We start from the raw sequence: 72089 nt of genomic DNA on the forward strand, positions 1-72089 counted from the left end.
AGCGAAAAAGTTCGGTGATGCTTATGGTTATCTCGTTTGGCTCTGGCCTTTTCATTCTTCCTTCGCAACTGCTCAGCAATTCCCGAACTTTCACCATCTTGGCTACTCTCAGTTGACATGGCCGAACGTCGCTGTTCAGCTTCCTTTTCACGCCGTTTAGCGAGACGTGCCTGTCGTACTTCTGGCGTTTCAGACGCGGCTTTGCTGCGTCGTTTAGCGAGACGTTCTTCTCGTTGTTCGGGTGTCTCGGACGCTCGTTGAGCTTTCAGCCTTTCATTTCTTCGCTCCTTTTCAGCCAACTCCCACAGTAGCACTTCTGTATCGGTAATATCACTCTCTTCTCCTTCCATGTTGAATGCGCACACCTATTCTCTGGCAAGCGGTTACATAGTCGCCCTCCGCGAGAAACACGCGCTTGCGGCGAACGTCAAACGATGACGCATAGCGTGCGGCAGTGGCCACCTGCGCCGCGCGTGACGTCACGCGCGGCAGCGGCGAAAGGTCAGGTGACGGAGTCGGCGACGGCCACCTGCGCCGTGCGTTACGTCGCTCGTGCTCCGACATACGCCGGCTCGCGCGAAGCGCGGTGTTGACTAGCGTAGTGAAGCTTTTCGCTTCAAAAGTCTAGGAGGAAGCACGACGTAAGGCAACCTCCCCTGACCTAGCTTCTTCTTCGTGTTTTGGGAGAGGGAAAGTACGCTTAATTCTGCAACCCATATGGGAGCACAGCGCAGCGTACTGGGGATGGTGGGGGGCATGAAAAGTGAGGGGATAGAGGGGGAAAGGGAGAGTAGGTTTCAGGCAGCATACGTCAGCATCATCCAGGGGCGATGGCCGGCGCGCGAGGCAGAGGTCCATGGGAGGCCGAAGACTAGTGGCGATCTAGGAGCCCGTTTATGTACACATATTCAAGCAGGCTTGCCAGTGCTGGAAGGTGGTAGCGGGCCGGGAATAGTAGGTGTGTTTCTGAGGTAGCTGGGAGTCCATACCGTCGGTAGGTGGCAGAGACTCGAGCGCGCTCCTGGGCTAATGCAGGACAGGTGCAGAGTAGGTGCTAGAGGGTCTCGGCGTCACCGCACATTCTGCAGGCCGGCGAGGTGATGCGTCCCTTGGCATGAAGTCTGGCTGCCGTCCACACGGAGCCTGTGGGCAGACGAAGGAGTGTGGAACGGTTCCGTCTCGAGAGACCGTTCTCAGGGAGGAGTTTTGGGGCTCGGTTGGTAGCTACCCTGTTATCCGGATGGCTGGAAGTGAGTAGCTGTTTTAGTCGCTGCCAGAGAAGTCCAATGCTGCGACTGCTCTGGTGAGTGGAACGGTTGGGTGGTGGGCGGCCTTAGCAAGGACATCCGCCTCCTCGTTTCCGGCGATACCTACGTGGGAAGGCAGCCAGTGGAAGGAGATGGCTACCCTCACTGCAGAGAGGGCCGAGATTTTTGCTCAGGAGAGTCTCAGTGACTCCGTGCCGATGGTGACCGGAGAGTGCCTGGAGAGCCTGTCGCGAGTCACTTAGCACCGCCACTGGTTTTGTCGGGGGGTCCTCAGCCAGGAGGTCTGCAGCCAGGTGGAGTCCCGCCAGCTCAGCTGCTCTGGAGCTAGCGCGAAATGGAAGTCGGCAGTGCCTGCTCCTGCCCTCAGATGGAATGGTACAGGCCTCCGCTGCGGAGCCATTGGAGAGCACGGAGCCATCCGTGAACACCAGCAGCCTGCCGTCCAGCTCTTCCAGGAGTTTGCCAGTAGCAGCCTGTTGTAGTGCTGCTGCTGGCGTCCGACGCTTTGATGCTCCATTCAGGGATAGGCGTACCTCTGGAGGTTGCTCGTGTGGCGGAGATGTGACCATGGACACTGGTCGCTGCACAATCAGCTCCTCGTAGAGCTGACAGAGGTCCCCCATGCGAGATAGCGGCTGGCACCGCACTCGGCAGAGCAGAGCCCCGCCATCTGGAGCACGGTGCAGACGGTCGTTGTACCCAAGGGCACGCTGGAGCATGTGCAGCGACAATGGCCATTCGCCAGCCTCAGCCAGTGTGGCAGCAATTCGGGAGTGCTTGGGGAGACCGAGGATGCTCCTTACTGGATTCCTGTGCAGTCTCTCGAGGTTTTGCTTCCTGGCTGGAGATAGTAGAACCAGCGGCAGGGCATATAGCAGGATGGATGTGGCCGCAGCGCCCACTTGACGGTGCAGCACCGCCCACGCTGCATCTTGCTCACTGCCCCCTGGACTCTTCGAACTTTGGAGGTGGCAGACAGCCTTGGCAGCAGGCATCTAGGAGAGCCGATGATCAATGGTTAGGCCCAGATAGGTGACCTCTGTTAAGAACGGCCAGCTGCAGTGCAACTTTGCCAGCCATTTACGCCAGCGGTGGCAACCTCATCTTGGAATGCCGCCGCCAACCTCTAGCCACGGCGTGACTAAGTCGACTTTGTGTCGGGAACAATACGCACGTCCTCCACTCTCCGTCGCTTCAGCTAGGATGCGTTTGACGAAGCAGGCTTTGTGCTGAAACCGCCACCGTTACGCTCTAGCCTCGTCGCCGTTGTGACGGAATGAGTTCGGCGGGCCAACTATTGTTACCAAACTCCCCAACGCGGACCTGATCTGCTACGGGTGGGGGAGTTGCCGCGGGAACGTCGTCTTAGGCTCCTTCCCACGCGCCGACCAAGACGCAAGACAATGTGCTACCCGGACGCGCTACCTGGGACGGCTCCGAGTTCTACGAAGCCCCTCTGACGTCGGCGCCGAACCATTGCACCTGTGTGTGTGTGTGTGTGTGTGTGTGTGTGTGTGTGTGTGTGTGTGTGTGTGTGTGTGTGTGTGTGTGTGTGTGTGTGTGTGTGTGTGTGTGTGTGTGTGTGTGTGTGTGTGTGTGTGTGTGTGTGTGTGTGTGTGTGTGTGTGTGTGTGTGTGTGTGTGTGTGTGTGTGTGTGTGTGTTTAACCCGTCCCGGAGAGAGGCGGCCTGTTTACAATACTGGACGAAGGTTTTCCGTCCCCTTGGAATCAAGGGGGACAGAGTGCTTATAAGCCGCTGTTGTGCGGATGCTCGACACACTTTCTTAAGCAGTCATGATAGACTGAAACACTCTCTCAAGCAGTCGTGTTAGACTGACGCACTTTCTCTCGCAGTCTTGCTAGACTGATGAACTGCATGTAAATACTGTAAATAAACCCATATTCCTCGTTCTCGATGAGAAGCAGTCCTTCCCTTCATCAACGTTCTCAGCGTGAATAAGTTGGACGACGGCATGGGCCAGCTACCTTCGAATTCATGCCGGACTCCAATCTTGACAACGGATCACGAGCGATGGGATTGAGCCCCCAATCCTGACACCTCCCGCTTCCTTGGGACGGTGGTGTTTGCAATGCGCATATGTTTCACGTAGTGGCGTGCGGAGGCCAGCGGGTGTACAAGTAGTGCATCTGTCTTTGCCGGGGACACGGAGAGGCGAATGCCACCGAGGAAGATGACCCTGTAGTGAGTCCCGGATGGCAGCGATGCTCCTCCTGGGTCCTCGTATCCACAGCGCCACGTCATCTGCGTAGATAGCGCAGCAGACTGGGTAGCGGCTGTCGGCCGGTGATGCTGCTGCGAGTCCTGCCAAAGCCAGGTTGAAGAGGAAAGGGCTCAGCACTGATCGCTGCGGGACACTGGAGGTGATGTTTCTGGGATCGCTGAGCACCTTGCCTACCCACACACGAAAGCTCCGGCCAACCACTCGCTTTCACTCAGGGAATCATGGGAAATGAGTACATCACGCGTTGAATCCTAGGAACGTCACGCTGTACTTGGTTCGGTTCCTGGTAAGTCCGAGGGCCGCTGGTCCCCAGAGTTGTCGCGCTTTTTCTAGCCTGTGCCGCTTGCTTTGTAATACTCGCTGTATTTGATGCCATTGTGGGAAGGCTGGATTCGGTCGTTCGGGACACCAATTTTTGGGAGGCGACGCGAAGAGGTAGCCGCCGTAGCCACGGTTTATTTAGGCCGGCCCACCATGATGCAGAGGAATCTCGCGAGATTCAAGGCAACATCTGTTATTTTTGTAATCTGTTGCATCGACAGACGAATTAGGGTTTAGAGAAATAATAAAACGCAAAAACCGAATGTCTGCGTGTATTTGTTTTACTTCGCACCGCAGCGAGAAATGTACTTCCGTTTCGTCTGCTTGTTCCCACGTCGTGCAGTCGCGCGCGCTGACGCCGAAACTGTGCCATTTTCTACCGTGTTACAGCGCGCGATCATGCTCTGTGATCCGCTTGTGTCTGCCTCAGTGTTCGTGTAGCACCGACTTATATCGCCAGTCAGGTATTGTCGTGCACAGTGCAAACAATCGTGCGCTGCGCGAAACGAGACCAACACAAAAGCTCGCGCGCGACACCGTCAGCGGAAGTGCGCCATGCAGCAAGAAAGCAGCAAAAAAGCGAGGGGAAAGAACATGAAGGCGGGTCCCGTTACGTATGAGTCACGCAGTTGTCGAGGTCCGCTATGGGAGAACGCAGAGAAGGAATTTCGCTTGCGAAGGCTAGACGCGGCAAGCGGAGCGTCTCTTGGCAGTGGCGCTCGCCTCCCGAGATCACGGGTTCGCGGCACTAAAATATTTCTATCTCGGCTATTAAAGAACCAATCTGAAAAATTATTGCGGCTGAACGGTCCTTAGAGGGCACGTAGCAACTGCCCGCGTATAACCAAAATTTGTTATGGGGCCTGGTGAGGGGCTGGTTGCAATGGAGCAGCGCTATCACAATCTCGCCCTCACTCAGACTCTGAAGATGGACGCCCTTCTGCGGAAGGCAGTGAAAGCGGCTCTTGGGCTGCCTCCACACGCTTACACACAACGGCTTCTTCAGCTTGGTATCCACAACACCGTAGGAGAGCTTTTGGAGGCTCATCGCAATGGCCAGCTCCAACGTCTCAGACGCAGCCGTCAGGGCTGCGCTATACTCTCTCGCCTTGGCTACCCTGTCCCTGAGACGCCCACACACGTCCCACAATATCGCCTCGCTCCTGCTCTACGCGCTAGCATACAAGTAGCTCCGATTCCCCGCAATATGCATCCCGAACGACACGCCGGCCGTAGACGCGCCCGAACTCAGGCCCTGGCACGCATTTTTGGAGACGGCACAATTACACCGGTTTTGTACACTGACGCGGGCCGCTACCCAGAGAGGCGGGCCATGTGTTTAGCTGTAACTGACAACACAGGCGCGCTTAGGGTGTGTGCCACAGTTCTAACAACGTACAGCTGCTCAGCAGAGGAAGGGGCTATAGTCCTGGACATTGTCCACGCCTCGACCCTTTCCGCACAAGACACCCTCATCACCGTAGTGACAGACTCGCAGGCTGCCTGCCGGGCCTTCGCGCAAGGACTCGTGGCTGCACACACATCGAATTCTCTCCTCTGTCCCCCCTCCCACGTTACACAGGGAGCGTATCGTCTGGACTCCTGGACACGCCTCTCTCCATGGTAATGAACGCGTTAATGCGATAGCCCGAGGTCTGACTGGCCGGGCACCATCTGAAGAGCTGTCCAACCCAGACGACGCGCCGCCGGAGCCCCTACAGTACACCGAGACGCTCGAGTACTACCGACAGTCGCCACAACTATCCCCCTCCTCATCCTTCGCTTAATAGGGCAGATGCCGCTGTCTGGCGGCAACTGCAGACCAATTCCTTTCCTTGTCTCCACATGCTACATATCTTTCATCCCACCCCATACCCTTCCTATTGTCCCCACTGTGGGGCCAAACCCACGATGTATCACTCCACATGGGAATGCCCTAACCCTTCAGGTGTTCCTCCTTTACCCAACCCTACCCTTTCCTCTTGGGAGTCTGCGCTGCTCAGCACAAGCCAGCAGGAACAGCAACAGTTGACCCAGCAGGCTTGCGAAGTCGCGCATGGCAATGGAGCCCTGAACTGAGGGCCCCACTCATCGAGTAAATTTTCTACTTGCTTTGCGAAATAAATGTATATTCTCTCTCTCTACCTGGTCTAGCCCAGTGAGTCAAAGAACATTCTAATCAGGAATGTCTCATACTCGCGCAAGCAAGCGAAGATGCGATTTCTGAATATCAATGAAGAAACGAAAGAAAGAATGAAGAAAGAACAAAGAAAAATAAGAACGATAAAGTCTTTAGATAGCGTATTAGGTGCTCGCATGCGTAGGTGAAGAGGTCGACCTGCAGCGCCACACATTTACTGCGCACTGCGGCTCGTTACGTCTTGCAGGAAGTCTGACCCTTCTGATCATGCATTACTACGTGTGCAGCAGGCTTTCGCCTTCATGTGTTACGGGAGTGCAACATGCTGCAGAACCTTCTTGTGAATGGCAACTAGTGGGCTTTCCTCACCACACATGTATCCAAGATTATCTAAGACAAAGTCCACATTTACCAACCTGTGGGCTTCAAACTTCATAAAATACCAGCTAAGACACCGAGCCGAGCGGGACAATATGTATTTTTTAAAGCTTGCCCCGAGCACATACCTTTTCCAAGGATATACCGGGTGTTTTATTCTAACGTTAACTGAATTTTTCGAAATCACCTATAGAATTCAGCACAAATATACAGGAATACTCGAAAAGGTATGCACTACTTACACTGGAAATCAATACACAACTGAAGAATCACCAAAATTTCACTAATTAACTTTTTAACTGATTATCTTAGTGCACATATTGCAATACACAAACTGAAGCCAGTGATTACACAAGGCACTCCCACTTGGAAAGAATTTTTAAACTAACACTAGTTTTCAGCTCAAACTTACTGTAAAAATGCACTTCTACTTAAATTTCTGACAAAACGCTTACTTATGCACTGAAGCTCAAAATTTACTGGAACACTAATGCATTTTGTTGCCAACTTTTGCAACGCATATACTGAAATTGGTGCCATCCTTAGAATTAGTTCCAAGTGGAAGTTACTGGCTACAATTAGTAAATTTCACTGAGACTTAGATTAATTAGTTTAAAAGTTAACGATCAGTCTTTAGTCAAACATTCACTTTTTCTGCAAACAATGTAGTTCAATTGTACACATTACGGGCGATGTTAAAAATTCTGTTAACAATAAAACCCCCCATACAATTTACTTTATACAATTATATTTATACTATTTACCTTTAGAAATGGCACACAAGCAGCAATATACAAAATGCCACACAGTTTTGAGATCACAGTGACCTTTTTTCAATGAACGAGAAGGGGCACCAACGGGCCCGATTTCAGTTATGTCGGCCGCCTTTGGCGCTTAATATGGTAGCGAGTTTGATTCAGACTGGCGTTGTCAATATTGCCTGCTTCGGAAACTTATCGGCATAAATTTGCTTGAAGCAAATACCCGTCTTTCACCATGAAAACTTCTAAGGAACCTTCGGGCATAGACACGGCAAGCTTTTTCGCAATAGCGGCAAGCTTTTTCGCAACAATATATTTTTCATACATCTTGACGCTACTCGCAAAATGAGTCTAAATCTGTTAAGCTTCAAGAAAAATTCAGGAGTTGGCATGTATGCAAGTACTACAGTTAATTGCTAATGAGCTATATTCCAAGAACATTGTGAATATCAAGTATTTATAGAACATAGGCACCCTGCCAAGATTTGTATTACCACACAAAAAACTCTACGTCAAAATTTTTTTGAAAGCCCGTTCTGTCACAAGCAAGTCTAAAACCAAACATCACGCACATTTCTGTTAGATGCTTTGAAGATATTAAGCAGAGCTGCACTTGTTGCATCATTTTTTTTTTTGACATTAAGAACAGTCTGAAAGAAAACCAGGACACAGGTTCCAAACATTCAGCCTTTCCTTATAGTAAGCCCTTATCAAATATAGTATGTGCTTCCACAACACCTCACTGTAGGGTAACAAACCAGACGCTCGTCTGGTTGACCTCCCTGCCTTTCCTCTTTGCGACCTCTCTTCCACAACACAAATGACTTAGCGAGCAACTACCGCTGAAGAATGCATGCTAGACACTGTCAAAGTACGTTTACTGGCCCACCTTTGACCATAACCTGTCAGACATTAACTAAAGTCATTTATGAACATTACTTCCTGGTGGCCAACTTAGAATACTTGTCAAGAAAACATTTACATAAGCGATCACTGAAAGGAATTAAACTCCATGCACCTCTATGCCACACGCTAGCTTTGGCAAGGCCATGTACTGGCCATCAAGCGTGTTCATCACAGTACATTCAGTGAATTTCTGAAATTCAGGCTTTCACCCCTTATCTAACAACATGCCTCCTGAAAGGTAGCCTTTCAAATTACAGCGATATCTTCAACATTTCGCAGACAACCTAATTGTTAATGTCTTAGTTAAAGAACCAAGTTCGAATTTATGCAGTTAGCATAAAGCAATCACTACCTTACAATGCTACATTTCCTTTCCAAAGAAAAGCTGCCAAAAATGTTTATTAACCCTTTGCCTATCGTTGGGAAAATGGCCGTTCTTCGTAGGTTACACAATCTTTTTCCATAAAAAAAAGCTATTGCACTCAAAATTTTGCATAACACATGAAAAGCAAAGCAGATTGAATCTGCTTTTCAAGCATACAACTTTTATTACTGAAACTGAAGTTGTAAAAAAATATACTTGAATTGTCAAAAACAATATTGTAAAATAAAGCTGAACTTATGCATGTACCTAAAAACAATAAACGCTAAGAATTTTTTAGAATATATAAAATGTTTCAGTACTTAATACCCACTCTGCAAGGAAGTCATAACTTTCCTTGAAAACTACTTACATTACAAAACGTTCACTGGAAGCCCTACAACTGGGCATACCATGCAGCTCCTCAATGTGAAACATGAAGATGTGCATGGCAAGTTTTGCAGTAAACTCCCGTTTTCTGCTGCACTTTGCTGTCATAACATTTCTTGCAGATTCAGTACACCTCCCCGTTAGCTGGATAGAGTTGAACGACTTCAGTTAGTGGAGAAACGCGAATTAGCAGTGTATCCTCAAGTTCCAGGTTGACTTCTGTCATCGCTCTCACAATCAAGGTCAGATGAAAATGCAGCATGCTCCGACTCACTGCTATTCAAGCCATCAATAAATTCAGCTGCAGATGCAGCGCAATCGCGAGATCTGCAATGTTTCGGAGTGCACATGCTGCTTCTGGAGGTGACATCACTTTGAACAGCAGCACGCATCTTCAGAGCCCATTAAAAAATCGCCGCCAAGTAGGAAAAAAAACAATCTCCATAAGAAACGAAACTTCAGTTCTACTATACTTCACGTGCGTCCACGAGTGGTGCAAAAGGCCTCGAAACCAGTGTTAGTAAGCTAACAATGCTTAACCGGTGTGGTAGGGAAATAGTTAAGATATATGCTTAGTGAAGCATATACAGGTCACTTTACTACAGTCGTGCTATCGCCAAAAAACTTATGCCTAATTTTCTTGCTAATGTCTCATACACATACAGTGCAGAGGAATGTAAGGTCAGCAGTCTTTTCTTCATTTTCTAGGTCACTTGCCTCAACTGGCCCTACACAAAGTTCATGTTAAAGGGACACTAAAATGATTTCTGCATCAGTAAATTACCTTTCTACAACACCAAAAACACCACTCTTACCACGATAAGACGCTTGGTAAGCCAGAAAAAGAGCATGAACGAAAGAAGGGTAGCGACGCCTCCTTCAAGTTTCCGCACCTGGTCGCTGTGACGTCATGGATTTTGATGGCATCTTCTAGGGCCCATGAATTATATAGCGGTACAGACTACATTGTGTTCCCAAGGAACAAAATATTCAACACAAGTTTTGGGAACCTTTACTCAGCCAACGCGGCCCAAATGCGAAAACATACCTTGAGATCTATGATGTCACACCGACATACCGGTGTCAGGGTTTCGGCACAAAATTAAAATACTCATACTTCGACCTTCATTTCCTCATCTAATTATCAAACTATTATTTTGAAATGATTGCCTGCAGGTTTCTCAAATAATGCTTTATTAGTTTAACCCGATTTATTATTTCACTTTAGTGTCCCTTTAAGTTTCAGTAAACCAGTGGCCGTAATAGTGACGGGATGTTTTTTATTCGCTGGCAGAGGAGCCGATGCTTAGGCAGGGGCTGATAGGGCAGCGGCCTTTTCCCCAGCTGCCTTTTCAGCATAGTCAAGGCCCGAGGCGTCCTTCTTGGGCTCCTTCTTGGGCTCCATAATGGAGACGTGGTCAGGCAGTGGCTTCTTGGGACCAAGTTTGCCATTGGGATCGCATGGCAGCATGATTTTCACCTTGATTCCCAACACACCTGCACAATGAATAAAAAATGTTCGCAAAACCTCAGACCTCTTTTGATATTTATTTATATGATTTTTTTCTATAATGAATCTCAAATTTGATTCCAGTCCTCAGTTGCCGTAATATGCTATGCAAGAAAGCAAAAGCAGTGCCAGCATTCAGCCAGAAAAGAGGAGCGGAGCCTGCACAGCCATATTCATCAGCAAGGACACGAGAACAGGAACATGATATGGCAGAACACTTCTTGCCTTGCGTCTACGCTTGCATTTACCACCGCACAATGCACAATTTTGGCTGTGCTGTTAGAACTACAGGGACACCATCCGTGATGGCATCAATAGCAGCCACAAATACCTCAGCAATGGTTGCAGCAAGCAGTAGTTCCTTTTTGCTTCGGTGCAAGGCACTGATTCACAAACACTGCGCAAGCTGTCAAGGAAGGAGAGAGATTCTGCAACCCACATGCTGGTGTCAAGCCTGCAGGCTACATCGTCAACGGTCGTTCAGTTGCTAATAAGCTCATTGGCAAATAAATAATTGAGAACACATGGTAGCTTCTCAGAAGCCTGTCTACTCAGATGGCTCTCCTGCTGCAAAAGACCCTGTCGTTGCGAGTGTTTATCAGTCACAAAATGAAAATTGCGGCTTTCACAATGGTATTGTGCAGATTAAAAATGGTATTGTGCAGACTAAAATGGCAGTTGCAGATTTCTTTAGTAAATAAAGGAGTCTTGATGTAAGCATCTGTTTATTTTCTTAGCCCATTTGATAATCAAAGCGGCTATTTTATTCTATATAAGGCTAGGTTTTTTAATATTCTTTGCCTAAAAGTAACCCCTTTCTTACACTCAACGTTAATCAACTCAGTTACTGTTTAACTAAGGCAGCACAAGTGCGATATTTCTGGCGATCCACTTTTTAGATGCCAACATAAATTATGTCAACTAATAAACTTTAGCATGTGCAGCATTTGTCATCACACCAATACAAATGGAATGCCTTTGATCATCGACATCAAGATAATATAGCACTGCCTTCATAGCTCACAGCGAGCAGTTGCCAACATACTAGGCTTACTGTCATGCCTTTATTTTATGAAGTGCTTTTTTTCTAGGTTCCAAGTCAGTTGCAGTTGCCAACTGATTTCTCTGACATCAAAAATTAAGACATGCTCAATCACTCAGCATCCCTGCACGACCGCCTACTAGACCCCACAAACGCACAACACCCCAAAGACACGCAATGTGCACCATTCAGTGTTTCGAACTATTTGTACATGGTGGCATTATGGTCTCTAGAACATTTGGCTAGTCTGCAGTATTCATGTGTTTCTCCAGCAAAGCAGTGTCCACATTGTTCATTTCTGAGCAGGGAGCGCTTTGAGCTATCAGAGCATCCATCGTCCACACTGTTACAGCCTAGATAAACTGCAAATATATTTGCAACTGTCAAGCGATCAGTCGAACTGCTACCCAATTTTTCATCACTATAAATGCACTTGCAGTTTACAGCCTTGCAAGGTTGCCAAGGTCAGAAAATTGCTCACCTCAGCTAATCCGTTCACATTTATCTGCGGTAACATCTGGCAATATAACACAACCACAGATGCAGTGCACAAATCACAAAATCGATAGCCCTATTGAGAGCAACAATTTAATGCTCAAGCAGCACTTGCATCTAGCACATCTACAGATCAGGAGCTTATTCCACAAAGGAGAGGAAAGAAGCAGTAGACAGTAATCAAGCTTCAAATTTCACTACCAGATTCGACAACAGCAGCATGGTCAATTCGTCAGGGCCACACAGCACAGCCATAGCATTCCTTAGAAACAGCTTTCCTGCTCATTTTAGTATCAACAAGATTCATGAAAAAAGCACTTTCATCATCTCTGCCCTCATGGGGAAGACAAATTTGGCCCTCCTAAGCTGAAAGTGCATGCTGAGTATTATGAAAATCCTCATGAAATTTTACTTTCTACTTAAGAGTGCATTACTTTGCACTGTTGCTTAACTTGATTAATAGCACCAGCATCTTAGCTGACCTGTTTTCTGTGACAAATTTGTGTCACTCACAATCATTAGCAAGCTCCACAATTGCTGTCTGAAGCAAGAGGAATGCCACACAATCAAAGTTGCAACCCCACGATCATTGGTGCTAGCAGAAAGTAGTCTACCACTGTTCCAAGTGGCAGGCGATGTAGATTTGGTCCAAGCTTTACCTGCACTTTCTCATGCATAACAATGGCCTTTATAAATATTCTGATGCAACTGCACACACACATGTCCATATAACACTACATTCAGAAGCTTTTCAGGCCACTTTCTAAAAAAAAAAAGAAAAAGCCATTTTATTTTTCTAGTGAACTCCTCATTTAGTCTTCTGAGCGATCCCACTAAACTTAGATGTGTGGTGGCCGCATTTTTTTTCTTCTCTTTCCTCCCCTCATTACCATTTTTAATCAATCCAAACAAATGCCTTTTTCCCAAAACAACTGGTCCAAAACTTGCCTGCCAGCTATAACAGAGCATGAAGCCGCATTTGCAGCATTGGCAACGGTCTCTACCATGAAGCCAGCATCACTGCTATTCTCACCTGATGATGGTAGAACAAGTTTTTCATGTAGAATAGTGATAATGTGCTGCTTTCAGGCTTCAATGTTGAAAGCTTATTCAAAAGGCAAGTTATTTCACATGCCAAGTTAATGGCAACAGTAGTGCTGCACTTTTTCGACGCTCCAGAAATTTGCTTGCCACAGGATGAACTGGCAAAGTGGTTAGTCTAGGCTTGAGCCACCATTCAGCTTTCAATTTGAGCAAAGTGTTTGCGGAATGCAGTGTACAGCGAGGCGGGCACGTTGTTTTCCAGAGAAAGCAATGAAGACAAGCGAAAATAAATTTCCATTCTGTAAGCTCTGCAGCATTCATCTTATTTCTGACTGCTACAATTGAAGGTATGCTAATTTTTTTTAGCTGTAAAATTGGGTGCATGTTAGATTAGGGTGCTCATTTCAACTATGAACCCACAAGGACTCTGTGCATGTTAGAAGTAGGTAAATATTGAAGCAGCAGTGCGTCTCTAGATCTATTTCTCCTACTTTTATCTATTTGACCTGCCACAAATTTCAGCTCCATTGGTCCCACAAGGTTTGAACGGTATTTGACTATATACAAGGCAATAGATATACAGGAGGAAATCCCTGCTGTGCAATTCCATTCCTACCATTCCGCATTTAATGCTTTGCATGCTCACTTTCTAGAAAAGTCTGTTCCATTTCTCACTCCACTGGGTCTTAAGCAAGCACAAGAGTGCACCTTCCTTTCGTAGCTGTATATTTGACTTCAGTTTGACGAGACAGAGTTAGTATACAGGACAAAGTATGCTGAACAATGTCTGGCACCGTGCCTGGCCACAATGAAGTGCACTTCAACTGGGCACCGCAGACACGAGAGCCGCCACACAAGCGTGCTGTCCCTCCTGTCGTGGCTCTGCATCCCATAAGTGGGGGAGGCAGAGTCGTAAAGGGAGGTTTACCGTGGTGCCTGGAAAACAAGACGTGCTCACCAATGGTTTCATTACGAGAAAAGAGATTTGATGGCAAGTAGTGCGCACATAATTCACATCTGTTTAACTAAAGTTGCGCTGATTTTATCAGTAATGTACTAAAGTGACTGAAGTTTATCAGGCGTTATTATGAGCATTTTTCAATGTTGTGCACCGCCTTCCTCATAGTTTTGTCTGCAAATTTTCACCTTGTAGCGAACTTCGGAGATGAAATCAAGATGGTCGTCAGTATGTATGCAGCATACAATGTCTATGCAGCAGCCACGGAGAGATGCAGATGACGCCAGTCAAGAGCATGGCGCACTGCTAGTCACGTGCCTTGGTTAAAAAAACCACAAATTGGGACTTCTTTCCAAAGCAGAATTTGTACGCAGCCAGTATGCAGACGGTGCCGCTTAAGGCAAAAAAAAAAGAGAAGCTGCTGTTTCAAACGATATACAAGTCAATGTGATCAAAGGAGTGTAATGGCCACTGCACATTGTGGGAAAAGCACAATTTTTTTGCACAAACCTTTTCTCATATTTAGCTGACACTGGTACTGAAAATTCAAATTATCGTTAAAATAGTTATATTAGATGCACAAAATTTGGCAAAATAGTAGAATAATGGTTCAAGATACCAAAAATACCATTTTCGAAAAATTCACTTTTTTGTGATTTTTTTCAGTCTGCAAAACTTGTGTTCTCCCTAATGGGACACTTAAGGGAATCTGAAGGTCTTTTCGAAAAAAAAAAAAAAGAGCTCTCAGCAAATTGTTTTTCAACCGCTGATAACAAAAACAAGTCTAACAGGTCCCAACTCACTACAAGTCGCTTGAATTTAGCTAGAACAAGTAGCAGCGTCTGCAGGAGACGCCGTGCGTCTTAACGAGCTCTGATGACGAAGGTGATTGTGACATGCATATCAACGAGGTGCATGATTCAGATAGAATGCTCACATGACCCGCGTTGACGTCGTCGTGCCCAGCTTTTTGCCGCTACACTCAGTGTGTGGGGGGGGAGGGGAGAAGGAGCTTTGATCATAATGCAAATGGCAATTGCAGCGATGCTACATGCACAATTACAAACATGACTTCGGGAGTTGAATTATACTGTGGCTGCCTTTCAAACCACAATGAATCTTCTCATTCTAAAACCTCTTCAGCATTCCCTTTTAAGAGAAATATAACTTGATCTTTAATAGAAAATTACATTTCCACAACACCAAAAAGGCCACTTTTACAGTCTGAATATGTTTCTTAGGCCAGAAAAGAATGAAAAATGAAAAATATGCGCCGACGCCAGATTGAATCTCGCACACCAGCTTGCTGCAATATGTATTTCACAGCATCTGCTGAGGCATGGTTAATTTCTTATCGGTAAAGGTGGACTACATTGCATTTTAAAAGAGTCTAAAACAGTGAAGGTATGGCCACACTATAGCCGGATACAACTTTAGAAAAAAGGGGAGGCCCGCCAAGGCCCCGCCCAGATGACCGAAGCGCGACGTCCGATTGCCTCCGCGACCAAAATAATCCCTCTCAAAAAATCGTACTTCTGAAACGGGCAATTCTCGGTATAAATAAAGACTTGTATTTTTATGACTGGTTTAGTAGAGCTCTCATGTGCTACAGCACATGCCGGATCGCGACAGAAAAATAACCCCGTGCCTTCCACAACGCTGCCCATCGTCTGCTCTTTAGCTTCATTGCAAGTGACGAAAGTAGAAAGGTGTTGCGTTTCGCCTGCGACACGTGGTTTTGCCGGCGCGACTGCGGCGGGGCGGCAGACATTTTGGCCCGATCGTCGTCGCCGCAACGCTCCCCGCCAGGTGTTTCCAGGCGCGACTGCGGCGATGCGACCGCAAAGGATCACCCTCTCATTACAGTCATTGTGCCCGACCGGCAGCGCTACGACAGTGTGCTACGACATTGTGCTACGACAGCGCTACGACAGTGTGCTACGACATTGTGCTACGACATTGTGCTACGACAGCGCTACGACATTGTACGTTCACGTGCTCGTCTATTGAGGGGTTCCTTCTTGCCCTCAACTGCGAGAGTATAAAGACAGCTGCCCCCGGACGCCAAAAGGAGGGCTCCGATTTCTTCTGTTGAGTAAAGTGCTCTCCCGTCTCCCTACTTCGGTCAACCTGACCGCCAACTCTTTGCGATGTTAAAATAAACAAGTTGTTTTGTTGTTACCAGTCGACTCATGCTTTGCCGGGACCTTCGGATGCTTCCAGTTGTACCCCAGGCCGCCAGGCCAACGCTACCCTTGGGGTTTGCGACCCAGGTACAACCACGGGCGTCAGCGCCGAGATCCAAACAACCGATGCCATCGGTGGGATCCAAACAAAGGGCAGCTCTGCATGGCTTTTGCGCTTGTTTACATGTACACGGCAAATATACTACTCCTGTTCCGAGCTTCAAATGAATCAGTTGATAATGAACAAGTACATATATAAAACAATGCATTTATCATAACCATTACAAACTCAAGATGCTCGTTGTCAGCGAAAGCACAGTGTTCAAGGTGAGGAGGGAGGTCAAAGCTTCGCATATTTCGGGTGGCAAACTGTCGACGCCGTCACGAAAGCGCCTACGAAATGCGGAGAAAAGAAGATTCAGCACGAAGTATTACCCGTTGTGCGCGCCGAGGTCGCGTGCACGATTTCTTTCGCCGCAATGAGATACCGACGGTCGTGAAGATAACGAGTTCTCGAAGCGTATATGGTGTTATGTTTGTGCCCTGGGATTCGCCTGACGGAAGGCCAGTGCTATGGTGTGTCTACTGTGGAGGCAGCAGTCATCCCCGCATAGTGCCTGCTTCGGGCACACGACTACGTGCACGGCTCGGGTTTCCTCGCAGCTGCGTGGCGTCCACGACTGAAGCGGCCACTGGATCACGGAGTGCTATTCGGCCCCTCCCCGTGCCGGCAGCAATGCAACTCCCCCCTTCCTTTGTCCAGCGGCGCTCGCACCGCGAACGACTCCCGCTGCGTTTCGACCCCGTGCCTTGCAGTTGGTTCCCTTTGTCTTATGCGTGCTATAAAACTTCCCCGGTGCACCATTCTGACCGACCGCCAGATCGGCCCAACGCCACAGCGCGGTTCGAGGAAGCACCGGCCACCGAGAGCAGCGTTAGGACCACGGAGGCAGCCCGGACCCTCTCTCTCGACCTTGTTTCGTCCTTAGGGTCAGTCTGGGGAATCTGGGGACTGAGGGGTGTTATTTAAACAGCTTGCAGCTGCTCTGTTGGTCTCTCTCCTGATAACGACCACAACATGTAAACATTGTATAAAGAATTCTTCACCGAGAAAGCTCTCCTCGTCTCCGACTCTGCGTGAAGTGGGGTCCAGACCTCCTGCTGGCCACACATACCTCGGCACACGCAAAAATGGATCTCCCATCACTGAAGCGGTGAACTGTGCATCGCCTGCTTGTGGACATCCGATTCAAGCATGAGAAGAGGAGCCACAATTCGCTGCTTATCGACCGGGATGACATGGTGGAATCGCTACCTTCTTGACGTGGAGCGCTACAGGCAGAAGGCCGAAAGATCTTTTTCCTGGACGAGACATGGGTGACGGCGGGACACACAGGGTCGATCATGTGGACAGACATCGTGGTGCAGAAGCGCGGACACCTGTACACTCGAGCAAATGGCCTGTCGACGGGTCTGAAACAACCTTCTGGAAAAGGCCAGCGCCTGATTGTGACGCACATCGGCAGCGAGGATGGCTTCATCGACGGCTGCTTAGATAGATTTCGTGACCAAAAAACAGGCAACTACCACAATGAAATGGACGGCAATCGCTTGGAGGGATGGTTTAATGACGTTCTGCAGAAGTCTGCTGGTAGCGTCATTGTTTTGGACAATGCACCTTACCATACCCGGAGAGAAGAGAAATTGCCGATGACAGCTTGGAAGAAGGGAAAAATACAGGAGTGGCTCAAAAGCAAAACCATCACCTACAGTGAAAGGATAATTAGAAAGCAGCTGCTGGGGTTGGCCACGCTTTCTGAGCTACATCGTAGACAATGCAGCGGAAAGGGATGGATGCATTGTACTCAGGCTGCCACCGTACCGCTGCGAATTTAATCCTATCGAGTTCGTGTGGGCAAAGGTGAAAAATGGCATCGCTGTGGGCAACAGAGACTTCAAGCTGTCCACAGTCGAAGACGTCTTGAGAGAAAAATCAAGCACGTGACGGCAGAAGACTGGAGGAAGAACATTCACCACCTGGAGGTAAAGTTCAGGCTTGATACATCTGGAAGTGACCGTATCCAACCCATCATCATCCAAGTGGGTGAAGATGACAGTAAAGAAAGCGACTCCAACTGCGAGCTGTCCGGCATTGAGCCACTCGATGAAGCATAACAGCTTCTTATTAACAAAAGAACAGCCCTTATTAGGGCTACCAAAATTTTGCCGGTGGGTTCGCAGCAGCCAAGCATTCTCCCGTGATCTCTCAAATAAATAAGCAGTTCATTTGGTGACATATTTCTTTTAATCGAAGCCCAATTCTCAAAAAGCATCGTCCTGCACAGATCATGCTTAAGATTTGGCATAGAAACATGCTGAAATGCTGGAAAATCTGAATGCAAATGCAGTTATTAACTCTGAATAACTATGTGGGGCCCAAAATGCTCATTCGGGCAGCCACTATCCACCTTCACACAAAAAAGCGTAGTCAACGTGAAAGTGACAGCCACTCTTAGCCACTATCCACCTTCACACAAAAAAGCGTAGTCAACGTAAAAGTGACAGCCACTCTTAGCAGCCTGCACGCCAAAGCATATTGTGCTTTGCGTGCAGTTGTGCTGCCCCTGATGTTTTTTCCAGCCCGTTGAGATGAATAATGCCAATGTCAGAAGGCCCAAAATACTCTATTGGGCAGCCACCTATGAGCATGACGGGCCCTGTGATGAAATAACAGTCGTCGGGGCACGCTTGAAAGGCACCTTTAGTATCTGCACTTCAAAGCGCAGCCATGTCGTAGCCATTGTAGGTGAAGCAGCAGTAGTCAATGTGAAATTGACTGCCACATTTAGCAGTTTACATGCAAAAGCACATTCATGTGGTTACCTGGCCCAGGCAATTTTTGCGAATAAGAACAATTATCAAACATCATTAGCTTAGTTAGGTCCAAAATACTCATTCGGGTAACTATTAATAGCAGCAGTCCAGGGCATGCTTGAAAGGCACCATTAGCAGTCTGCACGTCAAAGCGCAGTCAAGCTGTCACCACTGTTGGTGAAACAGCAGTAATCAGCGCGAAAATGACAGCCACTGTTGGCAGCTTGCATACAAAAACACATTCATGTGGTGGTGTTGCTTATTTTGGTTACCTGGCCCAGGCAAGTTTTGCGAATAAGAACAATTATCAAACATCATTAGCTTAGTTAGGCCCAGAAAACTAATTTGGGTAGCTATTAATAGCAGTAGTCGAGGGCACGCTTGAAAGGCACCATTCGCAGTCTACACATCAAATCAGTCATGCCACAGCCATTGTATTTGTTTATCTGACTGGGCAAGTAACACCAATGTAAGCACAATTATTCACCCTGAATAGCTCTGCTAGCATTGTTTGCAGTAAAAAATACTGAGTGAAGTCGAATGTGTTTTATTGAGGCAATTATTTAATTCACAAGCCATCGTATCGGCATAGTGATGGACAGCCAGGTTCAGACAATGACATTTGTGAAGTAATAAATGGTGAAAGTTGCAAAAGCTTTCAGTGCACTGCTTCACTGGGCTCCATTCACTGAAAAATGTCTTTGCAACTATGAAAGCATCAGACAGGAAATGACTCCCCACTGCACAATGTTATTCGTGTTGAAAACTTTTACCATATATGTGATGGGCAGCAAAACCGTCTGTTTACTAAGACTGAATGCATGAAAAATGCAACAGCATAGAAAGATGTTGCTTCGCAGTATACAGCCTTTCATATGCACTTCTGGCGAGCTGCCACATGTACTGATGCATAAACATGAACAGAGGTAAGAGGCAAAGTTGCTGTGCAACCCATATGACACTTTTAAGAAAATGTATCTCTAAACCTTTCTGTTTTCATAGGCGATCAAAATTTGTTTTGAGCAAGTTGGTTAATCACATTGAAGCAACAACACAAGAAGCAAGGACAGAAAACACAGCGAGTAGGCAGATTGATAAGACAAGGTAGACCACTGAGAAAGGTTTTAATGAGATGGAAGAGGCCAGCCCTGCAGTGTACGGGAGTTAGTGCTTTCAATGAGATTCGTTAATGAAAATATGTAAAGACTTTGCTGAAAGAAAACTAGCAAAAACAAATGCTAATATAAAATAAAAGGACAGAAATAAGAGTATGCGCAAACATGCATGGAATCAGGCACACAAACGCGAAAACTAAGAAAAACTCAAATATAAAGAAATGTGGGAAATAAAAAAAAAATTGACAAACGCAAGAAAACACACATTTACAAACAGACCTGGGTAGAGGTGTTATAGGAGCGGGTTCACAAGCTGCTGTGCCTACCTTCTCGTATGTTTTTTTTTCTTTTTTTTTACCGTTCTCTTAACACTGTCTTGGGAATTTTTAATTGCAACATATCACAAGAATTGAAAAGCAGCACAAAGCTATGTTGTGGGAAACCATATCGAGCGCTGGCAACACAACTTATGCGTGACTGTGCCACAGCACGCATTCTACAGCTTGCGCGCGCGGTGAGCACTGGTGGAAAGCAATCAATTGACGGTGCCACACAACGCTCGAGCATCGCCGCTAGACGCACGAGCACCGCCGTTAGACGCTCGGCCATCTCAGTGCTGAAAACGATCGTTCACGCTAAATTGACGGCGACAGATCTTTGCGTTGGAGGCTTCTTTTGCAAATATTTTCTGTTGAGACACTCGTAGGTTTGTTTCACGCGCGCACGCTTTTCTCATTTCTCCTGAGAATGGTTTTGCTCCATCACTTCATCTCGTCCGATGAGAAACGCAGCGACACAGTACACAAACACACCCACCGCTGACAGTAGGCACCAGACTTTGGCAAACTTTTCTCGTCGTAACTTCACACGGGAGCGAAATAAAACAGACATGGAACAAACAGGCAGGATCTGTGTTTGCAGCGGTCGCGGTGGGATGCTGTTTTCAGGCAAAGCGCAGTGCAGCGTCAGCGATGCTTGCTGCAATGTTTCTTCGCCGGATCACGGCTTGGAATAAATGCATGCGGCACAAATGCCGCATCGTAAGCTCGCAGTAATATTTCCGGCATGATAGACAATCACAAACAGTTTGGGAATTCACTGTGACGAGGCGCTGACGCGCACAGCTGACGCGACTTGGCCCAGTTCGAAGCCCGGGCGACCATCTTCTCTGACGGCGGGGTCACCGGCCGTCCGGCGCATGACGTCGGTCCAGAGTGCACACCCTTTGGTGGATGTTCATGTGCACCCGCCTCGGAGGAGTAAACGCCCCCTTTTTTCTAAAGTTGTCTCCGACTGTAGTGACAAACATGCGCGCGACACGCTGCGCACGGCAAGCGGCCACGCAGCAGACGCGTGCAGGCAAGTCCGCAGTCACGTTTTGTGGCACGCGGCAACGGCTCGTGGAGTCCCGCGTTGTCTCGTTCCATTCGATACTTCTCGTGACAATGCGCTCTCTGTTCTGCACATGTGGTGTTCCATCAGAAGTGTCTGTTTCTTTGCACCACTGCCGGCCACGCTCAAGCATGTCGGATACGGACGAGGAGCTACTGTGACTGTGAGCACTATAATACTCATTTGTTCTTTACTTGTGCGACGCCGACATGCCAGAAAGCAGACGAGAAAGTTTTGGGTGCAGTACAGGGACACTGGGGGCCAGGCGCACCCTCTGCTTCCCTGCCTTCACCAATTGCTCATCTGTCATGCCAAACTGCTGTCCAATAATGTGCCAGCGGTTGGGCGCAGCTCCTTGTCCAACGTTCCATTTATCATAGAGGCACACATATCCGCGAACGGTTTCCAAAAACGCATCCATTGCGAGGTGACTTTTTTGACGTCTCGATGGCTGTGTGGTAAGGCTTAAAAGGCCCCTTTTAGCACCACCAAAATGATGCCCCGGCCGTGTTGGTATATCGCTTGCCACCCGTGACTCTGCAGTTGTTATGGCAGTGCCATTCTTTAATGCCAACAGCCAGGGCTTGTTACACGCGATCGGAGCGCCCAGGAAGCAGTTAAACGAGTGAACACAATCAGCAGCCAGGTGGAGGAAGGTGGTGGGGAAGGGCACTGGCCTCCCTGCCTACAAAGTCTTTTCATATCTGCTCTGCCTTTTCATGCAACCTGGTTATAACAATTATCGGTTATAACAATGGAATTTTCGTGGCACTTGAATATTGTTATAAGTGGGTTCGACTGTAAATACAGTAACTTAAGCATAAGGCAAAATCATATCAGTGTATGTGTCCCAGCTGCATTTGAGGCCAGATGTGTCAAAACCGGTGATGGATGATGCTTTGATGCGTAGCTATTTACATGAACAACAGCACGACTGTTGCGCCCTTTGCCTTATCGACGGCGGGCGAGAGCCTTGCTGTGGAATGTGTAGACCCTGTGCCGTGCAGACTGGGGACGGAATCGTTGCCACCATATATGTTCATCCCGGAACGTCAAAGAGGGACCTTGAAAGCAATATGATCGACACACTTGATGAGTCGATCCTCCCGGTGGACACCAATCCAATCATCATTGTGGGTGATTTTAAAGTTGATGTGTCTCATCCCGATGGTGGCGTCTCTCTTGGAAAGGTTCGGCGTTCAATGTTACACCAAGACCAATGCCTCCACAATGTGCCATTAGTCGTGCATACACCTAACATTTGCTAAGAACATCTCCATGTCGTCACACAGGCCATGGCTGTCTATCACAGCGACCGTAAAGCCATAATTACTGTGGTCACACGATAAACATAAATACAAAACATAATATGCATATTTTGTGTTATATTATTTTGCTTTATTTTACTTTCTTTAATAAAGCTACGCTGGTCATCCACCTTCACAGAGTGGAATGGCTCTGAATTTTTTCTCTTTCGGCACGCATGGAGCACGATCGTGGGCAACTCGCGATGCAAACATGAAGCAGCTGGCACCAACTCGCAATGCTCTATGTGGCTTTTGCAATCGGCGCGCAGGCGAGATGCACTGCGCAGAAATGGTGGCAGATACGAACTTGCGTAAGCAAACTTTTTGCTGTCTCGCCATTGCTCATGTAAGGGGGGCGCGGCCCTCGAAAACCGAAAAATCGTGAAAAAGTCTATCTTTAAAAACAATATTTTCGGGTCATATGTCTCAAACTACCTATTCTGTAACTATCAGTACCTAATTCAACCTACTTTTGAGGCCACCGCGGCCTACAAAACACACGCAAATGCCAAAATGCAGCCAAACCGTACACGCGTGCCATTTCCGGCCCATGCGGCCTGCCCGTGCCATCTTGTCGTTTTTACCGTGAATTCTTCGTCTGTCTTGCCGCCTTGTAAAATGGCATCGTCAGTGCGGTTATAGCGCTATTGGCGTTTTCCCGCGATGCGTAGCGCTGATTGGCAAGAGTAGCGCGTTCAAACCCCCCCGGACTAAAGCGCGCCTGCCATTGGCTGCTGTGTGAGCGGAGGCGGCAGCTGCTGCTCCTTTAAATGCCACACCCGCCACGCTCACGCCGTTATTGCCCCTTGCTCCGTCCACCTCAACAGATGCCTGCTTGCGAGCTGCTCATCGCCTGGCGCTATCTTTTCACTTCACTTTATTTCCTTAAAGACCCCACAAGGGGGTGTTACATAAGGGGTGGGTTGTACAGAGATGCTACTAATGCCACAGGTTTTTAAGAAGACAGGTATATGGATACACTTTGAATAAAACGTGATGGATAGGTGATTGAAACAATGTCGTGGGGAAGGCCATTCCATTCTGAAGCTGCGCGGCAAAAAAATGATGCAGAAAAAGTAGTGGTGCCAGAACGGGGTCGGGTGACTCGAAGTGGATGGCACGTGCGGGGGGATGTGCGAGCGGCGGGAGCGATGTAAGGTGGATAACTGAAAGAACTGTGATAAAACTTGCGGTAAAGTGATAGTGTGGCGATCCTGCGGCGAGACGAAAGAGTGGGCAGACCAGAGTCATTCTGAAGCGATGACACGCTGATATCATATGAATAAGAAGAATGAATGAAGCGAGCAACACAATTTTGCACTGCTTCGATAGTGTTAAATAAACTTGGTGAGGGCTCCAGATTGGTGATGCATACTCAAGTCTTTTATATTATTTATATTATTATTATTATTTATATATTTTTATATTATTATATTATCTTTTATATTATTTTCTCAGCTTTTTTCCCCCCTGCTAGTTGTTCGCCGCACGCGATGCCGGCAACGAAGCCCAAGACAGTGCAGATGTTCGGTGCGCAGTAGCGCGATATGAGAGTTGTACAAGCATTAAACTTCCGATATTCCGCAGCAAGTGCCGACTGCATAGATGCTTGCAGTGGTGGAACTGTGCTGTCGGCTGTTGCCAGTCGAGAATGCGACACATTGAGTGTGCCTGGAGCCGCAGGAACTTTCTAATAAAAACATGTGTTCAACTTTAAGGCCCGTTTTTTCGGAATGAATTTTTTCGCTAGTGGTGCTGCTGGAGAAGGCAATATCTCAAGAACCGCTCTTCAGATTTGTGTGGAGTTTTTTTTATTCTGTTCCTAAATGATTTTGCCAGGTTGTAACAAGCTTCTTTTTTTGAAAGCTGGTGCAGTTAATTTATAATAAGGAATTAATTTTTGATGATGTGGTCATTACTGGCTACATCAAATTCAAAGTAGTGTTAAAATTTTTGGGGGGGGGAAATCAAAGAAAAGGGCTTTGTAGCCCCCTTGGATATCTATCAAGGGATCATCACAGTGAATTTCAGCTTTGTTCGATGTCCTGGCATTCCTCCAGGCTCTTCCTCAGGCATATACACGAACCACTAGTTAGACCTCAATAACTCTGGAACTAATAAAGACATCTTCATGAAACTTTGCAGTTCTTCATAGTTCTGTGGTGTGAACATACCCTTGAAAGTTTCATCCGGATATTTAAAAAAATAAAAAAGTTCGGTCTCCAGGGTAGCCTCCCCCCTTAAGGGGAACTTAGCAACACAATTGTCAAGCTCAGTTTCCTTGGAAAACGCCACCAGGAAGGCAAAATTTCGATTGTTGTATCTCATATGCAGTCATATTGTTACTATAAGGGTTTTTTTTCTCATAGCCCTAATGCATAAGTTGACACTCTTAATTGGCTCATCATTATAACCGAATGACAGCGTATATTTTGCGTTCAAGGATCAGGCATCTTTTGGTTTCAGATACAAAACTAGTTTGTTATATCCATGGCAGGACTATTATACCTCATTAAAACAAGGCTTTAAATACATATATCTCTGAGGATTTCATGAGAATTTCACTCATTTTTATATCCATCATTTTGCACTGACGTACTGGTACATTCACTAGCGTGCATTCAAAATTTCGCGCCTGAGCGCAAAACTGGCACTCCTGGACTGGCTGCACCATCTGTTGAATCTTTCTACAAGTTCGTATTTTCGCCCTCCACTGTGTTGTACATGTATTGAAGAGTACGGTGCGACTGCCACTCCCCCCTCTCTCTTTGCTGAGTGGCGCGGTCACTCCGCGTTTGCTGGATCATGCATCGTGCATGTGTGGTTGTGTGTTCAAGGGTTGTTCTGCCATCTCCACTGGTTTGAAGGTTTTTATTTTTCTTCTGTTGGTGTGTCTGCTATGGCGCGTCAAGTTCAGGGGCACGCGCCTTTGCCTCTCCGAAAAGAGACCGACACATGACTCGATTGCTGCTTTTGCTCTCTCGCCGCACCCTTGCATCCGGCTTTCAGCATAAGCGTAAAGCCCCTCGAACTTTGCTTTATCCTTTTCCCATCTCCCTCTGTCTTCTTGATCACACAACGTCCCATTTCTTTCCATTGCGCGGGCGACTGGAAGCGCGTCCTCCCTGCGTGCGGTTACTTTCGGATGGCTGAGCGCGCAGGACCTTCATCTGCTCATAGGAGCGGTGGTTCTTCCGATTCAGAATAAGAGCAGAGCTCGGATTCGGACTCAGACAGCGTCTCATACGAGGAAGAGGTGAGTTTCGCATCATCAGATTCGGATGTTGAACGGATGTTATAGTCAGGCAGATGATGATGATGATGATGTTTACGAACAACATCTGTAGAACACTGAAATGTGCATATTCCATTGACTATGTTATTTGTATACCAATCATAATCAAAAATAAATTGCCATGTTCATTCCCTGTTATGCTTGTTCCCTAAAACCAAGCCGACACTGGGGGTGCGTCACAGCCAGAAAGGTCCGACAGCGAAAGGGTTAATCAGCTTGAGTTTATGCCTTCACCATTCCATCGAAACGTTCTGCTAGTGTGTGATTACCAGAATACCATACACGTTCAGCGCTACGACAGAATGCTCGCAACGCACGCTGCTTCGATAGCTCTCGCTTGGGGTTGACGGCCAAGCCGCTAGCGGAGACGTTTCGAGTGGGCGGGCTCCAAAACAACCGGAAGTGGACGATGTGACGTCGCATCATGACGCAGAACCAGTGAAGGCGGAGGTTAGCCCCGATCGCTCGGCAAACGAGTTGAGGAGGAAAAGCATGCCTAGGGAGGAGGGTAACTTGTAATCGCTTGTAGCTCCATTAAAATGTAACGCTTCACTTAAATTGTGGTGCGCGTCTACAAAATTTGTCCGAAATGTTTCAGGGGCTCTTTAAGAGCCTGAACTGCAGCCTACTACAATGAGCTCAAACGCGGACATCATGACCTGCTAGGCTGCGGTGTGCAGATTCCTGCGACCAATGCATTTGAATAATGAATACGACAGACATCATGCGCCGAACTGAAACGATGATGAAATAATTGAGAAATTTTGCCCCCCGTCAAACACCAACACTGACTCGGATGATGATGCGTTGTGTGTTCAAGCTTTTCAAGCTTGAACACACAACTTCAAGAACACATTCAAGCTTTTCCGTCCTTGTATCGGCGTACAGCACAACTCAAAACTGGCAAAAATACACGCAGACTTGGTTGCAGCAATGCATACCTGCCAACCTGGCGAGATCAAAAATCGGGACACTTTTTATTCGCTGTTTCAACTTCCGGCGAGACTGGGGGGGGGGGGGGGGGGGGAAGTTTCGTTCAAACCTTCAGGCACTGTTCAATGAGTCCTTTTGCAGGACCTTGCAGCAGCAGACTTTGCTCACTTCAAAAATTCGTCGGGGTAGCTTGCTCAAAACATGGTCCAGACTAACAGCCCTTCACTAGCAGGAGGTGTTGGAGGGTTGTGTTGCACATTGATGAGCGGAAATCAGTCCTAGTTTTTCGCGCCGTGCTAAAAATCCTCTCACACTCTGCATTGCTATGCGGTATCACGAGTAAATTCAGCATCACCTTAGCAACTCGGTGAAACACGTTTTCCATCAGTGTTTTTCATTTTTCCAACCATAGACCACTGCACGTCCCACCTTTCTTCATTCAGAATGTCCTCTGGAAGACTGCGCCTGTAGTGTGGCAAACTCAGCTTTGAGAGCATCTAAAGCGTTTTCAGCAGATTCAGCGGAATATTGGGGCAGCAGCTGAGGAAAACTCTGAATAAAGAAACGAAGACTCGAGAGCGATGCCTGTGAAATAAGTTAAAGGTTGGCCACCTCCGCATTTTTCAGAGTTGCATCCACATCCATAGCGCTTCGTTTCATCGCATTTCGGAAATATTTTCCGTAGAAGAGGCCCAACATAGTCGCTGACACTAAGGGGTAGGTTGTGTTCCGACGAGGAATCCCGTAAACAGGCACTCCACACGTATAACACTGCCGTTGCATTTGTTCCAGAAAAAGTTCACTATATTGCCTTGCTGCTCAGCACAGTGTGAACATAGCTTTGATGCTTCGCCGTGCAAACACGCAGTTTCAAGTTGCCTTTGACCCCACGAGACACACTGGTGCCGCATCCACACGTTGTACAATATGCAAAATGTTTTCCTTTTCTTGATGTCAAAAAGCACGGAAATTCAGAAGTATAAGATCGCAAGAACTTCTGCAAATACCTTTTCTTGGGCTTTGATAGCACCATGGCATCAACCACACGAGGATTCTAACTTTACACAGTGCACCGCACATAGACAGCCTAGCCAACACTAATCATACACACAAGCAGCAGCAACAAGCTACACCATGGAGGAAGGCATGCATGAAATGCAAGCGCTATATTGGCTCTGGCTTTGGTTGGCTTACTAGGCACCGTAGTCAGCTGCTTAGTCTATGATACCGATCGTGCTAGTGCAGCCGTTGTTGGTGATGCTGACAATTACGATGTGGCTGTATATTCCGCGGTGCCAGTTTCGCAAAAACCATTAATGTGCAAACGGAGACCACTTTTCGGGAGATATAAGATAGTGATTGTACAATCGGAAAGTTCAGGCAAAAATTGGGAGTCTCCCGGGCGAATCGGGAGGGTTGGCAGGTATGACAATGTATCAATCACTTGTTCCTTACACAGAGGCCTTAAAACGTAAATAAAGTGATCTTTTTTGGAGACATTCGTTTTTTCAGACATTCTATAGTTCGGGCTTCTTTACGTTCCCTGTGGAGACTGAATCATCAGCCGTCGACTTTACTAAATATCTGTTCATATTCAACATTAATGCAACAAATTGACAAGATCCCCAGCATTACCACTGCCGTGATCCTGTGGAACATGTGCAATCCATCAACACCTTAACTGTTTACTTTTGCCCACGGCATGACGCATATTGGTTTGTTCATACGTCCAATGAAAGTTCTGAGTTTGCAAGTTGACAAACTCCAGTTTTGTAAAACTTAACGCTCGTATAATCATAGGATGAGGCTAAATTCAAGAACTTCATGAAAAATTCAGGAGAGTTGTCATGTATGCAAATGGCACAGGCTATAGTAATCAGAGATGCACTACATACCTTGCCGCAGCAGCACGTGACGCACTGCAGTCTCAACATAGTCGTTGGTCGGCTCGCCACTGTGGATCATGAGGCCATCCACGAATTTCATGGACTTGGCTCGCTGGCCACGCAGCTTGCCAGAGACGACTACCTCACAGCCCTTGGCGCCGCTCTCCATGATGAAGCGGAGCACACCATAGCATGCCCGACGCACAGCCAAGCCTCCAATCAGCTTGTAGCGTAGAGACTCACACTGAGCTATGGCACACAGGCCTCGGGATGCTACCTTTTCAGCATACAGCTGCATAGAACAAAGGAAATTACCTAAGCTAGTTGCCAGGCACCTAAGAAAGGCTGTATCGCTTGAACATTAAACATGGAACATACCAGCAAGCACTTTTACAGGGAGAAGCGACAGCAGACAACAGCACCATCATACTGAAAGAGACCAAGCTACCCAGATGAAGCGGGACACATGAGATAGAGGGAGCAGGCATGTTCCTCAAAGAAGAGGAAGAAATACAAGGTGACCACTTTAAGTTTTAGAAATTATTTAAAAATAGCTTGCTGCAGATAACAATTTTAGTCCCTGGGCTGGATTATTCAGAGGCAGACACTACTTGCACAAGAAATAAAAACACATATTCAACTAATTAATGAAAATCCTCTAATTGTTTAAGTGATTACTTTACGGTACATATTGCAATTTACGAATTGTAGCCCAGGAGTTTGCAAGGCCTGACCACCTGGAGTGCATTCCCAGAATGGCGCCAGTTTGAAGATATGTGCCATTAAACTTCATCCAACCATTAAGGCTCTTCCTCTTTGGCTTGGGGTCGGCCAGCTGTGTGGTCATTTCACGTTCACGCTCGCCATTTGCGAGACCTTCCTGCAAAAGGCTTCGGAGCACGACACCAGAATGGATGAACCCAATCATTCGAATGTGCCACTGTTTGCGTGACCATGCACACGAACAATTAGGTATTGCTGTCCAGCATGGGAGCAAACATTCGCTTGCTACCAAGTCGTGGTCAGTCGAACTTAGATGTGTCGCATGCTCATCGGCATGTTCTATGGGTAGTAATTCGGCTAGCAGGCATTAGCCTATGAAAGGTGCAATAAATGCCCTTTTAATTTTTTTCACTACTGTGTTGTCATTCTGTCCCAAGAGCATGTGTGAGACCCCACAAGTTTCACCAGAGTTTGCGCTACGGTAGTCAGTAAATAAACACACTGTAGAGCCTGCAGATAAATCAGTTCCTAGAGTCCAACCTAACGGTCCCTACACACTGGCCTCTTGGCCATCGTAAACAGGGAGCACAGCCCATTCTAACGCAAAAGCACCAGTCGGCGTGGGCAAATGCAGCTGAGCAACACGAGTGTCCCACTACCTGCTAACTTGGCACAATTTGCTGCTCATATAAACCCATTAGCTACCAAATATAACACGTGTGGCGTAGCCCTCCGTCCTAACTAATCTTGCCCCGCATGCACACTACACAAACATCTGCTGTTGTACTTGTTATATAATGCTGTATGAGAATAAACGCAAGAACAATTCAAACAAATAAGTTGTTTTTTTAACAATATGTAGCAGAACTTTATCATTCAGAACCCTAGCTAAGAGTCAGATAATTATTTTTGAGTGAAAGAGCTTGAAAGGCTCTGGCACGTGAACAGCAGCATCACACTTTTCACATTTCCACCTGCTGCACATTTTCCACTGCCGTGATGGACTTTCGGCAAAATCTGGTGTCATGATGTGTCCAGTGCGACAAGATTCAAGGCACATGTGCATCAGAAAGCGAGCGCAAGCATGTCATATAAACCAGAATAAAGGTAGAGATATTTCTCTGAAAAAGGAAAAAAATTAAGAAAAAATACAGCAGCTAAAGTCTGCGTTTGTAGTTTATAGCGGTATTTATAGCACGCTGTGAGTCATCTGGCCAAGTCAAGGTGAAGGCAAGGAGTGCATGCTTTGCCCACTCTCACGCAAACCCTTTCATCTCATTAGAAGGTGTTAAAACATGACTGTTACGATTGTCAACAATTTTTAGAATAAAATGCATCCTTTCACTTCTCAATAAAGTACACAGTGATGCTACTGCTCCAACCCATTTCACAGCAGCTTTTGCAGCAGCCAGAAATGCATTTCGGTGCAGGTTTGTGAGCGCGATTGCTAGCTATACTATATAGAGCTTTTACAGTGGGCAATGCTTGTGAAAGCAGTAAGTGGTCACTGGTTCATAAATTCAAACCCTAAAATTGATACCCCCCTCCCCTTTTATCGCTGTCCTTGCTGCGGACTGTGACGAAGTGGTGGTGTCCTAAGATGTGCTTAAAGAAGCACGGAAGCACTTGGATGTGCTATGTGCAGAATTTGGAAGCATATTGAAAACCTTAAGCATGACCTTGCTCCTATACATGTATCCTTTAAAGGGACACTAAAGGCAAATACCAAGTCGACTTGGACTGTTTAAATACCATTCCAGAAACCTCGCAACGCTCAGTTTGCGCAAAGAAAAGACTTAGTTTACGAGAAAATTACACCTGAAGGGTCCGAATGCCTTTTTCAAAATTCGAATCTCCTGAGGATTGCAATGTGGGCTTGTTGGTACCGCACTACTGTGCACCCCTTCAAATCTCCCAGCAGCCAGCCGAAGGAGTGGTGACATTGCATATGCCATCACCACCCTTTGCTGAAACCCTGCCCGACGGCACTACCGAGCCAAGACAGAGTGGTGGATTCATCGCTGCAGCTGCTTTTTGGTCAAGTGGGGTATACCATTCGGGCATCCCGCGACATCACGTGGAATTTGAATTTTCTGCTACTTGCAGTTCGTTCGAGTTTCGCAAGCCAGCAAAGTCAGCACAGTACTACGCAGTAATGAAACTAGCGAAATGCGAAAGCATGGGCGATCCCTCAAATGAACGTCTCGTGGGCAGCGCGAAGTTGACCGAAAATGAAACCTTTTGATCGCCCACGTCGTTGTTAAGGGTAAATTCAACAAGTTCCTTTTTCTAAAGAAGGAAATAGAATTGGACAAGTAGCATTTTATTTCGCCTTATAATACAATACAAAGATGTTTTCTGCAATGAGTGGTTGAGTACTAGCGACAGAATTTACCTTAGGAGTGCTTTCATCATCGGGCAAGAGCTCGAAATTCCTGGGGATAACCATGTCCTGCATTTACCTTTATTTCTCTATTATTAGGGAGCTTTAGAATAGGGGCCCCAAAGAGCTTTGCGGGTGTTAGCGTTGGGGCACGTAGGAGTGAAGAGGTTTAGAATAGGGTGTGACGTTTGCGGATAGCGTCTTGCGCTTGCAGCGCCACTACGGCGTCAAAGAAAAACTATTAGATATAATTAAATAAAATATACCATTTTATGATAGGAATAATAATTTTTAATTGCGTGTATTCGCGTTTAAGTACAATTTAGAGGTTATTCTCTGTAAGCAGCAAACAACTAGTTGCGCTTAGTTTTGAGCAAACCAACCTTACTAGCCTTCACCAGCCAAGCTTGGCCGTGTTAGGCCTACGAGCCATAAAATCCACAATCGAATTCAAAATCAGCGGCGTCTAATGAGTCAATCTTCATAACACACGCTAGTTGAGAGAAAGCGATAACCGCACTCACTTCTAGCTTGCGAACTTCACGCGTTACCGCGAATCGAACCCAGTTTTGTGCTAGGTTAGAGCCGTCGCTTCGATGGGTGCCGCCATGTTTGCCGACGCAAAGTTTTTTGGGCCGCTATTTGGGCTCCCGCTAAATCGGTGAAATAGCGTTCCCAACGCAAAACCCAAACGGAGTTTGCGTCTTGCGCATGCGCAGTGGCTTCGACGCTATTTCTTTGGGGCCCCAAAATGTTTGGGGCCCCTATTCTAAAACTCTCTATTAAGGCTCTGTTCGTGATAATATTGATGTCTTAGAGATTCTCCAGCACTAATCTATAACTTCAGCTTCACTTAATATTTACCTTTAATGTCCCCTTAAGATGGAGCCCTCTTTTGAAGAATGGTACCAGCCAGCGGTATGAAATATTTACTTATTTCTCCCTGTGCTGTTATTCACCGACAACCATCCACAGTGGACTCTCCTTAAACAGAACCTCGAGGGACTATGGAAATTGGTTCCGCTTATCAGGATTTCCATTTATTGAGAGGCAAAGCTGAATACAAGTGCATGAATACAAAACCAACCAACCATTAGGATGGTGTTCCGTTTAACGAGATTCCACTGTACTTGAAAATACTACGATGGTCAACACTGCCACAGCGGTTCACTTTCGCTTGTCACACAGCTCAATGTGCGCTGCGCACCGTCACAAAGTGACACGCCTGACCTTTGTGAACACGTAACACTGTCAGGCTGGGCTGTGATCAGCAGTTTAGAGCTCTCTGGCTGCACGCGAGCTTTCGTCATTCCGTCCAGTAAGTGCAAAAACAAACGTCACGATAGTGTTTGTGGCAGTTGCCAGCATGTCACCCGCAGACTCAACCTCAGCTTCCGGCCACCAATTTAGCCCGTGATCTCAGGCCCAATCAACAAGGCCGTTTCCTGGCTCGAGCATGTTGGAAGCCATCTTGCCGTGGTGACCTACCCGCCACTGCATCAGCTGGCAGCGAATCTTTGGCAGGGCCATATACGATACAGCAAGCCTTGTGGGGTTTCTGGCTCTCGCGGCGTTTTTCGGGCTCTCGCGGTGGTTGTGTGGAGCCATTGCGTTGCGTTGCCGGGGGCTCCGTGTCCCTCTCCTCCTTGCCTGGACGGGGTGGCAGCGGGTCATAAAACACTGTCACTCTGCTGTCATCCCGCCCACGGGAAGGTCAACAGGCTTTCCCCATTGGCCGACATTTTGGCGGGATTCAGGCCCTGCTTGTGTGCACTCCGGGGAAGCGCGCGCAAGACGGGGCCCGAGGAGACCACATCGGGGCGTCTGAAGGTGCGTGACGTGTTCCTCTCTGCCGGCGGCGGCCCCCTTTGTCCGCCGCTGGCCGATGGTTACTTCGGCTCGTCGGGGTCCCGGCCTCGGCGGGAGCACGCGCACTCTTCCGTCGTCTCGATGTCCTGGGGCGGCGTCAGCCGATCGTGCCCCCGTCTGTTCGTCTGTCGTTTCTTTCTATTTCCCTTTTCTCGGCTATGGGGGGCGCGATGGCAGGCGCTGACCGAAGGATAGGCAACTTCTTACTGCTGGGGTTCTTTGTTCCTCGTTTCTTTGTTCTCTCTCTGTCACGGTGCGCCATTAACGGCCACCGGCGACCATTCGGCCATGTTTTGTGTATTAATTAGCTTCATATTCGGACATGATGTTAAAACGTGTGTCTGTATTGAGTCCAACCTTAATAAATGTACGTTGTGACTTCTCGAGAGATTTGCCTAGGGTCTCCCTTGCTGCGCGCACGGTCTCTCCTTCCCCTAAGCTGGGGGCCTGCGGGGCGCGTACGCGCGCAGCTGCGCGTCGGCACACGGAGCGGACCGGAGTAGGCGCGGACGCGGTGCCCTGCACGCATGGCGGCTCGGAATGCTCGAACCCGCGGTGGTCGTCCGGCGCGCGCATAATCGGAGCGTGCGCGCTGTGAGCGTCGCGGGCAGACCACAGGCTTCACGCTTCAGTATACAGCGGCGAAAGTTGAGTCGACCAAAATATTGGTAGCGACCGTAGGCCATTCTTATGCTGTGAAATTGCCAAACCAAGAAAAGTGGGGGATAGGGGACAAACTGAATAACAGAAAAGTTGTTCCTGGCTGCAATATATGCTCCAATGTGCACTTCATGGTAAAAAACTCGAGCGAGACACCATACAGCATGCGAAAGTGGTCTATTTTACATTGGTCATACAGAAGCGCGGGACCTGGCTTGGAGCCAGCACATTTGCTCGCTGCAGCCAGAAAATCGAAGTTGTCCCATTGCCCAAGCAACCTGCCCACGTTGGGGTAGAAGGTAATGAATATAGACAGCAACCCATGGAAAGAACATCAGTACGATCCCTTGACTCGGCTCACTGCTTAGCTAATGCAGCCGCTGGTCCACACCATGCCACTTTAGATGGTGCGGTAAAACGGCACTTGAGGGCATAAAGCAACCCTCTCACCGCAGAGTGGGTGCAGATTTCTCATACTTCGCTGAACTGTAGCAGGATGTAGCTGAGTTTGCCTCTCGGTGCAGCTCAATGCAGTGGTAGCACCACTGAGTGCAGCTCTGCCGAAATTTCTGTACAACTGACCAAACAGTTGAGAATTCTTGCTGCAAGTAGCAGCAGCGCAAAGAGTGTCGCAGCAACATCTGCAAGTGTACTTGTTTTTATATGTGCGCGACATGACTTCAATACAGCATGGTATGCACTTTGATGCTGGCATTTAACGTTTGAAAAGCAGTGAAACCTTCATAGCACTATTTTTTTGTTTAAGAAGGGTCATGTGACAAAAGAGCATTGACCAGTCATTGCATGGCTAGACATGTCTCAAGATGCTGTTACACCACTTTTACTCCTGGACCAGGAATAATGTTAGAATTTTATCCCAATGCTATTCCTTTTTGTGCTTTATCAGTGGACTGGGCGATACTCTGCCCTCATCATTAAGACCAGTCAATCATGACCAGTGAATTATAATAGAAAGGAACCAAAGGAATCCTTGCATTATACCAGACCTCGTATCTGCCCATTCTAACATCATAATTGGCATTGCGACCAAGCAGCTCTCTTAATCACCCAATCTAGTTTTCGTCTCACATGTGTTCTAAGCTTATCAGATTATTTCTTATACAAGCTAATCCATCTTGTAAACGGCATGCATGCCCATTAATGTAGAAACTGCCTTGCACAATGGCAAATGTGAAACATGACCAAATGCTGATCACACAGACCAACCCCAGAACCTGCACTAATCGCAGAGGCTTAATTCTGTTACCACAAGATAGAACTGCAACACAACAGGCCATTAGGTGTACTCAGCAATACATGGATGGCATGCATACTTATGCATGAACATTACACGTACACACATTAAAGCTTGCCAACATTGACAGTCGTTCTACAGGTACCAAGTAGTTACTTAGCAAGGTTTAGTGTGTGTGGATTCAAACCAATTCCAGAAGACCAAAAAAAAATCTCTTTGCAGGGTCTTAACAACAAAGACAGATTTCTTAATGTGCAGTCAGTGCTTGTATGTGAAGAATAATAAACTTGAAGAACTTGTCAAGGGGGCAAGAGCCTTTTCCACACATCATGTATCAGAACATTTCACATTATGACTATCAAAATGGCTTGTGTAGGTGTATGAGACAAGGCACGGGTTCACTTAAGCTGTCGCCAGCACACCTAATTTGCTTTCAAAAGCGAAGAGTACCGCGGTAACTTCGCAAATGAAGAAATCCCAACATGTGCACATTATGCGTAGGCAGCAGAGCTAATGCGCTATTAAAGACAAATGGTGCGTGCACAAGGCGGAATTGCGGGCTATAAAGTTTTGCCCATGTCAACAGCCTAAGTAGCATTGGACTGTTTCAAGCATTAAAGTCTATAACAATACCATTTCTCGTTTGTGACACGATGAATTCATCGACCCATATTGAAAGCAAGATGTGCTCACCTCAACAGTGCCTTCAGGGAAGTTGAACCTCTTTTGCACGACTGAGGTAAGTTCACGAATCCTGCGTCCCTTCTCGCCAAGCACTGACTGGGTCCGGGTCGCAAGGATGATGATTTCTGTGTTTTGCGGCGTGACACGGACTTCCACGCCAGAATAGCCATCTTCGGCCAGTTCTCTCCGCAGGAACTCATTGAGTTCGGCCTTAAAGACTCCGTCCGCGACGAACTGCAACCGAATTATTAAAATGCATATATACACATTTCAGTGCCATAAGAGCCTTTCACATTTTCATACGAAGCGTCGATCAACACGAACAGCTGCGCCTTTATTCTACACGAACACACATAGAAGCAACGATAGCACGCGCTGGACAAGTGTCTCGCTACATTCGATGTAAGTACAAGAAAACCAAGACACCAACCACGCGAGGGAATGCGCCTGGCTAACTTGGGCAGAACGAAGCCGGCGTTTCGATAGTGGGCTGTTTAACACTCCCACGAACACACAAGTGGAATTAAAAACGCTGCAGGAAACAGGGAGCCTTACGTGAACGCTGAGACAAAGGCGTCACTAAAAACACGCTGAACATTACACTATCAAGGTGAAGCTGTCTCCAACGAAAAGCGACAGCACTACATGACCATTCGCAATCTCTTTTTATCACGTAATCTAAACATTTTCACAAAGCAACATTGTTCAGGAACCAAAAAGTAGGCACTATTGTTGCTCCCTGCATAGGTATTTTCCACGCAACTTAATGATTCTACAATTAAATAGCATTACTTACTTTCCTCTTCTTGCTAATCGGATTCGCCATGTCTGCTGACAGACCGGAAAAGACCACTCGTACTGCTATGTTCCACTTCCTCTCGGGTGTAGGCCTGCTCCTGCGGTAGTTAGGTTAGAGCGTTAAAACATGCGACAATGTTGGCGGCGCTAGCTGCTGCCTCACTCCAATATCATTTGCTTAGTAGCGTACTCTTCTGAGCGAGTTAAAAATACTTGTGCGTGCGGTTACTATTTTGTTCCCAAGAGGGCAGCACACGCACCATCAACTTTTTGCCCGCTGTCTACCAACGAGGGCGCGACATTTAAACTAATGACATCGTTGGTTACTACACTGATTTTCTTTGTTTTCGTTTGGCTGCCTTTATTACGCAGCGGAGCATCACGCACCCGTATAAATCCATCTGTGTATTGTACGGGCCACCTCCTATACTTGATGCTACGAAACGCCCTGTGTGAATGTCGTACCAATATTTCTTCCTCCGTGGTCGTACTACGCGGCGAGCGGTTGCACGAAGCTTTTTTTCGTCATTTGCGCTAGACTCGGCAGTGATATTATTTGAAAGTCGGAAGGAATGGATCCCTGAGAATACAGCCGGTCGGAGGTGTTCGTGTCACGCCGCGTAGCAAAGGTGGTCCGTAGTCGGAGGTTGGACTTGAACCGCAGATACCATGGCCACTACAAAGGCACTGAGGCAAAGAGTGCGCGCGCAGCTGGGGGGCGCGTGCAAACCATTATGGGTATTTGAGATGCACGTGCTGCTTACATATACTACCAGTACAGATGTGCTCGTCACGTAATGAAACAACAAATGTTATTAGTAAATATTCTCACTGCAACAAATACGTGCCTTCAAGCGCACCATTCCTTTAAAGCAGTGAATAACTTCCTTTGAAGGGTTCGGCTATTCGCTTACATTGACACTCATCGTCGATGGATGCTGCACAATTTTTGTATTATTATATTTATTGAAGCAAAAGTAGAAGAAAGTGGTTTAGTCAACTTAACATTTTAATTATATGTCTACCCCTTTAGTGATAAAAACAAATAAAATGATAACAAGAAACGTCAGAGTTCAGAAAATCAAGCACGAAGGGAGCTAAAAAGAGTGAACGACGTACTGGTATCATTTCTGACATACATAGATATTAAGGGTATGTAAAAAATGTAAAAATAAATTGATTAATAAAATTCTGGGTTTTACTTGCCACAGCCATGGTCTGACTATAAGGCACGCCGTAATGGGGGCTCCTGATCGAGTTTGATCACATGGCGTTCTTTAACGTGCACGCAATGCACTTTACACGGGCGTTCTTGCACTTCGCCCCCATCGAAATGCGGCCGGGATTTGATCCCGTGACCTCGTGCTTAGCAGCGCGACGCCAAGCCAAGTACTAAGCAACCACGGCGGATTAAGGGTATGCAAATATTCGAAGCTTTCAAATGACGCAATGAATATTTGCTCTATTTGAATCGGTCTTCAAATCATTTTTTTTTTCGCCTAATTGTGTTTTTTTTTATAAACAAGACTTCACAACCAGTGCAATCACAGAAGCTTGCTAACGTTGTCAATAAACTAGGATGTGGATATCGATGGTGAAACCCAGCTGTTCATTAGTAAGAAACTATTCTAAAGGTATTCGATTCGCTTGTGGCGCTATTCGATTTGTATTCGTGAGCGAGCTGTACGTTATAAGTAAGTTCCCAAGAGCTCAAGACGTGTGCGAGATGGTCGCGATGTGGCCCAAGTTTAACAAGTGCACAGATAAGATAGTCACGTATAACAGACGTGAATGGTTAAGGAGGGCTGTGCTCACATAACGCTATCCAGTGTTCCGCGGAATGTCACAGAGCACTTTCAGAAACTTCGCAGTACATTTGTATAATGATGGTATAATGAATGGTGGCGGAACGAATGTTGAGTATGTATGGTGGTTGTAACAACTTTATTGACAATCCGGCAAATTCGTGGCCAGGGCCTAGGCCGCACCCGAGGAGGTCCGGAGATCCTGTCTCCTCGCCGCCTAGCTCACGGGCTTGCTGGATGGCCCATAGTTGATTTTCGAGGTTTGAGCTGCGCAGTGCCTCTAATAAATGTTCAAACACAAGGATTCGCCATGTCAATGCTTTCCGCTGTGCCGCTTTTGGTAGCCATGAGCCCAAGAGTTTGGCAAGTGACAAAGTTCGACGCGAATCAATTTCGTGAAGTTCTTGCGCTAACTGCAATGTAGGTGCATAGCGTGTTCGGGCACTCAAGAACATGAGAGCGAAAGTAGGGTTGTAGCCACATAGGACGGCACACCGGGCACGAGCTAGCCCTCTCAGAAATTTCTGTGTGCCAGGGATACGCGGCATAAAACGACGTTAGACAACAACCCCACGCCCCTATCCTTATCCGGCAAAGTGCGAGCCTTTCCCCTTTTGAGAAGAATTCCTGGCTACGCCACTGGGCGAATGCCCAAAACTACACGGCTACAGGAGCAAGCGGAAGATGACATACGCTTGATACGGAAATACTTTGTACGATACGCTGTACCAACGCGCAGTCGATGCTACAGTGTTTCGGTATGCCTTGAAAGAAGAAGGTACACTTCGTAAATTATGGATTACAAGATACCTTTCGTGAAACAAGTGGACAAACGCAATGCCTTCTTTAGCCCTATTCAGGCGCATTGCGTACCCAGTGGCGCTAATGGAATAAGGGGAAATTCTTTATCAATGTGAGGAGTTTCAGCCAAAGAGTCCGCTAATTCGTCGTCTGCTTTACAGGTCCCGGGACCCACCCCAATATGACTTCTATCTTTCTTTCAAGAGCCCGAGCTATAAGCCATTTAATATGGCATAGGTTGCATGCGATTGCATGCAACCTATGGTTGTCGCATGCATGGTTGTCGCAATCGCATGCATGCGATTGGCTTTAATATTTTTAAGACATGATAACCAGATAAGTAATCAGTACGGCTCACGACAGCCTTTTAAAGCCAACAGCTTACCAGCTGACTCTGGCTCTTTTGGTCGTTTTCATGGTGGTCAGAAGAGCGCGTGCTCTCATGCAACCGAGTTTTGGGGCGTATAGCCGTCGCCGACCGCCAATTAGCGATAAACTAGAAACGGTTTGGGGCGCAAAATAAGACACGGACTAAGAATAGACACGGCAGCAGACGTTAAGGTATCTTTGCATAGTGGGCCTTCTTTTTTGTAGTCATGTATGCCAAACAGCCCGACTAGCAGACGTTACTAAGCTATATTTCTTGTACAGCGGGCCCAATCTTATTGTAGCTATGCAATAAATTGCCCGACAGCGGACGTCACTTAGCTGTACACCATTTTCACGGTGACCCCGTAAACGCCGCCAAGTTTGATCACGTGGTGACGCGTCCATTGCACGCCTCAGCTGCCTGCGCTGCCTCCGTCTTTACAATGCATGAGCATGACGCCCCCCGGTGCGGTTAAACAAACCTTGCTTCGGCGGTTGTCGTAGACGGTGGCTGGGTGGACGACACAAAACTTTGGCCACAGCTTTGGGAGACATGTAAGCTCTTTTGGAGCTCATTACACCTTGTCCAAACGGTGCGAGCATCAGCAGCGGCTTGTCACGCTTCTGACTCAGTGGGTTCCTCGGTGCCGTTACTATCTGATTCTTTATTCCCTGCCTATAACCGCTCGCGAATGTGCTCACTTGCGGTAGAATTCTTCTTGCAGCGCACCAGATTTGGAACGTAGATGTTCTGCACTTTGTAATAGCTTGTAGCCAAGGACGTCACTCAGACGTCATCGCTAGTCACTGGCTTACTCTGCAGACCGTCCCGAAACGTTCAGCTTCGAACATTTGTGTGCAATCGGTGTGGTCCATCACCCATGCTTCCCCACATTGATTCAACAGTGCTCCCATTCACTTATTCTCGAAACGTGAGCAACAGAGGGAGCGTAAGTTTGAGCGTGGGCATATAGGGGTGTGTGTGTGCGTAGATAACGTGCGAGAAACTTACTATGCCAGGAAGCGGCGCTGTTCCCTTCGTCACCGTATAACGAGCGGTACCTACTCTTGTCGACGTTCCGGGGTAGAAGTCTTTTCTTTGGAAGTTCCCGATACCACGCTGGCAGATGAGTGAATTTTTCGCTCCTCGAGGAAAGCCGTGGATCGCGAAGGCCGGCCAACACAGGCAATCCTTGTGCAGCTGCCAGCGGTGCGCGAACTCGGTCGCGCAGATTCGACCCCCTCATTAATATTCCAGTCACTATTTTCGCAGCCAACTACTGCACACGTCTTGTCTCTACCGTTCCACATTTTGCAGCATGAACTAAGCACAGTGCGTTAACGCCCACCTAGTTGCATTTCCGACAGCTGATCGCATAGTTGCAGTGTAGAAGCGCTAATAGTTTCGCATTCGTGCGGCTTGCGGCGCGTTATAGCGGCAAGCCGCCGATAGCGCAGTCTCGTGTTTCGAGAGCAACCTGCCCGCGAAAAGGCTCTATTTTTGAAACGCACGTACTGTCGTACAAGAGCTTTGTATCTCCTGAACGTTACATGCTGTGGTGGAGCGCTCGGGGAGGACAGCCCTCCTCTTCTCCAGCCGCCTTCTCTCCCTGCGGGGCCAGCGGGAGATGGCAGTCGCCCTGCGTGCCTGCGCTCGTGCCGCTGGAAACACTACGTACATGGCGAACCGGCTTTTATGTTTAGTCGCCTGTACTGCCGCTACATATGCGCTGGTTAACGGCCGGCTCTGCTCTCTACTGAATTACACAATGTAACAACGAATGGTACTATTAAGTAGCTTCACTGCAACAAATGTATGCCTTCAAGCGCACCATTCCTGTAATAATGTGAATATATTTCCAGAAGCGTTCGGCTTTTTGCTTATAAACTGACAATAATCTTCGATGGTTTCTGCACAATTTTAGTTTATGCGTACTTTACTCATTTGTGTTAAAGAACTTTTGAACTCTATGCGTGTATTGCACCAAACGCTCACGTTCAGCTACGTTCAGCTTAGGCTCCTTGCGCTGATGGGGAGGAGTAATCGAGTCAACCTTGGAGTAGGGTGTAAAACTGAGCGTGTTGGTTGATGTTCATTGTAACGGCAGTGCACATGGGACGGCGACACAGAGAGCAGCAACACACAGGACAAGCGCTGACAATATATATAATCAGCCCGTAATTTTCTCTAACCGCTGTGGAAGAGCAAAAAAGATAACGCTAAGATAAAAAAAAAACTCCTGCTACATTTGAATAACTGTAATATACTTTGGCGCATCACTACCATTCGATAGACGGACAATCACACATGATAATCTTCGATTGGTTGTCCACAGCGTGTCACACACCACGTAGAACCACCACACACCACGTAGAAGCTGAGCACTTCACTACTTCCTCGCGAGACTCGGCTAAGACGGAGCGCGCCACGGCTCACCGGTCCTCGGGAACGGGGGATTCAGCACCCCCACTCCTTCAGGCTCTACAAAGGTTTTAAGCCCCTTGCCCCTCCCTTAGAGAACCCTTCCGAAGCCTCTGGTTCACGCGATCAGCTGGTGAAAACCTGCATCTGTAAGTGCAGTTCCAATATAACCCACTTGTAACTAACTCTGTCCTCACCTCACAGATCTTCATGCACGTTCGCGACTGCAATCATCATTCCATCATTATCCATCGAAATCGCTTCATTAGAACGACGTACATATACAGCAGTGTGCTAGAGAACTAAGACACCTTAGAATTTTGTGCAATGCAGACCGCCCGCCGCTAACATGCGCAACCACCTATCCCGTGCCAATGTACGTCACAGTACCCAAGGGGGGGCCTGGACCTCCCCTCCCCCCCCCCCGAATTTAAGACGTATACACCCCCCCCCCCTCCCAGCCCATGCCATCACTTATCACACACATTCCTAAAGCGCCGCCAAATCGATGTTGAAACTTGACAGCTATTCGGCGGTCAACATATTGCTGCCTTTTTCACTCCCTTTGGATGGCGGTAGTCATCGGCATCTCCTGGGGTGTGAAGGCCAGTTTCCTCATCGATTCGGTGCCCACGCGATTAACTCGAGATGCATTCAGTTGACACAATCTTTTCGACGGTCACGCGCATCGCTGTTGCTTCGTTAGTTCAACCTTCTTTATTTAGACTTATCCAGCGACTAGGAAAGGGATTCGGTTCGTGGTCAGCTGGTCTGTATGCAGGTGGAATGAGTTGCGGCCAGAGAAAACGCCAGCTGCGTTTAACTTTTCCTTTTGCATCATTATTTCCTCGAGTAACGGCTCGCCGCGACGCTGACAGATTCTCGGAACCATATACCCGCGATATGAGTTAGATAAGTTGGAAAATAAAATAATACGAGACAGCGTCCATCATCAAACCCTGCAATGACCCTTATACTCATAGGAAATATGACTGTCACCCGTTAACTCGTCTGGTTTTTCCCTAATTGTAAAGCTCTTTTCGTGCAAAATTGCCAACTGGAAACAAGAGTCGCAAGGAGTTGAGAAATGAGGCGATCCACTAAGGGAGAGAGCCAAGGCAGCATCCAAACAGGAAGGAAAAGCGAAAATTAACAAATAAAGCCGTTCTTTATGAAAATATTTATGGATCAACATCTTTTTATTAAAAAAATAAGTAGAACAGAAAGAGGAAGTGGAGAATAGTTCCGTGTGTTCTGGATGATGTTTCTACAGTTATCACTCGAGCCGCCTGACGTAGCCACTTCCCTGCTGTGCTTATATAGGTGTTTTTCTAACCTTCCGCAGTGGGCGTAGTACGTCTAGAATCGCAGCCTCCTGCGCCCTACGTGGTTTTACGGGACTGGCCAAATAACAATACGAGGCGGTTGTGGCACTTAACTTGATAGAGCATAAACGAAGGAACCCAAAGGATTGTGATTGTTCCGCAAGTATATATTTCCCTATAATTCTTCAAGAGATAATTAAAAACGCTACTATAGTCGGATGCAAACTAAGTCTGCAGTGAAGTCCCGGCCACGCCCTCATAGCCTTCAGCCACTGTTCCTCTGCGAGGCTGCAAATAATTCGTACTTCAAACTTTTCCTGCTACCCAAATAAGGCGGTAACGACAAAAATAAAATTAGCATGTAGTTTTATACCTTTTGCCTCGCCTATTATAGTGAAATGGCCAAAGCCTAATTCTTTATTGAACTGAAATAACATGCTTGCTTTGCTGCAACTATTTATTGTCAAGTTTTATTTCAGTTGACAGTGAAGTTTCATGAGTAAAACGGGTTGAGCCGTGAAATGAACGGCACCGCAGACTTTTGAAGAGTGAAATGCTCAGACTCCATACACTTTGTCCATGTCTGTTGCACGCTTCATTGCTTCCGCCGATGAAAACACTCTTCAAGAACAGCAGGTGCTCCGGAGGTATCAAGTGCGACGCAATTTTGAAAAGGCCGCATGACGACGATTTTGTTTGCTTCTGTGATTGGCTGGCGAAGTAATAACACAACTCCGCGCGGTTTGTGTGCCTTTGTTACCAACTGCTGCTTTTTAAAATTTGTATTCTACTAAAGTAATCTTTATTTTACAGTTTGGCTTCTTGTTCTTGGCAGTTTTCTTTCTGCGCTTCTTTCTTGCGCAAGTCTATTTGACGTAGTTGCTTGTTTTCCAAGTAAAGGAGAGGTGTATCGCACAGGGCGTACCTGTAAAATAACACCCTATTTCATTTCTCTTTTGTGGGTTTACGCGTTTTTCTGGAGAATGGTGGACGTTATTCACATTTGTACTAGTAAAGTACCCCCCCCCCCCCTTATTTGCATAGAAGTTACTCCCGTTGTCACATGGTGTACGTTTCCAGCAGGTGAGTGACTGACACGTAATAACGGATGAACTTTCCATAAATAATTTTAGTTCAAGCAAAGTGAAAAGATTGATTCACTCAGGATGATTCAGGCAAGCTTCTATTCTAATTCATAAATCTTAATCAAAACGATTGCCGGGTACATATCATATAAGTGTGCCCCATACATTACCTTGTGATTGCACAGTGAACCAACACAAGTGGTTCACTGTGCAATCCGATAGGCACACCGCGGTCTTTCTTTCTTATGGTGGAAAATCGTAGAACTTTCTTCAACGCAAGCACCGTCTTCCATCCAAGACACCCTACGGGCCCTCGTCTAGAAAGCGCCAACGGCCTGACCCAGAGGTAACAACACCTGGTCAACGCTCGCAGGCGGACCCGTTCCCTTTTCTTGTACCGGTGCCGTATGCTATATACCGGTGCTGCTGGAGAGAGATCTCCTAATCGGATCTGGGATCCCAGAGAATTCCCATGACCTGTGGCCACCTCTCCCGCTCGCATCGAACGGTGCAATGCTGGACCCCCGCAGGGGCCGTCAATGGCGGCGCACTGTGTTCGAGGGGGAGGAGGCGACCGGCTCTGACCCTTTCCGTGAGGGTGCACAAACAATCCGCGGGGGCCTCGGTTGCGTTTGTTGTGCGTGGGCCTTCTTTTGAAGGGGTAGAGGAGTACCGAACGCAGGTAGCCTCCGCAAACGCCCAGCCCCCAACTTTTTCGCCCTTTGTTGCCCGCTATGCGACTCGCACACACATTCGATTTCCCGGTGGGGCTACAGTGGCCGACACCCCGACGACGTTCTCTTCCTTTCTACCTTAAGTCTCGTTCTCAGACGCGAAAGCGAGTTGTTCTTTTCTTTTCTTTTTTTGCAGAGGGAAGGGCTCGGGTTAGTTCTTTCGGCGTACCGTTGCAACCCACTCTGACCTCGCCCGACCAGAGTCCGTCACACCGGAGAGAATTTCCTTGCGAGTAGAGCGGCAGTGATGGTTGCGCGAGGGGGCAAGCAGTGCGTACCGCGTGCGTGGTCAGGAACCCAAGGGGAGACCCAGCACGAAAAGAAAGAAAGAGAAAAAAAGGAAAGCAAGAATTATTTAAATAACTAAATAAAGCAAGAAAGAAAGAAAGAAAGAAAGGGAATCGGGCAGTGGGGCCTTTGCGGAAACCTTTGCAAGTTCAAAGAAAAGAACACGGTGAGCAAATCTGCAACCAGTTTTTGTGTAAGGTTGGAGAAGAGCACCGAGTTTCATGCTATGAAAGAGTCGCTGTGATACCTTTCTGTTCTTTGCTTTCAGGACATTTCATGTCCAGAGAGCTCTTTTTCTCAATCTCTATTACATCATGAGAGCGCCATTTCATCAGGTTTTGCTCCGGCCAAATTAACGAGCGTACCAGCATAGCAGGGGCGTAGCCAGGGAAGGAGGGGGGGGGGGGGCTTATGGGGTCTTACCCTCACTCCTTCCGAAATTTTTTCGGGCTATCATGCACCGCCGACAAAAACAACCATATTTAATACAGCGCCAAAAAGCACGGACAAGGGAGGACACAGGACGAGCGCTGGCGCCCTCCCCTGGAACCCCTGGCGCCGGAAACCATTCTGGATTTTGTCGAGAATGTGCTTTTCACACTCGAAAAGACATTTCAGCGCGAACATTGCAAACTCGGGTTGGATTTAGCGAAAACGCCGATGCACCCGGAGTCATACAACGCAAGGAGCCCCATCCGAGCACAAAGATTCAAGGCCGCCTAGCGGGCTAGCGGGCTCGTCGCGACATCTCGTGGAGGCCGCGGTATCTACGAAGCGCATGGATTTGAATTCCCATACTTCGTGGGTATAAAGTTCTCATAAAGTTTTGATGCGAAAAGTGCTTTGACGTTTCCAAAGTCGTGCATTAGATTTTCCATTCCGGAATTTTTTGGGTTTAATGTTGTTATAAACAGTTGACGCCAAAGGTGCATTAACTTTTCTAAAGTCGTACATCGCACCATACAATGAGACAAGCCAATCAACACACAATCAGACAAGTTGACAAGACACGCAGCAAGGTCCGACGAGACGAATCGTTATGGTGTTCCATTTGTGCCGTCATGTCACAGAAACATTTTTTTTTCACCTGCGCCAACGCATCCATGTCAAGACACTAAAGCCAGCAAAGGTAACTACGTTCCTATTTATTTTTCTCATCATCATCATCAGCAGCAGCAGCAGCAGCAGCAGCAGCAGCAGCAGCAGCAGTAGCAGCAGCAGCAGCAGCAGCCTATTCATGTCCACTGCAGGACGAAGGCCTCTCCCTGCGATCTCCAATTACCCCTGTCCTGCGCCAACCGATGCCAACCAGCACCTGCAAATTTCTTAATTTCGTCGCACCACCTAGTATTCTGCCGTCCTCTACTGCGCTTCCCTTCTTTTGGTACCCATTCTGTTACACTATTGGTCCAACGGTTATCTAGTCTGCGCATTACATGACCTGCCCAGCGCCATTTTTTTCTCTTAATGTGTATTAGAATATCGTCTATACCCGATTGCTCTCTGAACCATATTGCTCTCTTTCTGTCTCTTAAGGTTATGCCTAGCATTCTTCATTCCATCGCTCTTCGCACGGTCCTTAACTTGTTCTCAAGCTTCTTTGTCAGCCTCCAAGTCTCGGCGCCGTATGTTAGCACCGGTAAAATGCACTGATTGTGTACTTTCCTTTTCAATAATAACGGTAAGCTCCCATTCAGGAGCTCACAATGTCTGCCGTATGCGATCTAACCTATTTTTATTCTTTTGTGAATTTCCTTCTCATGGTCCGGGTTCCCTGTGATTAGTTGACCTAGGTAAACATACTCCTCCGCAGACTCTAGAGGCTGACTTGCGATCTTGAACTCTTGTTCCCTTGCCAGGTTATTTATCATTATCTTTGTCTTCCGCATATTAATCTTCAGCCCCACTCTTACCCTCTCCCTGTTAAGGTCCTCAGTCATTTGTTTTAACTCGTCTGCATTGTTGTTGAATAGAACAATGTCATCGGCAAACCGAAGGTTGTTGACGTATTCGCCGTCGAACTTTACTCCTAAGCCTTCGAAGTTTAATAGCTTGAATACTTCTTCTAAGCACGCAGTGAATAGCATTGGAGAGATTGTGTCTCCTTGTCTGACCCCTTTCTTTATAGGTATCTTCCTACTTTTCTTGTGTAGAATTAAGGTGGCTGTGGAATCTCTGTAGATATTTTCCAGGGTATTTACGTAAGCGGTCTGTACTCCTTGATTGCGCAATGCCTCTATGACTGCTAGTATCTCTACTGAATCGAATGCTTTTTCGTAATCTATGAAAGCCATGTACAAAGGTTTATTGTACTCTGTGGATTTCTCGATAACCTGGTTAATGACATGGATGTGATCCATTGTAGAGTAACCTTTCCTGAAGCCAGCCTGCGCCCTTGGTTGACTAAAGTCCAGTGTTGTCGTTATTATATTGGAGATTATTTTGGTAAATATTTTATATAATACTGGGAGTAAACCAATGGGCCTATAATTTTTTAGTTCTTTAACGTCGCCTTTTTTGTACATTAGTATAATGTTTGCATTCTTCCAGTTTTCTGGGACCCTTGCAGTCGACAGACACTTCGTATAGAGCGCCGCCAGTTTTCCTAGCATTATGTCTCCTCCATCTTTGATTAAGTCGACTGTTATTCCATCCTCTTCTGCCGCTTTTCCCCGTTTAATGCCTTGCAAGGCCTTTCTGACTTCATCTCTAGTTATAGGAGGAGTTCCTGTATACGCGTAGTGCGCGCCGATGGACGCGCCACTGGTGGCGGCCTTGCGCAGAACACATGGGAGAGGAGCCAGGCGCGCGCCGTAGTTTGTTGTGTCATTGATAGTGCTTCTGGGTCTTATTCACGTTTTCAAAGCAAAATAGGCAACACCCTTCGCATGTGTGGGGTGGCCAAGGCTTCATGGAACGTCGAAGAAGAATTGTTGCAGGGTAGGCGGGGCTCAAATACCGGCGAAAACGTGCCGGCGATACGGTTCTAATCATTCCCCGCAAAGACTCATCAGCGGGAGCAACGGTAGCAAAAATGGATCGTCGCTTCGACGGGAAATTTCTTGTTCTCATTCTTTCCTTTGGCTCGTCGGTGTTTTTTTTTTTTTTTTTCACTCGATCATAGACGCGTAAGCGACGAAGTTCGTCTGCAGTGCAGCATACGGTTTAAGTATAAACCCCATGCAAGCGATCTTGCACGCGACAGCGACAGGCGACGCGATGGAGATGGCTGTCGCGTTCGCTCGTCGCCTACAAGTTGCACCCCATGCGAGCGATGACTTCGAGCGACGTCTCCCCAGTGTTGCCGGTATGAGGGCAGCAATATAGGCGCCGAAACTAGCGTGACGCGTGCTTTATTAACTTAAGTTGATGTATTTTACTGTAAAAAGCAACATAAAATATTTCTGAAAGTCTTGCAGTAGGTTCTTATCCTTGCACCTATAAAAATTCAATCGTTTGCTCGTTCCGTGCGACAATCGGAAGTACTGGAGTTATGTACATCTAGTTCCGGCTTTGCGCTATTGGCTAGTCGCTCATAGCACTTCCGGGCGACGAGCGACGAATTCTAGATTTGCAAAACCGAGCGATCGCGCGACAAGACCTAGCGATCTGTTCAAGCGACGGCCTGATCCGTCGCGCGAACCCGTCGCTCGTCGCTGTCGCGCACAAAATCGCGCTAATGGGGTTTAGCCTTTAAAGGCATTTCGCTAAAGTTCGGAATGCCGTTTGCCGCTTATATTGTTTTCCGCTTCTTTACCGCGTTGCGCTAGCTAGGCAGCACGACTGCACGAGCGCATTGTGTTGTATGTTAAAGCTAATGAAGTTTGCAAGAACTGAAATTGTTGGTTTTATGTGGCCCGGTAAATCCTCGCACCAGCTGTTACGCGCTTCATGTTTTCATATCTATTTTATGCGTGGCTTAGCACATGTTTAGCTGTTGCTAGTTGCTCAATGAATAACTCTTGATTCTTTTGAGCTGCGAGGTTTTCACCCTGCCTCGTTTGTAAAGGGTATAAATCACGCTGTGTCTTATCGGAATGATACCAAGGAAGTGCTTCTTTAACAGCTTTATTCTTTTCGCCCGAGGGCATCTTAGATATTGCGTTTTTTCTTTCTTTTTTTGAAATCTGTTTAGAAAATAGGTAGTTCAGGGCGAGAATTGCGAACAGTTGCTGCATATGGTATTTTTGTTCCATTTTTCGCTGAAAAGTTCGCGCCACGTTTGGGAAGTCATCACACCTCGATGCTGCCTGAGCAGACAACAAGCCGAGCGATTTGTTTGTTTCACAACGTAGTCCCTTCTTGCATGTGAATTTTATACTCAACTGAATTCTTTCTTATTATGCTTACGCTGCAGAGGACTAAACCCGGCCTTGCCGCCAGCGCTCATCTACTTTGACTAGCGCTGCTCTGCCTTTAAATATATGATGTGGCACCTATCTCTAGTAATATAAAAAAAGTACTGAAAGCTTAGTCAGATTTTAGCTTTGTACGTTTCCAAGCAGCTTCCTTGGGGAATTTAAAATTGCAAAAACTGCAGCGTGAACGGCAGTTCATCGGCGTATGCAGCAGAACTGCATCGGCGGTACAGCACTAACACGCGCTTTTATTAACCCGTGCGTTTGGTGACTTCGTTGACTAGTGTACGCGTTTCCATCAATAAATTCGCAATTGCACTTCTTGAGGCGACTTCGACTGCACTTATTCGGCGATGCCACATGCATTCATCGGCAGAAAAACCACAACGGCATATGCAGAAATCGCACCGTGCGGATTTGTTTGATATAAGTCTGCACCAACGACGGGTGCTGATTATTGAGGTACAGAAGCAGCATTACGGCAAGGGTATAATTAAAGAAAACGATCGGGAGATCGCATTACTCAACAAAATTTATCGGCTAGTTAACATGAGCTCGACTTCATATAAATGGGGTTCATGACGTTTGGCTGCGGGACGCACCTGGCACTTATGTGGACCATGTTGTCCCAAACACCGGTAACATCGTGTTCATACCCGCTCCCACAGAGGTCAGCTTCTTCCCTACAGCTGTCACCGCAGAAGCAGTAGCCTGGTACCCGAACAAAGGGGAGATCGCAGCCTCGAACTTCACCCATCCTTGGTGCTAAGGGTTGTCGTCTGCTACTGCTCCCGCGCGTACTGCTGGAAGCGCCTGCTAGGTGGCTATCAGTGGCGCCTCTATAGGCGGTGCACGAGGCGTATACTGTTCATTATTGTTTTGAATAGAGTGATCCTGAGTCGCCTGGGTATTGTAAAGGTCAGTATAAAATTTTTCCGCTGTTTTTACTGTATCTTCGAGATTGCTGATGATATTACCCTGCTTATCTTTTAGTGCATACATCTTGGTTTGTCCTATGCCAAGTTTCTTTCTCACTGATTTCAGGCTGCGTCCATTTTTTACGGCTTCTTCAGTCTTTCTCACGTTATAGTTTCGAATATCAATTATTTTCGCCTTGCTGATCAGTTTTGACCGTTCCGCGAATTCTATCTTATCCGTTGAGTTGGACACTTTCATTCTTTGTCGTTTCTTTATTAGGTCTTTGTTACTTGCGATAGCTTGCCTACTGGTTGCCTTGGTGCCTTGCCTCCAATTTCAGTTGCTGCCTCTGAAGCCAGCCTCGTTACGGTTTCATTCATTACCTCTATGTCATCATCATTATCTCTCTGTTCTAAGGCTGCATATTTGTTTGCATGTACTAGCCTAAATTTGTCTGCCCTTACCTTTACTGCCTCTAAGTTGACCTGTTCTGTCTTGACCAATTTTACTCTTTCTCTGTTCAAATTTAGGTGGATCCATGCCCTCACTAACCTATGATCATTACATTTTACCCTACCTATTACTCCTACATCCTGCACTATGCTGGGATCAGCAGAAAGTATGAAATCAATTTCATTTCTTCTTTCACCATTAGGGCTTTTCCAAGTCCATTTTTTGTTGCTACGTTTCCTGAAAAAAGCGTTCATTATTCTCAGCTTATTCCTTTCTGCGAATTCTACCAGCACCTCACCTCTAGCGTTTCTAGAATCGACACCATAGTTGCCAATTGCCTGTTCACCCGCCTGCTTTTTCCCCACTTTTGCATCGAAGTCCCCCGTTACTACTGTATACGGCGTTTGCACTTTTATCATCGCTAATTCATCATCATAAAACTGATCTACTTCCTCATCATCAGGCTTGAACTACCTTTAATCTATACCTTTTATTGAGTTTGATTACGACTACAGCTATCCTCTCGTTGATGCTGTAGAATTCGTGAACGTTGCCCGCTATGTCTTTATGGATTAGTAATCCTACCCCGCATTGCTTCTTCTCCGGGAGACCTCTATTGGCGGCGAGGAGTTACGGAGTCGCCATCTATCGGAAGCGGCTCGCTGGCGTAGTATGAGGGATCAGGTGGCACGCTCCTCATAGGTTTTGCTGTCAGCGCTCACTGAAAACACCACGCGCGAGCTCTTCCAGGCATTTCTGTAGGTACTTTGGAAACGAGAGAAGCTTTTTACTGTCTAAATAATAATCTTGGGCAAACTGAAAGAGCACAATCGTTTACAGACGTTATCTCTTTACCGAATACGTACAGTGAACGCCACTGCACGCGGTCGCCGCAATGGAGTCTCCTGAACCGGCTTCTTGCGTGAAAGGTAGGTAAACGCTGAGAGCAAATTACGTGAAATATGTTCTTATAGTGTTTGTATAACTAAATGGAGCGTAATAGAATGAAGCCTCAATGCAGCGATCGCACAGATTCGCAGCGACCGACTGCGCGTCTGCATGCTTGTCCGCGCACTGTTTCGCTTTCGCCGCGTGCCCGTTTTCGCACTGTGCCATCAGCTTTAGGCCGCAGAATATGAGCGTTTGACAGTATACAAGCAACCATTGTTGCGTGGGCGCTATCAGAGCTGTTCAAAAAATAATTTCATTGTAGAGACTTCGACGCCTACGGGGACTGTGATGTACGTGCCGTCGCGACGATTCAATTTTTCTTTTTTATTCTAAATTCTTTTACCTTTCAATATTATTTCTAGAGTTGCGTCACACTGTATGCTTATCGGTGTTCTCAGCGTGCGATTTCCCGCTGCTCCTTTTTTGTAATCCAGTGCACTAATTCATAACACAAACATGACCATATGCCATGCTTTCTTTTTAATGTGCTTCTTACCGCTCCCTTTCCACTCCACTGAACTTGCCAGTATCTATAGCATCGACAAGTTCATAGACCAAACCGTCGTGACATTACTCGGGCAACGGAGTCGGGCGAGCGTCGACCTCAGTGCGCGTTTTCCGAACGTCACAGACACGGCGCCGTAGCAGAAATCTTCCTCGCGTCTGTGCTTGCTGGATACTCGAGTTGTAGCCGATGACTGTTTGCCGGTTTTATGGTTCGCGAGCCAAGCTTCACGCGGCTTCTTGTCCTGCGCCTACGTGTGAAGAAGGCTGACATCGGCCTCCGTTACGTACGTCCGGCACTGCGGCACCGAGCAGTAGCCTACCATGTTGCGCGCCTTCAAAGGCAGCCACTACCTGTTGTAGTGCTTTCAAGCGTTGTAAAGGAGACACTCGAAGCGGGGAAATCTCGCTACTAAATGAGGACCGCAGCGTACGAGGGAATTTAAACTCTTGTTTTCAGCTCGCTTCGGCGCTCCCGAAGCAGCCGACGCGGCCGCTATGTCCACGTGATCCCTCCTAGCACGTCACGCCGACGGTGGCGCCAGCTTTTCCAGTGGTGGAGCTCGAGGCCAATAGCAGAGGACATGGCCGTTATTCAGCAATGTGTAAGCCTCACCCGTTCTTCTAATCTCACTGAGGCCGATAATATCCCAAACAAAGTCTGATAGTTCTTCGAAGAGTCCTGCTAAGCTTGCCTCACTCGAGAGGGTTCGAGTGTTAAATGTTGCAAGGGTCAGTTTCCATTGGCGGCCTGTCCGGACCCAGGTATTCTTAGCACCCTCTGCTGCGTTGCAAGTTTGACCGCCGCCTTGGTCAGGTGCTCCGCAGCCCCTGGGGAGTGAGGGCCATTTCATTGAGGAGATCATTTCATTAGGGAGGTTGTGGCCGGGAGATACGATATCTCCAATGATATTCACAGCGTGTTTACAGGAGGTATTCAGAGACCTGGATTCGGAAGAATTGGGGATAAAAGTTAATGGAGAATACCTTAGTAACTTGCGATTCGCTGATGATATTGCCTTGCTTAGTAGCTCAGGGGACCAATTGCAATGCATGCTCACTGACCTGGAGAGGCAAAGCAGAAGAGTGGGTCTAAAAATTAATCTGCAGAAAACTAAAGTAATGCTTAACAGTCTCGGAAGAGAACAGCAATTTACAATAGGCAGCGAGGCACTGGAAGTCGTAAGGGAATACATCTTCTTAGGGCAGGTAGTGACGGCGGATCCGGATCATGAGACGGAAATAATCAGAAGAATAAGAATGGGCTGGGGGGCGTTTGGCAGGCATTCTCAGATCATGAACAGCAGGTTGCCATTATCCCTCAAGAGAAAAGTATATATAATAGCTGTGTTTTACCAGTACTCACCTACGGGGCAGAAACCTGGAGGCTTACGAAAAGGGTTCTACTCAAATTGAGGACGACGCAACGAGCTATGGAAAGAAGAATGATAGGTGTAACGTTAAGGGATAAGAAAAGAGCAGATTGGGTGAGGGAACAAACGCGAGTTAATGACATCTTAGTTGAAATCAAGAAAAAGAAATGGGCATGGGCAGGACATGTAATGAGGAGGGAAGATAACCGATGGTCATTAAGGGTTACGGACTGGATCCCAAGAGAAGGGAAGCGGCAGAAAGTTAGGTGGGCGGATGAGATTAAGAAGTTTGCAGGCATGGCATGGCCACAATTAGTACATGACCGGGGTTGTTGGAGAAGTATGGGAGAGGCCTTTGCCCTGCAGTGGGCGTAACCATGATGATGATGATGATGATGCCGAATACTGCACCAGGGAGGCCGATTCCTGTTCTGGTGAGGGAGTGTCTGTTCAAGCTTAGTGGGCCTTCCTAATTTGGTTGTACCTGGATTAGTATAGCCCCCACTCGCTCTCGGCATCTTCCACCGGTGCCAGGCGCCACTCCAAGCCTACAGATGTAGTGCAGTGGAATATGTCATACGCAGTTACACCATAGTTAAAAAAAAAGGGCGGGGGGGGGGGGGTAATTTGAACTTCCGACTACCGCAACCGAGCATAACATATAGCTGAGTAAAATAATCCCGCAGGCGGCTAGGCTGCCTTGACACCGATAAGTACGGCCCAGAGGGCCCTACATGCGTAAGAGATCCGCTAATTTGTCCGCCCCCTGCGGGTTTTTGCTGATCGGCATAGGTTGCACGACATGGTGTCGATTCTCAGTTGCCCTAGCTTCTTGTTTCCCACATCTTACGCATACATTTATTTTTCTACTTTGACTTTTATTCGCGAGGACACATTGAGCCTTTTCAATTTTCTTGTTCTTGCTACCCGCGGGCTGCCAGAGCCAACCAGAGCGCATGCATTTTTATTGTGTTGCCCCGACCACCGCGAGGCGCACTTCAGTGCGCGTTCGTTTTTCTCTGACCAAGTTGATTTTTGCCTGGCAGAGTTTTGGACGCTTTCTGGCTATTAGACGAGTAAAAGAAACAATGGTCGCTCGCCGCCATCACTGTGGGGACTCGACGGATTGCAACGCGTTCGCTGGAGTGCAACCTCTCCCGGAAAGTCTTGTCTCGCCGGTGTAGGGTACCGAGCTGTATGCGCATGTTTTGCTGTGGGCCAAGCGTCGTCTCACGTTTTCTACGATATTCCTTCAGTAGCCACATTAGGTGCCCAAAGTAGGCATTAGATTGTGGCCAACACAGTTCCCTTCGCGTTTTTTTTTTTCATTTCGGTTCTCCGACCTCACAAAAGAATGAAAGACAGAGATGTTTAGTTTAGGGGACGCAAGCGGCTTGCGTACGCAAGAACTAGGAGCGACGGTAATGCGCCTGCGCAGACCCAGACGTGGAGGTCTGCGCATGCGCAGTACCATGGCCCCTAGTTCTTGCGTATACGCAAGCCGCTTGCGTCCCCTAAACTAAATCTTTCTATTGTTGCGGCGCAGCGAATTGCCGCATGGTGAATGTTCGATTTCGTTACTTCTTTTGCGGAAAGTAAAAGGCCACGGGGCGCTTCAGTTGCCGGATACCCTTATTATATTATTGCGATAGCAATTATATGGACACTCCAGGCACATTCCTGCCGTCGCCGTCGCCCTCATGCTCCGTATAAAGTCGAAGGGCGATAACATCGTGACCGCACGCCGCATGCTGCATGTGCGCGTGAAAGCGTGGGGGGGGGGGGGGGGGGGTGGCATGGGTTAGCCGGCGATGGTGGCTCAGTCTTCTGTGCGCAAGGGAGAAAAGCGGGGAAGAAGCACGCCGCCTTCCGCCGCGCGTGATGTATCGGGGGGAGTGGCGGGAGGGGGTGGGGCGGGTCTTAGGATTCTGTGATGTGTGAATCTGTGATTGCCCAACATATTTACTTGCCTTGTCTGACGCGTTATATATATTGACGTTTTCTTAGATATGTAGACTTATTGGAGACTTATACGTATATTTAAATATCTTGTCGCGAGGTTCTGTGTATACGTGCAGTGAACTTTGTTTCCAGTGACACTTTGGTGCCCTTTATCAAGCAGTCTCTTCGCATTTGTATATTCCATTGCATTTTCGCCTTTCTAGTGTACGAGGGCGAGTCAAATGAAAGTGAGCTAACCCACCCCGCGTAATAGTGGTTCGATTCATTATCTGCCAGGCATGCACGTAGCACACACAGGCATCTCTCATTTAGAAAAGTGGCACGCAGGTGTGAGGATAAATGTTATTTAATGCTCTCATACACTGGGTTGAACATGATTTCGTGACATAATGGACGCTCCAAAAGTTGTACAGCGTGGTGTCGTGAGGTTTTCGACAGCTGAAGATGTTTCTCAAAAAGAAATTAGTCGCCGTATGGCGGCCATGTACGTTTAACATTGCATTTCATTGATTACTGTGAAGCGTTGAAGCAAACGGTTCAAAGTAGGACGTGAAAGTTGGAAACACGATCCAAGACCCGGCCAAAGCCACCGTGCAATCTCCCCCAACGCAATTTCAAAGGTTGATGATATGATTAGACAATAACGGAGTATAAGCATCGATGAACTGGTAGAGCGTGTGAGCATCAGTCACGGTTCGGTTCGCACCATAATTCATGAAAATCTCGGTTATCGGCTCTTGTGTGCGCAATGGATACCCAAGGTTTTGAACTGCCGCCAGAAGACTAGACGTTCGGCAGTGCCTTGACTCATGTGAACCGTTATCACAATGAGGGTGACGACTTTTTGTCTGCAATTGTCACCGAGGACGAGTCATGGTGCCGCTATTACGAGCCTGAAACACGACGGCAGTACTTACAGTGGAAACATTCGAATTCACCACCCCCAAAGAAAACAAAGGCCGTCATTTCCGCCGGAAAGGTGTTGTTGACTTTATTTTTTGATCGCCAGGGCCATTACTGACCGAATTTCCTAAACGTGGAGAGACTATCAATCGTTTCCGATATTGTGAAACGCCGATTCGTCTGCGTGTCGCAATCAAGAACAAACGACGTGGAAAATTGACGAATAGGGTCGTCTTGTTCCACGACAATGCCCGTCCCCACGTCGCTGATGTGGTTAATACAAAACTGGCAAAGTTCAAGTGGGAAGCGCATCAACATCTTCCATACAGCCCAGACCTGTCGCCTTGCGAATTCCAGAATTTGAAGCGATTGAAAAACCAGCTCAAGGGAACCAGATTCGTGTCAGACGGTGACGTGAAGGAGTCAGTTACAGATTTTTGAAGCTGCAACCCAAGGAGCTTTACGAGATGAAAATCACGCAACTCGTTAGTTGCAAGTGGGACAAATGTCTCAATGCTCATGGAGACCACATTTAAATAAAGTGCAGCATTTGTCCTATATTCGCATTGGCTCACTTTCAGTTGACTCGCCCTCGTATATTTTGTAGAACTGCTTTTTATATGTGCTCTCTGCTGCGACTATAATTTGGGTGCAATTACAATAAACGACCGGTGACAGCTCCACCTGCGATATCTATTGGAACGAAGGACAGCGTCATCGCGAGTTTTTCCTGGCGGTCGCATATGTACAAAAATGTAAAGAAGTTTATTGCATGACAAAAGTTTCATTGAAATATTTGTCCTCAACTTCTTCATTTCACGGCCTTTACATTTTTATAACAGTGGCACGCACTGCTTTTCTGGTTTCGAAGTGATATAGTGCTAAAGTTCGTATGATATTTTCTTTACTTAATAAATAAACAAAACACACGGAAGCATTGATATCAGCCATTTCAGGCACAATTTTTGGGACATACGAGTACATTCTTTTATGAGAAAATACATATATTACTTGTGTTCATATAGGAGGTTGTGACCAAGTAGCGCACCAGGGTGGCCAATCCTGCTCTGGTGAGGGAGTGCGTTACCGGTTCTTGTCACATTCTAGGCCTGTTTATGCAATTTTATCAACACGCGGATTCTTTTTTTTTAATCCGGTGGAAAATTGCGCGGTACCGGGATTCGAACCACGGACCTTTTCCACGCGAGGTGGTTGTTCTACCTCTACGCCACCGCTGCCTTGATGGGTGACTTCAATGCCAAGGTAGGCAAGAAGCAGGCTGGAGACAAGGCAGTGGGGGAATATGGCATAGGCACTAGGAATAGCAGGGGAGAGTTATTACTAGAGTTTGCGGAGCAGAATAATATGCGGATAATGAATACCTTCTTCCACAAGCGGAATAGCCGAAAGTGGGCGTGGAGGAGCCCGAACGGCGAGACTAGAAATGAAATAGACTTCATAATTTGCGCTAACCCTGGCATCATACAAGATGTGGACGTGCTCAGCAAGGTGCGCTGCAGTGATCATAGGATGGTAAGAACTCGAATTAGCCTAGACCTGAGGAAGGAACGGAAGAAACTGGTGCATAAGAAGCCGATCAATGAGTTAGCGGTAAGAGGGAAAATAGAGGAATTCCAGATCAAGCTACAGAACAGGTATTCGACTTTAACTCAGGAAGGGGACCTTAGTGTTGAAGCAATGAACGACAATCTTGTGGGCATCATTAAGGAGTGTGCAATAGAAGTCGGTGGTAACTCCGTTACACAGGATACCAGTAAGCTATCGCAGGAGACGAAAGATCTGATCAAGAAACGCCAATGTATGAAAGCCTCTAACCCTACAGCTAGAATAGAACTGGCGAAACTTTCGAAGTTAATCAACAAGCGTAAGACAGCTGACATAAGGAAGTATAATACGGATAGAATTGAACATGCTCTCAGGAACGGAGGAAGCCTAAAAGCAGTAAAGAAAAAACTAGGAATTGGCAAGAATCACATGTATGCGTTAAGAGACAAAGCCGGCAATATCATTACTAATATGGATGAGATAGTTCAAGTGGCTGAGGAGTTCTATAGAGATTTATACAGTACTAGTGGCACCCACGACGATAATGGAAGAGAGAATAGCCTAGAGCAATTCGACATCCCACAGGTAACGCCGGAAGAAGTAAAGAAAGCCTTGGGAGCTATGCAAAGGGGGAAGGCCACTGGGGAGGATCAGGTAACAGCAGATTTGTTGAAGGATGGTGGGCAGATTGTTCTAGAGAAACTGGCCACCCTGTATACGCAATGCCTCATGACTTCGAGCGTACCGGAATCTTGGAAAAACAATAACATAATCCTAATCCATAAGAAAGGGGACGCCAAAGACTTGAAAAATTATAGACCGATCAGCCTACTGTCCATTGCCTACAAAGCATCTACTAAGGTGATTGCAAATAGAATCAGGAACACCTTAGAAACCAAAGTACCAGGCAGGATTCCGTAAAGGCTACTCAACAATAGACCATATTCACACTATCAATCAGGTGATAGAGAAATGTGCGGAATATAACCAGCCTTTATGTATAGCTTTCATTGATTACGAGAAAGCGTTTGATTCAGTCGAAATCTCAGCAGTCATGGAGGCATTGCGGAATCAGGGTGTAGACGAGCCGTATGAAAAAATACTGAAAGATATCTATAGCGGTTCCACAGCCACCATAATCCTCCATAAAGAAAGCAACAAAATTCCAATAAAGAAAGGCGTCAGGCAGGGAGATACTATCTCCCCAATGCTATTCACAGCGTGTTTACAGGAGGTATTCAGAGACCTGGATTGGGAAGAATTGGAGATAAAAGTTAATGGAGAATACCTTAGTAACTTGCGATTCGCTGATGATATTGCCTTGCTCAGTAACTCAGGGGACCAACTGCAATGCATGCTCACTGACTTGGAGAGGCAAAGCCGAAGGGTGGGTCTAAAAATTAATCAGCAGAAAACTAAAGTCATGTTTAACAGTCTCGGAAGAGAACATCAATTTACAATAGGTAGGGAGGCACTGGAAGTGGTGAGGGAATACATCTACTTAGGGCATGTAGTGACCGCGGATCTAGATCATGAGACGGAAGTAATCAGAATAAGAATGGGCTGGGATGCGTTTGGCAGGCATTCTCAGATCATGAACAGCAGGTTGCCATTATCCCTCAAGAGAAAAGTGTATAATAGCTGTGTCTTGCCAGTACTCACCTACGGGGCAGAAACCTGGAGGCTTACGAAAAGGGTTCTACTTAAATTGAGGACGACGCAACGAGCTATGGAAAGAAGAATGATGGGTGTAACGTTAAGGGATAAGAAAAGAGCAGATTGGGTGAGGGAACAAACGCGAGTTAACGACATCTTAGTTGAAATCAAGAAAAAGAAATGGGGGCATGGGCAGGACATGTAATGAAGAGGGAAGATAACCGATGGTCATTAAGGGTTACGGACTGGATTCCAAGGGAAGGGAAGCGTAGCAGAGGGCGGCAGAAAGTTTCGTGGGCGGATGAGATTGAGAAGTTTGCTGGGACAACATGGCCACAATTAGTACATGACCGGAGTAGTTGGAGAAGTATGGGAGAGGCCTTTGCCCTGCAGTGGGCGCAACCAGGCTGATGATGATATATTACTTGCTTGACAGTGCGTAGCGTTCAAAAATTTGTTTGCAGCATCTTTGACAATTGCAATGCAGTTGTTATTTGAGCCCTCGACAAATGCTATAAGGAGGAGGCCGAACTACAGCGGTATCCCCCCCCCCCCCCGCCTAATTAAATTTCTGGCTACGCCACTGCAGCATATATATATATATATATATATATATATATATATATATATATATATATATATATATATATATATAACGAGAAGAAAGGGGGTTAACCGAGGGGCCCGATTTTTTATTAGTCATATCATAAGAAGCCAACAAACACTGACACCAAGGACAACATAGGGGAAATTACTTGTGCTTAATAAATGAAATAAAGAAACGATAAGCTAATGGAAATTTAAGTGGATGAAAAAACAACTTGCCGCAGGTGGGAACCGAACCCGAAGCACGTACGACTGAAAAGGAGCAAGGTGGTAGACGATTCTTTAGAGGAAGGATCAGTAGCATATCCTGGTCATGGTCGAAGCCATGTGGAGAAGCCTTGACTGTGTTATAAAGACACACATGGTGGGACAGTACTCTCACAAAGAGCGAGATCCACAGAAAAAAAAAATTAAATTATGGGGTTTTACGTGCCAAAACCACTTTCTGATTATGAGGCACGCCGTAGTGGAGGACTCCGGAAATTTTGACCACCAGGGGTTCTTTAACGTGCACCTAAACCTAAGTACACGGGTGTTTTCGCATTTCGCCCCCATCGAAATGCGGCCGCCGTGGCCGGGATTCGATCCCGCGAACTCCGCAGCCCAACACCATAGCCACTGAGCAACCACGGCGGGTGAGATCCACAGAAGGAAGGCATGGATCGATTAACAGTGATAGAACAAGGAATGCCGCTGAAGCTAACGTTTAACTTCAGCGACATTCCATGTTCTATTTACCACTATTAATTACTCTTGAAAACAGTACTGCAAGGCTTGTTAACTAACGCACACAAACACCCGCACGAGCGAACGCACGCTCACGAACACGCTCTCTCTCTCTCTCTTTCTTTGGAAGCCTGTTCTCGTTCATATAGGATTTCGTATATAATTGCTTGCTCCTGTTTTTTTCTTATTCTTTTTTGGCGCCACATGTACCAAGCACCACATATCGCTCATCTTCTATTGGCAGCCCGATAACAGCGTACGCAATTGCTGCCGACGTCATCTTACTTCCCTCCACGACAAACGCACCAGCCGAGGTCTGTCCCCTACGCCGTATACTTCTGAGATTGCGCATCGCTTTTAAACACTACGGGAACCAGACTGCAAGCGAAGACGGGCAAGACCGATACAGAGGCGCCATCCGATGCAAGCTCTTAGATATAGGCGCATCTTCTGTGCCTGTCTCGCCTCTAACTGACCGTCCTTCTACTTCGAGAGTCCTTACGAGGTCAAAGTCCGCCAGCCGCAGGAAAAGTGAACGAGTTTTGATAAGCTTTCGCGGCGAAGGGGTTAGAGGGGGGAGACGGGTGCGCGGCCGGGGCTCACCCTCCCTGATGACGTCTCTGACTGGCACTGGTACTGATCGCTGTCATATAACTTTCAACACGCAGCTCGATAGCGGATACAATGTCGATTGTGTATTGCTGATAACGTCCACCGTGTAGTTCTAAAAACCAGAGGCAGATGTTTAACTGGGAGACGCTGAATGATTTATTTCTTGTCGCACTACTGCTAAGCGGTTGTCATGTGCAAATAGTAGATTTGCTGTAAAGATAGCTTGTTTGCCTCAGAAATTATATAAAAGGAAGCCGGCTGACCGGACAAAAAGTGTCCGATAGTGTTACTCCGTATATGGGACGCCAGTCAACGAGCGATAAACATAAAATGGCGTGATCAATGACGCTTAAAAGTTTCCGCTGACTTGGTCTTCTCTATTACGGCGTTGTGTGGGAATATTATTCAGTGCGTTGGTTCGACAGGAGCAGGAGCGTGTAATGTTTTAAATAAGCACGGCGCCTCCACTAAACCCTTTGTTAAAACCCACAACTCTAGTGAAATAGCTTCTCTAACGTCTTTTTTGCATCGATTTTGTCATTTGTCAATTCTCACCATTTGTCTTGTTTTATCGTACTTGTATGTACATCTGTGTTTGACATCAAGCACTGATTTCAGGGGCTTCATGCCTCGTCAAGCTGCCAAGAAGCAGCTTCTTCCCGCAGTCCTATTCATATATGTACGCGTGCATAATATGACAAATAAAACGATCTAAATACCAACACGAAATCACTGAAGAATAAGCCTTGTGTACATGCCAGCTCGACTGCATGGTTACTGAATGTCATGCATACGAGATGCAGAACCTGACGTCACGAATTCGGCGAGGCTGTAGCCTCCGTCGGTGTCGGTGTTATATGTTATATATAGCGCAGAATTTCTAAAGCTTAATGCGCGGGTATGTGAGAGTAGGTAGCGTGAGTGTCTATGTTCTATGTCTCTATGGAGATGGAAGGCTTTTGACAGAATCGATGTTTAAATATCTCTATGAACTTTTCTTGCACATTTTCGAGAAGTTCACAATATTTTTTTATTTCATTTATTCAACCTTAAGGGCCCTAAGGCATTACATAAGGGGTGGCGTACATCAAAGTTGTACAGCTTAAATTTGACTTATACATGTGCCACCCCACACGACAGAGGCGTACTCAAGAACTGGAAGGCATACACTCTCATATAAAGTTACAAATGGCCCCGGTTGTTTGAAGTCTCTCGTCACCCGACATACTGTGCCGAGCGTACGAAGCGCACGCTGCCTCGTCTCTTGAGCGTGGGGCGAGAAACTCAGAAAGGTATCGAAGCACACTCCAAGGTCCTTTGTTCCCTGAGCTCTTGGCAGGATAACGTCTTTAACGATCATCATCATCATCATCATCATCATCATCATCACCACCACCACCACCACCACCACCACCACCACCACCACCACCACCACCATCAGCAGCAGCAGCAGCAGCAGCAGCAGCAGCATCTTTATGTCCACTACAGTACGAAGGCCTTTCCCTGCGATCTCCAATTACCCCTGTCCTGCGCCAACTGATTCGAACTAGCACCCGCAAATTTCCTAATTTCGTCTCACCACCTAGTCTTCTGCCGTCCTCTATACTGCGCATCCCTCCTCTTGGTACCCATTCCGTCACCCTAATGGTCCAACGGTTATCTAATCTGCGCATTACATGACATGCTCAGAGCCATTTTTTTCTCTTGATGTCTATTAGAATATTGTCTATACCAGTTTGCTCTGTGATCCAAGCCGCTCTTTTTCTGTCTCTTAAAGTTATGTCTAGCATTCTTCGTTCCATCGCTCCTTGCGCGGTCCTTAACTTGTGTAGGGAAATAAAGTCCTGTTAGTCTTACGCGGGAAGCATACAATTTTCGTTTTTGATGCATTTATGACCAGTTTGTTTTCGGCGTACCAAGACGCAAAATTTGCAATGTCCTTCTGAAGGGCGGCGCAATCATGAATATGTTTTACCGCTTTGAAAATTTCGCCTCATCAGCATATATGAAAAAATTGAAGAGTTTTGAATGAATGCCGAAACGTCGTTAATAAACAGTGACGTTTCGGCATTCATTCTGCCCTGAGAACAGCGTTCCCAGGGCAGACCCTTGAGGAACTCCACTTCTAACCGCATAAAGTTCTGACGACTGACCATTTATGCTAACGTAGCAGTACCGGTCGCGTATAGGTAGCTTCTTATCAGCGCTGTGACAGAGTGGCACAGATCAAGTTGTTTCAACTTTGGAAGGGGTATTTTACGGCATACAACATCAAGCGCCTTACTGAGGTCTATAAAATAAATGACATCCAGCTGTCCTTTCTTATATACTGCTTGAGAGTCATGCATCATGAAGCTAGCGAGGTTGGTAGTTGTGGAGCGTCCCGATACGAAACCAAGCTGCTGAGGAATTATAGTGTTTTAATAGAGAATGAAGTTATTGAGTGCAGAGTTGACTCGAATAATTCAGATGCTGCGTATAATAATAATAATAATAATAATAATAATAATAATAATAATAATAATAATAATAATAATAATAATAATAATAATAATAATAATAATAATAATAATAATAATAATAATAATAATAATAATAATAATAATAATATATTAAACACAATCCCTTTAAAATAATTATGAATGCCATGTATGAATATAAATTTGAACAAGAGGGCTTTCCCCTGTCTTGGCAAACCCCTCTTAGTGGATACGCACCACTGCCTTCGAGGTCAAATTCATCATCAGCTCACAAAATTGACTAAGCGTACCAGTTCAGTGGACAACCCAGACAGTCGCATTTCGAAGTTCTCTGCAGGTTTCATCGCGTGTTCCCGTCTTGCCAATCGAGCTTATACCCCTGGGCCCAAGAAGCAGTGGGGTCGGGGAAGGATGAATGCAGGCGCAGGTGGTCGGCTTGAGCGCCGCAAGGGTTCTTAGCCCCGCGGTCACAAGTGAACGACCTTAGCGAGAGGACAGTCACTTTCGCCCCCTTTGCCCGGTGGGCAACACAGCTAGCCCAGGGGTACGGAAACGATCTTCGGCGTTAGTTCGTTGCGACACGGCCCACACGACTGACGGCACTCGCGGGAGCGCGGAATTCGCGTGATGAGCGCAGGTGTTCGAAGGGATCGCGGGGAGCGAAGTAAAGGCACGACATCTGCGCGGAAGCCTCGATCCACGCCGCATGGCCTCGGTCCCCGACTGTTTTTTTTACGTGGGCGCTTCTTAAAGCATCAGTGACGAATGCCTTTGCAACGAAGAAGAAACAAAAGGGGGAGCAAATAATCAGCCAGAAAATTTTGTTCCAATATTTGTAAGGACGTAAGTAATCGAGAGGCGCTTACGAAGTTGGGAGAAGCAGGAGTCAAAGGTTGGCATCGTTGAAGAAATGTGAAGGAATACAATAATACATTTCGTTGCTGGCATTTCATCTGTTGGGAAATCGGTGTAGCGTTTCCGCCCCAAAAAGCTTTTTTCTTTCTATCCAAACTGGCGCGCGCGCGTGTGTGTGTGCGTCTGTCACACAAAAGTGAACGACATCGAGCTGTTCAATGACCGATATGTTCAAATATGGCCGAATTCACAAAAGGCTGTCTTCCTAAGAACCGTCTTCCGTTTGGCGGCTTGAGTGGCTTTTACCACTGTGGTTCTTCGCCTCTATTTTACGAACCAGCTTTGCTTATACGGACTGCCGTTGAGTGCGGCCCGTGCCTTTCTTGTTCATCACCATCCCTGTACCACTTCAGCATTGCGCACCTATCAGCTATCAGCAGCACGACAAATTCTCACGATGTTTTCCTCGTCTCGCCAGCTGCTCAGTGTAATCATTCAGCATCAAAGTGCATCGCGCGAGCGGTGATTCAGGCAGACTTGCGACGATCGCGATAAGCGTCATTAAAGATCGCGTCGGGGGCGCGCGTTCTCGCTCCCCACCTGCCCGCGGTCAGAGCAGCGCGAGGCCGGCTATTTAGCTTCCGACACGGAACTCGAAGATGGCCAGCGCGGGGTGACCTCATTCGGAATTCCTCTTTGATGCCGGGAAACAAAAGCAGGTTGTTTGGGACTGCGTCGATTGGATGACAGCAGCTGCCGCTTCCAGCGTCCCAGTTGCGCTAGAGGTAATTGCGAGGTGCGCCCGGCGAGGTCACTCAACCAAACGCGCATGGCGATATGAATTCGCGGCTTCCAACATGCTCTCGGCGAATTCGCTTTCGGATTCCAGATCGGAGGCGTTGATTTGCTCGGCCGCATGCTGCCCCCATCGCTGTCCTGTTCCGTATATATGCACGAATCTCTCGAGACATTTGACTGGCAGCTGCAGGCAGCGCCCGTTTTTATACGAACCAGGACGTCCGTCTTATTGAGGTCGTTGGCTCGATCGAAAACATTTAATGTCAGCTTGCCTCAGTGCATGAGGCACCAAGGGGCGCTATTGGTGCCGGATGTTTCCTCACTTTTTGTCGACAAAATCCTTCCGTGCATTTAAGAGGATGCTGCAGATCTATTTCCGACCAGTGAAATGCGAGCCGGTTCCGGGGCTTCCACAGATTACTCTCGGCATACCTACTGACCATTATCTTTCTGGCGCATAATCTGCACGTGCGTGCGTGTGTACGTGCGTGTGCCGCCTTAATGCGAAGAACAATGCTCACTAGACTGGCAACAAGTTCAATTCTAGCACGTGCATTCGCCCCCGTGCATCCCACGCGCAAGATACACATTTTTGGGTTTACATGCCAAAACCACGATATGATCATGAAGGCCGCCGTAGTGGGAGCTCTTTACCGTTAATTTAAGTTCAAGTACATTATTTTGCATTGCGGCACCGTCGGAATGCGGCCGCCGCGGCCGGCAGTGGAACCCGCGACCTCGGGCGCATACCAGCGCAACGCGACGCCACAGCCGCTGAGCCACCGTGGCGGTTGACTCCACGTGCACCTATTTGCTTGTCCCGCACGTCGTGGCTGGGGGAACTGATTCAGTCAAAGCCGCACGCGAGTCGGTCTGCTGTGCCCGCACGCTTCAAGATGAAATTAACTTTACGCGCACTGCGCCCTCGCTGCTGTGTCACACGGCTCATTGCACCGACAAATAAATCCGAGGCCGCACCCAGCTGGGACTCTCCTCGCTCACCCCTTTTCTGCACCCCGACGCGGAGAAGGGCCGAACACAGTGGTCGCCGACTCCGGGAACCTTAGGGGCGCACGCTCGGGGGCCCAGCGCATGTCAGAAGAGCCGCCGAGACCGGGGAACAAGAACGGCCCGTGTATACAAACGGCGGCGACCATTGAGAATCGGCCAGCCGCGCGCGTTTGCGAGTGGGCCGCGCTCGACTATGTGCAGTGTACGCGATCAGAGACGTGGGCCGTATATTTGCCCAGCTTGCCAAGGACGCGAGCCGCTCCAGCGGGCACGCGTCAGCCGAACCCCGCGATGCGTGGACACCTCGGCGAAAGGGTTAAGGCCCCGGCCACAATGCTCCGCGTCAAAATCTGTTATCGCCGGCCAGGTCGGACAACGGCCACGAGGGGGTGGGGGCATTGTTGAAGCACTGGGGCTCGGCGAATATGTAGCCCAGCGGGCAGTGGAAACCCGATGACCGGCACAAAGCAGCGCCGCCTCCTGGCAAGCAGGACCGATACCTCGGGCGCGTCGAGTCACTGGCGAAAGGAGTCGCGCTGGAGCACGCGGTTAGTAGGCGGCGCCCGCAGTGGGTGCAGGCACCGGTCGGACCGCTCGAAGGAGGAACAATGCGCTTTTGGGCGAGCCCTCGGTCCTTTCTCGAAGCCCTACATCTCAGCCCCGCACGCAGCGGGATTTAAAGTCGAACGGGTTTTGGAAAGTGAAAGGGCCGAAACGGCCAGCCGTCGCTGTCCTTCGTGCAACTCGAAGACATCTTCACGCCCGCGCCCGATGAATTGGAAATGGGAGCCTTCGTCTTTCGAAGAGGGTCGGAGACAACTGTTCAGGTTCGGCCTTGACAGTGTGCGCGCCCTTGGCCTTTGGTGATCGAGAATGCGGGGCAAGGCGCGAGCGCTTTCAAGCGAGAAATGGGAGATGCTAATGCCGACGCACGGTCAACCTTTCTTGCTGGTGGCCCTGACCGCGGGGCGTAAACGAGAGCGCCGTTGACGCGTGCGTGATGCCAGCTGGCGCCGCGTGGCACCTTGGGACCCGCCTATGCACAGATACACGTGATATTGCTATAGTCGCCGCGGTCTTGCGCACGCAGGTCTAGTTCGCATTGGAAGCGTTGCGGAAGGTTATGTTTCCCATCTTTCTCAACTAATGTCACGAAGTGTGGGAATGCGTTCATAAAAACACCATATCCACAGGTCACGAAACAGATGCGTTGCAACCTTTATAGAAGCACGCGATAACGGCGTATATTTCCCACACTTAAAACTCACACATCGGCTGGTGGTGTGGGAAACCACTTTTTTAATGCTGTATTTGAACGAATGTAATGTGCGTTCTTTTTATTTCTTTTTCGAAATTTCTGACTTCAGAACGCGCCTCGCGTTATTTATTTGAGTTCGCCACACGAACATAACGTTGTGGTGTGAACCTCTCCTCTTGTCCTTTGTGTTTTTGACTGGTTTTTTCGTTCAAGTATGTACCAACTGGCCCAGATTTCAACCCTTCTGCAGAACATAACGTGTCTTTTTTTTTCTCTTGTCTTTTCTCCGGCACTTCAAACTGCAGCGATCCAACTTAATAGACACCACCGGGATCGCTGCCGGCTCGTACGCAAACCTGCGCATGCTCGCGCTGCACGTGCAGCCCCGATTGACGCCCGCGCGCGCTGCACATCGTGCATGCCAGATTGCGCCGCCGAGGGCACGGAATGGGCAGTTCGCAGCGCGATACGTAAAGCCCTGCAGGCATCCGCTTTTATGCGTCGGTTATTGTTTATTCGCGTTATGTATTCGTGCATGTTATACGGTTAAGCGCTTTCGAAAAAAGTAAGTCGAATTGTTGTTACTTTTGTTTGTTTGCTAATTACGAGTGAACACGCTTGTGTTACGAACGCCCAACTGTTTATGGGGCAAGGGCCTTTGTCGGCCAATAGCGTATATTTAGTCCTTGCCTCCTCTCGGTTGTACGCGGAATCAATAAATGAAACAAAATCAAATCAAGATAATTGTAACACATATTGTTTTCTTTCTCCGAGAGACCAAAAGTTTCCCTCGCGTTATCTTCGAGGTCGCGTTGTTTACGCGCCAATACCGTAAACAACCGTTTCTTTAAGCGAAATATTAGAATTAGCATTACAAAAGACAAAGTCACGCAGGGAATATAAATAAGGTTATCATTATCCAGATACTGAAGGCGTTTTCTTTATTTTTACGATGCTGTATATTGCAAACGAACAACTTTCTTTTGACAAACCTTGCTGTTATCCCCATGACTAGATGACAAGCTCCAACGTTCAAGTACGTGCGTGTTATATGACAATATACAAGATTCACACACACACACACACACACACACACAAACACACACACAAACACAAACACACGCACACACACGCACACACACACACACAAACGCACACACGCACACATACAAACACACACACACAAACACGCACGCACACACACACAAACACGCACACACATACACACAAACACGCGCGCACACACACACAAACACACGCACACAAACACACAAACACACACACACAAACAAACACACACACACACACACACACACACACACACACAAACACACACACACAAACACACACACACACAAACGCACACGCGCGCACACACACACACACACACACACGCGCGCACACACACAAACGCACACACACGTGCGCGCACACACACACGCACACACACTCACAAACACACACACACACACGCGCACACACACACGCGCGCGCGCGCACATATTGACGGAGACCAATACTCACGAAAAAGCTTTACGTATGGACCGTTTCCCTTGCTCTGTATGTTGGTATAATAAAGACCTTTACTCTCTCTCTCTCTCTCTCTCTTTGGCTACCAATTACGGTCTCACTAATTCTTACTATAAGGCGCTATGTATTCGAGGGCCCGCTTTGTTTGTTGAAAACGTTGCACTACACGTAGCTATGCCAAAAAGAAAGAAAGTTTTTTTTGCGCTTCCTATGGCAAAAAAAAAAATTAAGCGGTCGTCTTCGCGCGCATTCGCGCCACATGCAGCCCACATAAGGAACAAATTAGTTGTTTTATAAGAAAACCGGCAGGTCACACGCCTTGTGGGAATCGATTTTATGCGAATCAGTGTGCGGGGAACCATAGGAGCACCAAGACGTAGGTGGCTGTTTCATTACCTACATGACACGCATGTCTTGACCTATTATTTATGTTCGTCATACACTCTTGTCATACTATGCCAATTTCGATACATACCAAGTTAACGAAACGACCATGACAGCACCAAGACGTAGCCGGCTAGACAGATACAGTTGAAATCCGATTTAACAAAGCCATTATCACGCTCGAATTATTTCGTTAGATCGGGAAGTTCGTAAAATCGAGACAAGCATTTTTCGGTTCTTCGAAATCAAAAATTTTAGCGCGGCGACACGCAAAAGCTACGGCGGCACTGTATTTGCCGCTAATCCAGCCATCTGCGGCATGAACAATGAAATAACGAAAGCAACCGCTGCCGCCCCTACCGAGGCGGTGTTGAGTCCGCTGTTCCGTGCATGGGCGCGGCGTGCAGCTTCGTCAGAATAAAGCCAGGGCCTTGAATGGGGCGCCTAGATGTTTTAACGCGACAGCTTTGTATACCGCACGCTCGAAGAAAAACCCGCCTGTGTCAAAATTAGAAAGAAATCCCCGCTTTTTAGTCATTCATTTCAGGAAAAACTTCGTTAAATCGAGTTTGGACAAGTTAGTTTCGTAAATTCGGGTTGATGACAACATTGAACACTATGGGTACCTGCCGGGGAATGGAAATTTCTTCGTTAGAACGGGAACTAGGTAAAATCGGGTTTCGTTAGATCTAGCTTTAACTGTAGGTGGATACTCTTAAAGTGGCAAATGTTCACCAAGAAATGATTCGCATTTAATATAAAGCGATGTGAGAAGTAACCGTCATTATGTCACCAGTCATCGCCGTGGACACAACGTACTATGTCGACCAATGCCACCTCTGCGGATAGGAGTTCGTCCTTTGTGACCCGCTGATCCTTCCGTGGACGTTACCCCTTGAATTTTAATATCAAGTATGCATTTGCGTCACACAGTAGCGACCGAGGCTTGGAGACACGGCGTAATCATCTGAGAATATTGCCGTAAAATCGATTTAACGGACGATTGACATTTGCAATCCCGGAGATCAGAGGTAATGTTTTCTTCTGTAACAACACGAAGGCGTCCGTTGGCAAGGTCGTTTGATCCCGACTATATACACTTCCCTTAGCGGTATGCATGCGTATAAGCCGAAGATAATTCGCTCGAAGAAAACGGAAGAGCACTGGCTCATCACGCCC

General features: G+C 47.3%; 1 protein-coding gene across 1 annotated transcript; it reads right to left on the bottom strand.

The window, feature by feature from the left end:
• Positions 1-10031: 10031 nt before the first annotated feature.
• RpS3 (ribosomal protein S3) lies at positions 10032-37314 on the bottom strand. Its single transcript, XM_075688232.1, has 4 exons — positions 37176-37314; positions 36389-36613; positions 28815-29097; positions 10032-10265 (listed from the first exon to the last, which is right to left on the bottom strand). Exons 1-4 carry the CDS (start codon positions 37203-37205, stop codon positions 10075-10077), a joined length of 729 nt encoding a protein of 242 aa, XP_075544347.1. The 5' UTR covers positions 37206-37314; the 3' UTR covers positions 10032-10074.
• Positions 37315-72089: the final 34775 nt, after the last annotated feature.

The sequence above is a fragment of the Dermacentor variabilis genome, chromosome 4 (genome assembly GCF_050947875.1).
Source record: "Dermacentor variabilis isolate Ectoservices chromosome 4, ASM5094787v1, whole genome shotgun sequence".
NCBI lineage: Eukaryota > Metazoa > Arthropoda > Arachnida > Ixodida > Ixodidae > Dermacentor > Dermacentor variabilis.

What these genes read in the sequence shown, in the direction of transcription:
- RpS3 (XM_075688232.1), bottom strand. Translation starts at nt 37,205, where the DNA reads ATGGCGAATCCGATTAGCAAGAAGAGGAAA. An exon ending in TCCCTGAAGGCACTGTTGAG is followed by an intron (nt 29,098 to 36,388) that starts GTGAGCACATCT and finishes TGTTCTATGCAG; the next exon opens with CTGTATGCTGAAAAGGTAGC. An exon ending in TCACGTGCTGCTGCGGCAAG is followed by an intron (nt 10,266 to 28,814) that starts GTATGTAGTGCA and finishes TTCATTGTGCAG; the next exon opens with GTGTGTTGGGAATCAAGGTG.